The 72,089-nt window shown below is 43.0% G+C and overlaps 1 protein-coding gene across 1 annotated transcript; it reads right to left on the bottom strand.

Moving 5' to 3' along the window:
• Positions 1–15,286: 15,286 nt before the first annotated feature.
• On the bottom strand, positions 15,287–46,163 carry METRN (meteorin, glial cell differentiation regulator). Its single transcript, XM_070761783.1, has 4 exons — positions 45,543–46,163; positions 30,507–30,931; positions 24,640–24,705; positions 15,287–16,441 (listed from the first exon to the last, which is right to left on the bottom strand). Exons 1-4 carry the CDS (start codon positions 45,632–45,634, stop codon positions 16,125–16,127), a joined length of 900 nt encoding a protein of 299 aa, XP_070617884.1. The 5' UTR covers positions 45,635–46,163; the 3' UTR covers positions 15,287–16,124.
• Positions 46,164–72,089: the final 25,926 nt, after the last annotated feature.

Raw genomic sequence — 72,089 nt, 5'->3', positions numbered from 1 at the left:
TGTTTTTCTACACAATACATCCATAGATACACATGAACTCTTAACAAAATATACATGGTGATACATTTCTATTGGATAAAACATAAACCAATACCTTAATTTGCCCCCTTTATGCTTTAATTACCTGCCTGCTTTCCCCTTTATGTCATATCACTCCCCTCCCTCCATCCCAAACCCCAAAAACTTTATTTATCTTCCCCAAACCCCAAAAACTTTATTTATCTTCCCCAAACCCCAAAAACTTTATTTATCTTCCCCAAACCCCAAAAACTTTAACCGTAGACTGTCTACAGTCAACCTCTCCCCGTTTCTAAGAGACCTTGTAAGGGGTGTGCATAAGTGCACCACTGTGCCTACGGTCCCTGTCCTATAGTTCTCTTTTTTATTTATTTATTTATTAGAGTTAGAAGAGGCCTTGTAGGTCATCTAGTTCAACCCCCTGCTCGAGCAGGAACCCTACACCACCCCAGACAAATGATAGTCCAATCTCTTCTTGAAAGTCTCAAGTTTTGGAGCGCTCACAACCTCCTCCAGCAAGCCGTTCCATTGGTTGATTGCTCTCACCGTTAGAAAGTTCCTCCTTGTTTCCAGGTTAAATCTCTCTTTGGTCAGCTTCCATCCATTGTTCCTTGTCTGGCTTTCTGGTGCTTTGGTAAACAGCCTGACCCACTGCTCTCTGTGGCAGCCCCTCAAGTATTGGAAGATGCTATCCTGTCTCCCCTGGTCTTTCTCTTTGCTAGACTACCATGCCTGCTCTTGCAACGTCTCTTTGTATGTTTTAGTTTCCAATCAAGCTATTTGCTCTCTTTTCCTCCTTTTATCATTACTTTTTACTTATGTGATGTTTATACAAACTACTACCAGAATATCTCTGGGACCGCCTTCGATTCGCCGCACGAATCCCAGCGACCGGTTAGGTCCCACAGAGTTGGCCTTCTCCGGGTCCCGTTGACTAAGCAATTTCGTTTGGCGGGACCCAGGAGAAGAGCCTTCTCTGTGGCGGCCCCGACCCTCTGGAACCAGCTCCCCTCAGATATCAGAGTTGCCCCCACCCTCCTTGCCTTTCGCAAGCTCCTTAAAACCCACCTCTGTCATCAGGCATGGGGGAATTGAAATTTCCCTTCCCTCTAGGCTTATAGAATTTATACATGGTATGCTTGTATGTATGAGTGGTTCTTTAAATTGGGTTTTTTTAGATTGTTTTTTAATATTAGATTTGTTTACATTGTCTTTTTATATTGTTGTTAGCCGCCCCGAGTCTTCGGAGAGGGGCGGCATACAAATCTAATAAATACAAATACAAATACTATCCTATACATGTTTGACAAACAAACAAACAAGCAAGCAAATAAATAAATAGAATAAAATCTCCCTCTCTTGGTACATCCCTCCTCCACTCAAAACAGAATACCCTACGAAACTGGACTTATAATCCTGGGTCTTGAAAGCTTAGAACTACGATGCTTTAAACATGATCTAAATATTGCCCACAAGATCATATGTTGCAATGTCCTGTCTGTCAAAGACTACTTCAGCTTCAACCACAACAACACAAGAGCACACAACAGATTCAAGCTTAACATTAACCGCTCCAAACTTGACTGTAAAAAATATGATTTTAGTAATCGGGTTGTTGAAGCGTGGAACTCATTACCGGACTCCATAGTATCATCCCCTAACCCCCAACATTTTACCCTTAGACTATCCACGGTTGACCTCTCCAGATTCCTATGAGATCAGTAAGGGGCGTACATAAGCGCACTAGAGTGCCTTCCGTCCCCTGTCCTATAGTCTCTCCTATATCTCGTATTTCTTTTCTACTATATCCTCTATAACAGTGGTCCCCAACGTTTTTTCCACCAGGGACCAGTTTCAGCAAGACAATTTTTCTATGGCCCAGTGGGGGCGGAAAGGGGCGTGGTTGGGGGCGGGATTAAGCATGGGGGTGCTGGTCCTCCCCGCCCCTCTTTCCTGCCATCGTCCTGTGGCCGGCAGAACCTGCCTCCCAAGCCCTCTTGCCCAGTGGGAGCTAAGCGCTGGAGAGAGGGGGTCAGGCTGGCCCTCCTGCCTCCCCCCAGCCAAAAACACAAAAGCGCCCCGCGGCAGAAGCCAAAAGAGGCTTGAGCCTCTCGGTCCTTCCCGCCCCTCTGTCCCATCCATCGTCCTGTGGCCGGCAGAACCTGCCTCCCGAGGCTTCTTGCCCGGCGGGAGGCGAAGCGCTGGAGGGAGGGGGTGGCGGCATGAGGGCCGGCAGCTGCTGACTCCACGGACCGGTGCAACATGCCCCGCGGCCCGGTACTGGTCCGCGGCCCGGTGGTTGGGGACCCCTGCTCTATAACTTTCATTGTGTATTATTGTGTATTGGACAAAATAAATAAATAAAATTTCCAATGTGATGCTGGGAGTGGGGTCGAGGGAAGAATTTATTCAGGCACGGAAATACCCATCCATTTGGACAAATGGAGCCACCACAGTGCTGCAGCTAAACATAATAGTTTAGCTGCAGCATAACAGCGGATCTTAGAGGTCTTCTAGCCAACCCTCTGCCTTGGCAGGAAACCCTACACCACTTCAGACAAATGGCTATCCAACATCTTCGTAAAAACTTCCAGTGTTCGAGCATTCATAGCTTCTGGAGGCAAGTTGTTCCATGCATTAATTATTCTAACTGTCAGGAAATGTCTCCTTAGTTCTAAGTTGCTTCTCTCCTTCTTTAGTTTCCACCCATTGCTTCTTGTCCTGCCTTCAGGTGCTTTGGGGAATAGCTTGACTCCCTCTTCTTTGTGGAAGCCCCTGAGATATTGGAACACTGCTATCATGTCCTTCCTGTAAACTTTCTTCGTATGTTTTAGCCTCCAGTCCCCTAATCCTCTTTGTTGCTCTTCTCTGCACTCTTTCTAGAGTCTCCACATCCTTTTTACTTTGTGGCGACCAAAACTGAATGCAGTATTCCAAGTGTGGCCTTACCAAGGCCTTATAAAGTGGTATTAACACTTCACATGATCTTGATTCTATCCCTCTGTTAATGTAGCCTAGAACTGTGTTGGCTTTTTTGGCAGCTGCTGCACAAGGCTGGCTCCTATTTAAATGGTTGTCCACTAGGACTCCAAAACCCCTCTCACAGTGATCCCTCGATTATCGCGAGGGTTCCGTTCCAAGACCCCTCGCGATAATCGATTTTTCGCGATGTAGGGTTGCGGAAGTAAAAACACCATCTGCGCATGCGCGCCCCTTTTTTTCATGGCCGCGCATGCGCAGATGGTGGAGTTTGCGTGGGCGGCGGGGAAGACCCAGGGAAGGTTCCTTCGGCCGCCCAGCAGCTGATCTGCTCGGCAGCGCAGCGAGGAGCCGAATCGGGGTTTCCCCTTTGCATGGGCGGCGGGGAAACCCCGATCTTCATCTGCTCGCTGCTGCTGCGGCCGCCCAGCAGCTGATCTGCTCGGCAGCGCAGCAGCAGCGAGCAGACGAAGATCGGGGTTTCCCCGCCGCCCACGCAAAGGGGAAACCCCGATTCGGCTCCTCGCTGCGCTGCCGAGCAGATCAGCTGCTGGGCGGCCGAAGGAACCTTCCTTGGGTCTTCCTCGCTGATGCCCCCGCTCGCCCGCCCGCCCGCCGCCCGCCAGCAAGAGGGGGAGAGATAGAGAAAGAGAGAGAAGGAAAGAAAGAGATGAGAGAGGGAGGAAGAGAGTGTGAGAGAGGAAGAAGCAAGATAGAGAAAGAGAGAGAGAAAGAAAGATGAGAAAGGAAGGAAGAGAGTGACGTCATCAGGTGGGAAAAATCGCGATATAGCGTTTCGCGAAGAACGAGATCGCGAAAATCGAGGGATCACTTACGGTTGAGCAAGATACCACATACATTTCGTTTTTCTTGCCTTTTCATGCTGCCGCCAGTACCAGTACACCTGAACCATTAGCATTTCATTCCTGGTGTGAAGTAATAGTACTGTTTTATACTACACTAGTCAGACCACTTGGAATACTGCATCCAATTCTGGTCACCACCATATCAAAAAAGATGTTGAGGAAGAGAAGATGCTATTCTGTTTAAAAATAATAATAGATGGGTGAGGGCTGGAAAGCCAAAGTGGGGATGTTTCCCCTCCAGAGTCCAGGTTTTTCCTGACTCAGGAAACCTACTGGAATTGCTGACCCTTTGATAGAAGAGAGCAAATTAAGGGAGTACTGCATTTATATTCTTTGCAGGCATCTGGTGTTGGGTCTAATGACCGAATGACTACAAAGAATATAAATCCTTCCAGTAAGAACTGAAGAAACATCCTGGATGAGAAGTGAAACATTTTCAAAGAAAAAACCCAAGAAAGTCCAGTTGCCAGGACTTGTGGGACAATCATGATGTGGATGACTGAATATCTCCATATACTTCCTTCCTTCCTTCCTTCTTTCCTCCTCTCCTCTCCTCCCCTTCCCTCTTCTTTTTTCTTCCTTTCCTTTCTTTTCCTTCCCTTTCCTTCCTCCTCTCCTCCCTTGCCCTCTTCTTTTATCTTCCTTTCCTTTCCCTTTCCTTCCTCCTCTCCTCTCCTCCTCTTCCCTCTTATTTCTTTACTTTTCTTTCCTTCCTCCTCTCCTCCCCTCCCCTCTTCTTTTATCTTCCTTTCCCTGCCATCCATCCATCCATCCATCCATCCATCCATCTTACCCAGAGCTAAGGAGGCACATAACTGAGATGCTTTCTCAAGATACTTTACTGGCCCAGCCTCTGGTCTCTTTTATTGGACGATTGTCTTGGCTGCAGCTCTTAACAACCAGTGGTTCACTTATTGACTGCAGTAAAAATGGTCACAAAGACAGGTCCAGCAAGACAATGACTTGCTTAAATTTCGCATTGCTTAGCAACCAAAATCCCAATCCTAATTGTAGTTCTACCTGTAGAATCTCTATTACTCCAGCTTGACTGTCATGTTAACTTTTTCTTGATCAGGTCCTCTGTGGTTTTGTAGGAAGGATGTGCCCCCGTGATGGCAAACCTATGGCATGTGTGTCACAGGTGGCATGCAGAGCCATTTTGTAGGGCGCACGAGCAGGGGTGGGCAGCAGGCAGCATGGGGTGGAACACAGTTCCACTGGCAGAAATGAAGATGCGTGCGCAAGCTCCAGCTGATCGGCAGCTGTCACTTCCTGGATTACTGGTCTCAGCATGGCTCTCCTTTTTATCTCTGCTGCTGCTGCTGTGTCTGCGCTCCTTGCTTTTTTCCTCTTTCCTCCTTCCTGGCCTCGGACGAGCTTCCCTCTCTCCTGCCTGGCTCCCCTCCAGCCTCATGCGACCACCTCCCGCCGGAGGTGCAAGCAGAAGCCATGGTTGGAAGCAGTGCTGGCAGCATTTGTGCTTCTGGCAACACCCGTTCGCCCAGCTACCCAGTCTGAGACGGGGAGGGCGACCCAGGAAGGAGAGCAGGGAAACGCAAAGCAAATTGTCACCCCGGAGAGCAACACTAGTGAGGTTGTAAGTCGAGGACTTAACAGTTCACTTGAACGATGATGATTGTTCAAGCCACTCCCACCTGGTCACATGGCCGGCAAGCCACTCCTACCCAGGCACATGACCATTAAGCCACACCCACAAAAGAAGCCACGGCCACAGTGTGGCAATAAAAATTTTGGCTGCCCATTACTGCACACAAGGCGTTGCCCTCCGTAAGCTCCATCTGATTGTCAGCCTTTTTTTGGGCCATTTTTGCTGCCCCCAGGCTTCAGGGAAGCCTCCTGGTGGTTAAAAACAGCCCAATGGGCCAACCGGAAGCTGGTTTCTGAACATCTGTTTGGCCTTTCTTTTCACCATCGCACCGCTTCAGGAGTCTGTTATGAGGCCTGTTTGCATGTGCGGGGGAAGGGTGGCAGGGAGGAGGGTGCATGCACAGGGGGGCAGCATGGGGGTTGTGCGCAGGGGTGGGCAGCAGGCAGGACGGGGTAGAACGCAGTTCCACCGGCAGAAATGAAGCTGTGTGCCCAGCTCCAGCTGATTATCCCCCACCTCCCATCCTCCTCTACCTCCCCAGAAAGCGGCAGGGAGACCAGTACTGGCAGGAGTTGCAGGGGGGCCATTTCCTCCCCCCCTCTTTTCTCAACAGCTGATTGGCACCCGTTCGCCTAGCTACCCAGCCTGAGGCAGGGGGCGACCCAGGAAGGAGAGTGTGGGAAACGCAAAGCAAATTGTCACCGTGGAGAGCGACACTAGTGAGGTTGTAAGTCGAGGACTTAACAGTTCACTTCAACGATGATGATTGTCCAAGCCACTCCCACCTGGTCACATGGCTGGCAAGCCACTCCTACCCAGTCACATGACCATCAAGCCACACCCACAAAATAAGCCACACCCACAGTGTGGCAGTAAAATTTTTGGCTATTGCGCGCACACCCACCCTCTTGGCATCACCATTACTGATATCCCCCAATGGAAAATACACAACAAATCCCTAAGAAACCATCTCAGATTCAAAGTTGAAAACTCGGACAATTGTTTTAATTATACTCTTCAAAAGATCAGTACAGCTTTTTTAAAAAACAGGAAAAAAAACACATGAAAAGAAATTCATCTCTTGATCTCTTCTTAGACATTAACAATACGTATAAAAATGGTACTGAACATTTTACAAATCTTCTTCTCCATAGCAAAACTGGCATTTTTGTTTTACCTAAAATCCTCTACAACAGGCTAAAAAAAAAAAAGAGAGAGAGAGATTTATTTGGTACCTTTTCCTGCTACTGTTGGCAATTCTTCTTATATTAACATTTCACTCTCAAAAATAGAAAAAGACACCAGACATAAACATGGACAATTACAATACAATTTAGATTGGAAAACAAAGAAACAAAACTACACATTTGGTATCGTGATCACTTTAGTGCACATATGACACACTTCCTGTGTCGGAATAACTAAAAACAAATTGAAAGGGCCGGCCGGCATTTAGATCCTGGTCATCCAACCTTGGCAACTTGTGGATTCCAACTCCCAGAATTCCCTAAGCAGCATGAAAGTTTGGGGAATTCTGGGTGTTGATGTCCATAATTCTGAAAAGTTGCCAAGGTTGGATACCCTGTGAATTAGATGTTCAAGGATTCTCAATCAAGACTTACATCAATTTTTCATTTTAGTTTACAGCCAGGGTCCCCTCCGAAATTCGTCTTGTTCTTCCATTGAAAACCTTCAGACAAACTTTCTAAGGTTTTGCTAGAAGGCAAAATTTGGCCTTCCTTATTCTAGGAAAGGCCATTTGCCTTATCATGGAAGCGATATTCTTTTCCAAAACCCCTATCCATTGATAGACCCATTTGAGACAATGCCCTTTGCATCACATTCCTTATAGCCGTGCGCTTCCGAGCAATTTATAGCATCCGCCTATCCGCCAACTTTGGCTGACTTTCAAAAAGCTAAGCGGGGTTGGATCTAGCTTATTTTAGGATGGGAGACGCTCAGAATATTCCCAGGCAATTATTTATGGGAGTGGGGGTGTCAGCTTTCCACTCTAAAATTGCCAAAGAAAGAACTCAGTTGTGCCCTGTTAGTAACAAACCATTGGGCTCCATTCGAGAGAGACAAGGCAAGCGGCTGCTATATAAAACAGAGGGAAGCCCATTGTCCTCTAACACTGATGGCGTTATGTTGTTGGCTCTGCAGACATCTACAAGAAAACCTCCATAGTCATCCTCTCCCTCTCCGCTATCCCCACTCCCTTTTAATTTAATTTTAATTTAATTTATTAGATTTGTATGCCGCCCCTCTCTGCAGACTTGGCACGGCTCACAGCAACCATAATAACAATATAACAAATCTAATATATAAAAATGTCTAAAACCCATCATTAAAACCATACAACACAAGCGTACCATACATAAATTATATAAGACCGGAGGGGGGATATCTCAATTCCCCCATGCATGGTGACATAGGTGGGTCTTAAGCAATTTACAAAAGGCAAAGAGGGTGGGGGCAGTTCTAATCTCTCAGGGGAGTTAATTCCAGAGGTCCGGGGCCACCACAGAGAAGGCTCTTCCCCTGGGGCCCGCCAGACGGCATTGTTTAGTCGACAGGACACGGAGAAGGCCAACTCTGTGGGACATTATCGGTCGCTGGGATTCGTGCGGCAGAAGACGGTTCTGGAGGTATTCTGGTCCGATGCCATGTAGGGCTTTATAGGTCATTACCAACACTTTGAATTGTGACCAGAAACTAATCGGCAGCCAGTGCAGGCCGCGGAGTGTTGGAGAGACATGGGCGAATCTAGGTATCCCCATGATAGCTTTTGTGGCACTTTAGCACTGATGATGTTCCATAGTTGGGTCATGAGAGGTCAGTGAGAAACCCACCAAGCTCAGGGAGCCCCAAGGGTCCCACGGTTCAATCCCGAGCTACAAATGTTCCCTTCTACGAGAAAGACGCTGCTTACAGAATGTTTACACCCAACTGTTGTTGCAATGGAGCTACTCTTGCGCAATATCTGCATCCTGGATAGAGATTTCACAAGGCATCGTAAATTGCTGGGAAGAAATGGCTTGGTTGGGATCCCAATAATTCCAACTGAAATGTTTCTCAGCCTTGACAAAGGTTAAGCTTGGTGGATTTCTTGGGGATGCTGGGAATTGAGACCCACGTATCTTAAAAGCTGCTAAATTTAGGACATGCTGATCTAACTCATGGCTTCCCGGTGTAGTAATATGTTGGCTGCGTGTGGGATTTTGAGTATTTGGGACACACACTCATGCATGACCGCTCTTGGAGGACATCCAGCCACCGCATACTCTTATGTGGAAACAGATAAGCCACCCACAAAGGTTACCCCCACTTTCTTTTCACATTGTTCAAGCTGAGTGTGCACTTTTCCTCACAGAACATGAAATTTCCTTTTTTTGTGGTAGCTCCTTCCTAAGGGAGCATCCGTAGAGAGAAAAACAGGGACGAAGGTGTCCAGCATCTTAGTTTCCTAAGAGGTTTCATGTTCTACGTAGACAACAACAAAAAAATTACAAAAAATAAATTAAAGGAGTGATGAGATGCAGAAACTGAACATCTTCAACAGAGGGTGACGACAGCTTTGGATTTGCTAGCTGCCAAATCGAGTAAACTTGTGCATTATTTTTAAAGGTTTGAGGAAATCAAACTCTTCACCAGGGTGGGGAGAACACTAGTGCAAAGGGAAGGTTTTTTCTGAGTTTCCTTCCTTTTTTTCTTTCCTTCCTTCCTTATTTATTTATTATTTATTTATTTATTAGATTTGTATGCCACCCCTCTCCGTAGACTCGGGGCGGCTCCTTCCTTCCTTCCTTCCTTCCTTTTTTTTTTCCTTCCTGGCTTTTTTTCCTTCTTCTTTCCCCCTCCTCCTTTCTTTCTACCTTCTTTCTTCTTTCATTTTTCTTCTTTTCCCTTCCTTCCTTCTTTCGTTCTTTCCTCCTTTCTTCCTTCCTTCCTTCTCTTAAGACTTCCATTTTATCAAAATATTTATTCTACCAAGGAAGGAAGGAATGGAAAACAGAAGGCCAGGAATAAAATATAAAATATCAATCAGGAAGCGAGCGAGCGAGCAAGCAAGCAAGCAAGCAAGCAAGCAAGCAAGCAAGCAAGCAAGCAAGCAAGCAAGCAAGCAAGCAAGCAAGCAAGCAAGCAAGCAAGCAAGCAAGCAAGCAAGCAAATAAGTCTATCTATTCTAGAACACATCAGAATAAAACAAGATGATTTAGCACAGTGTTTCCCAACCTCGGCAATTTTAAGCCTGTCTGGGAAATTTTGAAGTCTTCATGTCCACAGATCTTAAACCTTGCCAAAGTTGGGAAACAGTGATGACTGCCCAACCATATCTATTTAGAATAGCAACCATGACAACAATCCCAGCAAGCTTTCATGGACAGACCAATTTCTCTTAGACACCACAGCTGAACACATGTCAAAAATACTTCACGCGGCACCTTAGCAACACCATTGCCAAGCTTTAGAAAAGAGAAGGGCCTGTTTAGAATGTCTCTAAAATATCTGTGAGGTTTAGCAGCGTTTACTACCCCCGGCCTTACTACGAGGTGAAACTGTGTCACAATGAAGGGTATTATGGCCTCTACAAGTTTAACCCAGTGACACCTCAGAGTGTGCTAATAGGGGTCAGTGAAAGCTGGAAAAAAGTGTTATGATTTAAATCTTAAGTCTTGCGTGAGGGGGTGTCGGTGGCCATGGTCCGTAGCCACAAAAGGTATTTAAAGAAGGTCCCTGATGAGCTACAGGATAAAGACAGCAGGGAATTCCACAGTACCTGGGACAGGTGGTGTTGTGGTTAGCTCTGGCCCAGCTCCTGCCCCAAGGACTGTGGATGTGGGGGAGACATCCACATGCTGCAGGCCTGTTTTGCCCCAGGTGGAATCTGATGATGAAGGCTCCTCTGACCAAGAAGACATGAGTGACAGGGAGGAAGAGAGTGGGGCAGACAGCTCAGAAGGAGATCAATTATCTAGCTCCTCCTTGGATTCAGAACAAGAGTTAATGATACAGCCACGCATACGGAGAGCGATGCATAGGCAACAACAACTGAGAGATTATTATCAAAGAAAATGAGACCACCTGTGGTTGGGTGGGGCTGTGGTAATTAGTCAGGCTGCTATAAATAGCAGCCTGTGGGTTTGGCCATTGAGGAGGATTATCTGATCATTGTGTTTCGTGCCTGCTTTGCTGCCTTTGACCTTTTGTGTGCTGATTTTTCCCCGCGTTGAAACTAAACCAGAGCAAAGTGTGTTTCACTTTGTGAAAGAAGAAGGACTGTGAATTGCCTCACAGCTGCAAGCTAAGTATCACAGAACTGATAAGGGACTTGTCCCAATTACCAGGTTGTTTGGAGACCAGTGCTCTTTGCTATACCAAAAGAGGGCTTAGGTTAAGTGAATTTTCATTATAAAGAACATTGTTTTGAATTTTCAAACGTGTGTGTGTCTGAAATTTGTACCTGTGAATTTTCGGGAGGAGTCTACCAGAGAGCCTGACAGAACAGGTGGTATGTCTGGATAAATAAAAAAAAATACTTAGGACTTTGACAAGTGTGTACGCATTCAAAAGAAAATGAGGAAAATGGAGAAATACGTACTCAAAAAATATGGGGAAATGGAGAAATAATGAAACTGTTATCAAATGTAACCACTGTCTTATAACGAACCGTTAATCCACAGAATAAATGTAACGGAAGGAAAAGAAGTATAGAAAGATAGAAATAAGACAATTCAAAAAAAACAAATGTACATTGAAGTTAGGAAGTGAAACGGGCATAAATGAATAAGCTGTAAACAAGGAGGCCCAGCTAAATAGCTGTCATTGATGTTAAGTTCCAATACCATTGTAAAATTATTGTATAAAGCATAATGCTTTATTATGTAATGCTGCTCTTTTCTTTGTTTTGTGTGTATGTTTGTCTATGTTTTTCTTTTTTGTTGTTTTGTTTTTAAATGTAAATAACTAATAAAGGTATTTTTTTAAAAAAGAGTGTCCCTGATGAAGAAAAAGTTGAGAACTACTGGGTTTAACTTATTTGTAACGGCAAAAGCCTGCACGGGTTGTAGTTACAAGAGTGTTATCCCAGGCATAAGAGTCGGTCTAGAAAAGGGGTCTTCAACCAGTATTGGGTTCCTACCGGTACGGGCCACGCTGTAGCTCCGGGAGGGAAAATGCGTGGAAAGCAAATTATTGCGAGGAAAAGTGCGCGGGTGAGAATTCAGTAATTTTTGCTTCTGCGCATGTGGATTTTGCTTCCTTGCACATGCGCAGAAGTAAAATCTTGCTTGGACATGCGTGGGGGGTCACAGAGCTCTGTGGGAAGCACAGCGGTAGTGGCCGTAAGTGGAATCTGCCCATCTTCAACCCTCAACCCATGAACCGGCATTGGCCGTGGCATGCCAGGCCACGCAAACAAGCGAAGCCCCATCCATGGGATCCACCCAGCGCATGAAACTACGTCTCCTCCAGTCCACCTTTCTCAACAGAACTAGTCCCCGCTGCCCATCAGGTTGTAGGTCCCTGATCTAGCAGATCCTTTTGTGCGTGTAGTTTTTCACTTCCAGTTTATACCTTGGGATAGTGTGTGAACCAGCCTACTCCTCTACGTTGAGAGGCTAAAACTGTTGCCAAAGAATTTTGGGTTGTGGGGTTTTTTTTTGGCACACTGAGATTTGCACTATCCAGTTTTAACGCCTTACAAACCGTTTGTCTAAAGCTTACAACAGTTTTTTTAGTGACGGTTCGAAGTTACAACGGCACTGGAAAAAGACCATTGCTCACACTTATGGCCGTTACAACATTCCCCATGGCCATGTGATCAAAGCTCAAGACGCTTGGCAACTGACCGACATTTATGACGGTTGCAACGTTCCGAGGTCCCTTTTGTGACTTTACGCCAAGCAAAGTCCACATGGAAGCCAGATCCACTTAACAACCAAGTTACTAACTCAAGAATGGCAACAATTCACAACCACCATGGCGAGAAAGGTCGTAAAACAGGAACAAAATTCCCTTAACAAACATATCGCTTAGTAACATAAATTCTGGGGCTCAACAGTGGTCGTAAGTTCAGGATGAGCTGTATTGGTTATTTCTTTGTGAATTAATTTATATGGCCGCCCAACTTATTCAACGTAACTCCGTCCGGCTTAAGAGAAACGCTATGAAGCCCCTGAGTTTCACATTCATGAAAATAGTCCAATTCTTCATTTCTGTGGTTTGTAGAAGAACAATTTCTAAAAATAAAATGAAATGCAAATGTTTCTCTTCCAAATCGGTGCGCTGGACCTGATAATTGTTTCTGTTCGTGGATGCGTATCAGCCTATTAATTTTACTTCTTGCTTATCCTTCGCTTTCAGACTGAGTGTGCACCCAATTCTATGATTTGGCCACCGAACACAGCGCAGGTAACTCAAGGTAACACGGTGAACCTTTGACAAAGTGAAACCCAGTCTATAAATGCTTTTATGCTGCCATAAATAGATTAGGCTGTAAAGCACCCTAAATACACAGCACTGTTTTGTTTGTTTGTTTTTTAAAAAATGGGGACAATTGACAGAAGTTGCCAGCCCTTTCTGCATAGGTGTTGAGCAATTAGCACCAAGGTGACGATGGAATTGTTATATGGAATTTGGCAGGAGGACAACTCCTCCGTTCCTTGGGTAGGTTCCAAAACTCCAGAAAACCACTAACAGTGCAATAAAAGAGATTTCAAGAAGTCTTAGCTGCCATGCAATTCAGTTTTCTGCCAGCCTGGATACAGGAGCTCTCGAAGAGAAGATGGTAATGCCATCCTACAAACCCAAAAGGTGTTTTTTTTTTTAAAGCAGCAACTGGACTTCCTTATTTATTCTTGGTGAGAAGTGAAGCATCTTCCCAGAACAGCAAGGAAGTCCAATTGCCTCTTGAAAAATCACCTTTGGGACAACCTGGATGACTGACAGTCCTACAAACCTATTAATTTGGTCCACCTCCCCAGCTACACCAAATAATGAGCATATAATTTTAAGCACAATTTTGAAATCACAGACTAGATTCCCGCCCCTCCCCAAAAAGTTTCAGTTAATGAAGGTTGATTTCTGCAGCCAACATTACATTCAGGAGTTTATCTAATATGAGATAAGGTCTAATTCTTTTTGATCTCTAATTCTTTTGATCTCTTTCTCAACTTTAAAGAATCTTGGAAACAGCAGTTCTGTGATGGTTAGCCGTGATTTCAAAATTATGGGCCAGAAAATGTAGTACCCTCTGAAAATGCTTTGGACTTTTAGCTTTATCAGCTCCCAAAACAGTAGCAAGTGTTGAGAGGAACCGTAGTCCAAAACATCTAGAGAACTTCACAATGCATTGGAATTTCCAACAAACTAGATCCACCAGAATTCTTTGAGTACTATGGATTAAACAGACATAAATTCAAAATAATCTAGGTGTACATTATGTTCAGAGGTTCTTTTCTTCCCAGATCAATCAACACAAGGAAATGCTCTTCTAGTAATGACACAAAGAAGGTATTTTCCTGACAATAGGGTTGACCAGCTTTTTCTGATAGGATTCCAGGGCTATCAATACCTCTATAATATTTCTCCAAATATCAGGAGCTGTACAATTATTATTTTTGGAAGAATAAGAGCTTAATCGAACACTTTAAAAGGTATCGTCCTGGAACATGGACTCTTTTGAGAATTTTCACAGTGCATTAAGCCATGGTTAGATTAACCCCAGCTTTCTAGAGAAACTACAAGTGGCTGGATTCACACACACTGTACCAAGTCATGGGTGTGGTTGTGCTTTTTTTTAAAGCCACAAGTGTGTATACATAGAATTAGTTACGATTGGCAGGGTTTGTGTGATAGATTGTGTCCATATCCAAGTTCAGTAGAATGTGTGAATCCAGTCTGGATTTTATTGAGAATTGGTGGCTAGGAAGACAGAATCAGGCGATTTTTATGAAGAAAAGCTGGTGGCTGGATCAGGGGTGAAATCCAGCAGGTTCTGGCGAACCGGTAGTGGAAACTTTGAGTAGTCAGAGAAGCAGCAAACACCACCTCTGGCAGGCAATGGATATTTGGCAATATCCTTCCCCTGGAGTGGGGAGGGAATGGGGATTTTGCAGTATCCTTCCCCTGGAGTGGGGAGGGAATGGGGATTTTGCAATATCCTTCCCCTGGAGTGGGGAGGGAATAGAGATTTTGCGATATCCTTCCCCTGGAGTGGGGAGGGAATGGGGATTTTCCAATATCCTTCCCCTGGAGTGGGGAGGGAATGGGGATTTTGCGATATCCTTCCCCTGGAGTGGGGAGGGAATGGAGATTTTGCAGTATCCTTCCCCTGGAGTGGGGAAGGAATGGGGATTTTGCAGTATCCTTCCCCTGGAGTGGGGAAGGAATGGGGATTTTGCAGTATCCTTCCCCTGGAGTGGGGAAGGAATGGAGATTTTGCAGTATCCTTCCCCTGGAGTGGGGAAGGAATGGGGATTTTGCAGTATCCTTCCCCTGGAGTGGGGAAGGAATGGAGATTTTGCAGTATCCTTCCCCTGGAGTGGGGAAGGAATGGGGATTTTGCAGTATCCTTCCCCTGGAGTGGGGAAGGAATGGAGATTTTGCAATATCCTTCCCCTGGAATGGGGAGGGAATGGGGATTTTTCAATATCCTTCCCCTGGAGTGGGGAAGGAATGGGGATTTTGCAGTATCCTTCCTCTGCCACAACCACCAAGCTACACCCACAGAACCGGTACTAAAAAAAATTAGATTTCACCATTGGGCTAAATCCAGATTATTTGAGCAAATCTTACAACAGAGAAGCAGATATGGAATTCAATCAACCCATTTTCACTTTCATGTTATTTTTTGGGGGGGAGGAAGGAAGTATTTCATTTGAAGTTGTCTAAAGCTTTGTCCTCCCAGCCCAAATTACCAAGAGATTGATTTTTTTAAAAAAATGAAAATGAATAGAACTGGACACGTGTCCTTTCCCGTCACATTGTTTTTGTCCAACTTTTCAGCACATTGGAAACATCGTACTTTATTTTTCCCTTGCCCTGAAAAATATCTGGCTCTTCCTTGAGTTTAGGATGGTCACCTTGGATGATCGACGCTAATACTGATCAGCCACACAACTCCCCCTCAAAGAGAAAACCAGGTCATCTCCTGGGCTTCCTTAACTGATTATGGAAGAACAATTGAATGCATCATCCTTTGAGATGATCTGAAATTTATGGTCCTTCCTGTTGACTTGGTGATGCATCTGCAGACATCCACAGTGAGGTGGAAGAGGGGTGGTTTGCTGCAAACTCAGGAATATTGGTTTTCACGGATGGTGGAAAACTGAAAAGACCAAAACCTCAAGTCTCACCTCATCCCCATGTTTGTAAAGTTCTGAAAGCTTCGTGATGTCCCCCAACTTCACTGGAGAACATCTGATGAGGTTCCTCTCAGACTTGCCCCAAGATGACTCATTCGCAGACAACCAGGAAAAAAGAGTTTATGGGTTGGTAGAACCATGGGGTCTCCCAGAGGAAAGAAAGGCCTTGTCCTGCTTGGGTCTAAGGACAAGGTTCTTCTCCCACATCCAAGACCAAGACAGCTGATTCTGGCTTGATCACAGCCCCAGAGGCTTCCTTTCTTCCTGATCTTTTCTCGTCTCAAGTCAATCCAACGAGACTTCGCAGGGGTTCTCGTGAGCCTGTCGCGCCTCCTCGTAGATGCGGATGAAGTCTTTGTACCGGGGAGCACAGGTGAGCCAAGCTTCTGCAAAGTGCATCCATCCGGTGAATAAAAAACTGCCCGGACCAGGTTTCACCCCACATCGTAGGAGGGTGTGGATGTTGCCTGTGGATTTACCAGATTTGCCGACTGGTTGAAAGAGAGCAAACTTCTGCCTGTGGATCCGTGTGGCACTCACACTAATGATGGATTCGTGGGCTTCCCTGTCGTTGGAAACAGACTTGAGGTTGCCACGGATAACTGCAAGGAAAATTGAGGTGGGGGGAGAGAACAGGTCAAAGAAACGATACGATGATGTAGATCAGTGGTTTTCAACTATGGGTCGGGACCCCTTTGGGGGCTGAACGACCATTTCACAGCAGTCACCTAAGACCCTGGGGAAAGACAAATTTTCCATGGCATTAGCAACTAAAGCTTCTATTCTGGTGCCTTGGAACATGTTTTTACAATCCGACCAATCAGGCGTTTACAGTGGGGTCGTCCCTCTGACCTTCCTGCCAATCAGCTTAAAGCTCTGTTGGGAGAATTGGCGCTAGACTTATGGCTGGGGGTCACCACAACATGAGAAATTGTATAAAGGGGTCGCGGCATTAGAAAGGTTGAGAACCACTGGTATAGAGACTTTGGACTCAATATTGACCCCTAGCAAGACCTATGGAATAGGAACCGGAAACTTACTCTAGCCATTTCCTATAAAGAGACCTTTTATAAGATATTTAGTCTACGAGTGTATGGAGAGGGGCGGCACACAAATCTAATAAATAATAATAATAATAATAATAATAATAATAATTATTATTATTATTATTATTATTATTATTATCATTATCATTTTACAGGTGGCACTTCTCACCAACAAGGTTAGCCAAAATGGGTAAAAATCTTTCATCCTTATTCTGGAAATGCAAAAGGATACCTGGAATATATTATCAGCCGCTCCGAGTCTCCGGAGAGGGGCGGCATACAAATTTAATAAATAATAATAATAATAATAATAATAATAATAATAATAATAATAACAACAACAACAACAACAACATGCGGTGGGAATGCCACAAGACATGAGAATAGTGGAGTACAATAAGGCAATGGATGGAAGAAACACTGAATCTGAAACCGTTTTGGTGAAATCACATTCACCATCATCAGGCTGAAGTTTCAAGCTTCGTGCTGTTGTAAAATGTAAATGTAAAATGTAAAATCCATTTTACAACAGCACGAAGCTTGAAACTTCAGCCTGATGATGGTGAATGTGATTTCACCGAAACGTCGCATAGACATGCAAAACATTACACAGGGCAAAACCCGAACTCAGAACAATCTACATATATATATTCCCTGGTACAGAGCTGAAGGGATTGGATACTGTAGCCTAGAGGATAATTCTCTGCCTTACAAGGCAAAGGTTGCAGGTTCAAGTCCCAGTGGGTATGGCTAGCTGATGAGGCCAAAATAAGGCCGAAATAGATCTATCCTAGTCTCCCTTAATTTATATATAATTGCAAGTGTGTGTGTATGTATATATATATATATATATATACATACATATATATATATATACATACATATATATATACATACATATATACATATATATATATGTAGATTGTTCTGAGTTCGGGTTTTGCCCTGTGTAATATTTTGCATGTCTATGCGACGTTTCGGTGAAATCACATTCACCATCATCAGGCTGAAGTTCCAAGCTTCGTGCTGTTGTAAAATGGAATATATATATACACACTTAGTGTTACATATCATGACCATTCTTTGCCCCAAAATGGAGAAATAAAGATGAAGAAATCCTATATAAAATACTATCACGTGCTGTAATGGAGAGACTAACATTAGAGTTGAAGGACAAAACTGAAACAGACTATTTCAAAACCTGGGACAAACTAAACCATTGGAGGGGAAAAAAAGGAAAGCCAAGATTAGGAAATCAGTGGAAATGTTGGAGAAGGTTAGAAATTTAAATTAAATTTAGTTCTATATTCTTAGGCTAATGGGAAGAGAAGCAATCAAATGTCAAAAGGGAGTACATAAATGCACTGGTGTGCCTTACGTCCCCTGTCCAATTGTCTTTCCTTATCCCATATATCATATATATTCTCTCCCTCTCATATACTTCTCTTCTTTTTACTTACTATCTTTATATATATTACTTAATGTCTATTCTCTTCCATATGTATTGTATAGTGGACAAAGAATAAATAAAATAAATAAAATAAAATGAACCGGATAATTCACCATGTACTCGTTTTTTATGTTTTATGGCCTTAGCTTTGTGTTTGTATATGTTGTTATTTTAATTGTATTATAAATTTAAAAACTTTTTAATAAAAGAAAGGAAAATTGAATGGGTGGAAGGGAAAGTGTTCATAAAGAAGATTAGCAATTACTGTATTCAATTCCTTCCTTCCTTCCTTCCTTCCTTATTTATTTATTCATTCATTCATTTATTCATTTATTAGATTTGTATGCCGCCCCTCTGCGTAGACCCTTCCCTCTCTTTTATAAGATCATTTCATGCAGCAGCCCAGAAAGCAGAATAGAATATCAGGGCCAAGTGATTCCAGGCTTAAAGGCTAAGCTATGGTGAGCTTGATCAGAGTTTATTGAACATGTTTATTGAAGTTAGTTGGGGGAAAGATCAAAAGCAACATGAGAAAATATTATTTGACTGAAAGAGTAGTAGATCCTTGTAACAAACTTCCAGCAGACGTGGTTGGTAAATCCACAGTAACTGAATTTAAACATGCCTGAGATAAACATATATCCATCCTAAGATGAAATACAAAAAATAGTTTAAGGGCAGACTAGATGGATCATGAGGTCTTTTTCTGCCGTCAGTCTTCTATGTTTCTGTGTTTCTAACATATAGCTGCCAAGTTTGAAAATCACTGCCCTAAACCCTAAATCGTGTTTTCCAAGTCACAAGGGCTAAGTTCACAAGAATGGCTGAATGTGAGTTCAAGAGCTAAAACTTAGTGTAATGTTTGAATCCATTCTAAAAGTATCAGAGTTCAAATGAGCTCTGCATTTTTATTTTTTTTAGGTAAGAGATAAATTAGATAGTTTTCATAACACCACCTGGAAACTGGGTGAGTTACAATCCAACTTTAGTGAAGAACCCTGATTTGGAAAACCTAGGGAACCTAAAGCATTTTGGGGTGCAAACATTGGCATTGTTTAGAAGCTAGACCCCAAACCCATACATGGTCCTTGGTGCTCTCTTAGAGCTGGGATGGCTCAGTGGTTAGAGTGCAGCACTGCAGGCTACTTCAGCTAACTGCTAGCTGTAGTTCAGCAGTTCAAATCTCATCACCTGCTCAAGGTTGACTCAGCCTTCCATCCTTCCAAGGTGGGTGAAATGAGGACCCAGATTGTTGGGGGCAAGAGGCTGATTCTGTAAACCGCTTAGAGAGGGCTGTAAAAGCCCTATGAAGCGGTATGTAAGTCTAAATGCTAAATGCTAAGCTTGCATATTTTCTCGTAGATGTTTCATGACCCAAACTAGTCTGAGCAACACTGATGATATTATCTAGTTTGGGTCATGAAATGTCTGCAAGGACTCCACAGCCATGCTCCTCTTCCTCTTCCTCCTCCCCCCTTCCCTTCCATTCCACAAACCCACTCCCTTCTAGCACTGCTGATGTTACCTACTTTGGCAATGAAACAGCTGCAAGGAAAACCACTAAACTCAGAGACCACCAAGGAGCTTTCATTTCAACCCTGAGCTGCAAATATTTTTATTGACCCATGAATCACGACAGCAACACATTACATATGTCTAAGGACATCCCGACTCTATGTATTGTAATCTCTCTCCAAATTCTCTCCCAACGACATTTATGGATTAGGGGTTAATCCACCACATATTTCTTGCAAACTAAGTGATTTTCCAAGAAGAACTCTTGGTGGTTTATTGAAGACAGCCAGAGAAGGAGCTAGGCGGATTTTCAATTTTGTAAATAAATCATATTTTTTTTAGATTAGAAGTGGGAATTGCTGGCTCTCCAAGAGGCTGCTAAACTACAAGTCCCGACAACTTTTCCTATTAGAGGGACTAACCCATTTTGTTCATGATTCTTGACAAATGTATATTTTCTTTTATGTACACTGAGAGCATCTGCACCAAAGACAAATTCCTTATGTGTCCAATCACACTTGGCCAATAAAGTACAGTGATACCTCGTCTTACAAACGCATCATCATACAAACTTTTTGAGATACAAACCCGGGGTTTAAGATTTTTTTGCCTCTTCTTACAAACTATTTTCACCTTACAAACCCACCGCCGCTGCTGGGATGCCCCACCTCCAGACTTCCGTTGCCAGTGAAGCACCCGTTTTTGCGCTGCTGGGATTCCCCTGAGGCTCCCCTCCATGGGAAGCCCCACCTCCGGACTTCCATGTTTTTGTGATGCTGCAGGGGAATCCCAGCAGTGCAAAAATGGGTGCTTCGCTGGCAACGGAATTCTGGAGGTGGGGTTTCCCAGCGAGGGGAGCCTCAGTGAAATCACAGCATTGCAAAAACACAGAGGTCCAGAGGTGGGGTTTCCCATGGAGGGGAGCCTCAGGGGAATCCCAGCAACACAAAAATGGGCACTTTGGCTGGCAAAAGGGGTGAATTTTGGGCTTGCACGCATTAAACACTTTTCCATTGATTCCTATGGGAAACATTGTTTCGTCTTATAAACTTTTCACCTTAAGAACCTCATCCCGGAACCAATTAAGTTTGTAAGACAAGGTATCACTGTATTCTATTCTATTCTATTCCATTCCATTCCAGTTGAAGCACATCAGCTGTCCAATTAAATTCCTCCTGTAGTTTTGACCCTTTCTACAGCCACAGAGAAAGTCCAAACTAAATCCAGATCTGAAGTTTCCATGACGGATAAAAGAATCTCTTTGCCAGGGACTCTCTACAACACATTTGACCCTAACCCTGAATTAGGATCAAAAGGAAGGAGGAATCCAGCGCAGGTGTGCTACTGCATCTGCGTGTCCATGCGCGAATTCACTACCTGCCCAGGTGCAGTGGCACAATTGCGCTGGACTCCGCTAGCACTCAGAGCCATGGGGGGCGAGCACACATCACCGTTCCACCTTAGCTGCCCACCTCTGGTTCTTTATTAAAAATTTCCATGGACTCTAGAAATTTTGGATTAAAAAAATAACGGCTCTGATTTCAGGGTGGCCAAAGGGCCCCTCTCTCAGAGAAGCATCTGGTGGGCATTGCTTCGCTGACCTCTGCCTTAATCGGTTGCAAGGGCTTTCGAGGAGCTGTGGAATTGTGAGGGCTCCACCAATCGCCTGCACCGGGCCTCCCTCGCTTGAAAAATGCGCTGGCCTCCCTTCGCACCAGCAGAAAGGAGTCTCTCGGAGGTCTCCCGATAGGCCCCTGATCTGATCTGGCGTGACAAATCCGCCTGTTCTCTTGTCTGACTCGCCAGTTGCTGTAGCAACCCCCAGAGCTGGGGCCTTGCAGACACCGTGACCTCTTTCTTCCTCCACTGCTGAAGATTGCAAATGGGGGTGGGGGTGTTAACCTTTGCAAGGCTGCAAGAAGCAACACGCAGTGGGGGGAGGTTGGGGGGGAATGACCACAAGCATTGCAAAGCGGGAATGAAAGCACTGGACACCTCCAACGATTCATTTTCTTTCCTTCCTTCTATCATGTCAAGACTAGGCTTCACTTGACCTAATATTCCAAATTGCAGAGAGAATAATTGTAATCAGTGTATTGACTTTAACAATGTAAAACTGCTTTTCTTTTTTTTTCATTTTCATGTCTTGTTAATTTTTTAATTTTCATTTATTCTTATTTTATATTTTTTATCTTTATCTATTAAGTCTTTATCTATTATGTCTGTGGAGAGGGGTGGCATAAAAATCTAATAAATTATTATTATTATTATTATTATTATTATTATTTATTAATTTGGTTTACTATTTTGGCAATATCTGGGATATACTATTTGGCGAGCTTTTCTTTTTGCCCCCCACAATATATCTTTTAGCAAGGGTTGGATCTAATTTAAATATTGTTGGAGATAATTAGAAATTTTTGATCCCTTTTTTAAAATGTTTTTTCCTTTTACTTTAAAGGGCATTTATTATGGAAGAGGGTTTTAAAAATACGTGAAAATTGACATGGAGGATATTTTGAGAAAACTGAAGTATTATGATCAAATTAATTAGTTGTGATTAAGAGTAGGAACAGCCTAAAATGTATATTGGCTAACAGGTTTTTTTGTTGTTGTTATCATATAAGAAATTGGAGTAATTATTTTTGTTCAGATATCAAATGTTAAGGAGGTAGCATTGGTTAAACTATGTATACCAAAATTATAAAATTGTAATATAATTTAAGATTAATGGTATTTTCTTTTTCTGTACACGTGATTGGAGAGAAAAATTTTAAAAAGTTTTTAACCAATGCAAAACTGCTTAGTCTCAGCGAATCTACAGGTTGTAATGGAATCTGATTGGTTGACAAAGTTATTTACCATCATGTACCTTTGCATAGGTGTGGCTTAGGATGGTTTAGTGTGGCTAGAAGATATGATGGTTTAGAGTGGCTTGTGAATTATTGGGGCTTGTGGTTGCTGAAGAATGTCGTAGCTAAAGTCTTGTAGCTGAGAATAGTAGATAGAGAAGTGTGAGTATTTTGTATAGTAACTTCTAGAGAGATACAGTGTTCCCTTGATTTTCGCGGGGGATGAGTTCCGAGACCGCCCGCGAAAGTCGAATTTCCGCGAAGTAGAGATGCGGAAGTAAATACAATATTTTTGGCTATGAACAGTATCACAAGCCTTCCCTTAACACTTTAAGTCCCTAAATTGCAATTTCCCATTCCCTTAGCAACCATTTAGATTATTACTCACCATGTTTATTTATTAAAGTTTATTTTAAAAAAAATTTATTAAAGGCAGACGAAAGTTGGACGATGACATATGATGTCATCGGGCGGGAAAAACCGTGGCATAGGGAAAAAACCCGCGAAGTATTTTTTAATTAATATATTTGAAAAACAGTGGTATAGACTTCGCGAAGTTCGAACCCGCGGAAATCGAGAGAACACTGTAGCTACAATGTAAATAGCTAGTGTAGTTTTGCTGCCAAAGAAGTAAATATTTTCTTAAGAAACTTGGCAGTACTTGTCTTCAATTATTTTCAAGACTACAGTTCCTGATATCCTGGTCTGAGGCAACTGGCTAGCTGCTTTGGCTATCTGGGTGGGCTAGCTTCTGCAAAACGTTACTCCAACATATCATCTATCTGTATTTATCTCTATCATTATCTCTATCTGTCTCTCTGTCTAGCTATCCCCCATCCTGTTTCACTGTCTCTTACTTTCCAGATAACCCTTCTATCTATCTATCTATCTATCTATCTATCTATCTATCTATCTATCTATCTATCTATCTATCTATCTACCTACCTACCTACCTATCTCTATCTCTCTCTATCTATCCCATCTATCCATCCATCCATCCATCCATCTATCATCTAATCTATCCATCCATCCATCCATCCATCTCTCTCTCTCTCTGTCTCTCTATTCCATCCATCCATCCATCCATCCATCCAAGACTGAGTGGTAGGTTGCTTTAAAGAAAATACAATAAGTAAGAAAATTCTTGGCTGTGCTGAATTAGACAAAATGACGGTGGAAATTAAAGAAAATACAATAATTAAGAAAATTCTTGGCTGTGCTGAATTAGATAAAATGACGGTGGAAATTAAATGAAAAGGAGGACTCCGAATATTATTAAATTTGGAACAAATTATATGATTGGCTTGAAAAGAGAAAGTTGCTATGTTATAACCCCAGAGGTGATGTAGTGTAAGTTGTATGGTGTGGTATTGTATTATTTTGTTCATTTTTTGTATATGTGACTTATTTTGTTGTTTTTAAATGTGAATAATTTAATAAAAACTATTTTTCTGTACACGTGATTTTAAAAAAGTTTGCTTTAAAGAAAGCTACTCTTTTCTCATGTCATTTTCCTTGGTTTATGATAGTGAGGAGACCCCAAAGATGATTTTTTAAAGAGGCAACTGGGCTTTGTTTTTCCTTGAAGATGTTTCCCTTGTCATCCAAGAAGCTTCTTTGGTTCTGACTGAATGGAGGAGGGTGGAAGGATTTATGTTTTTTGCAGTCATCTGGTTGTCAGTACTCTTTTAGCACTCTGACAGAGAGTACTAATGACCAATTGACTGCAAGGATACAATCCTTCCATCCTCCACCATTCAGTCAGAACTGAAGAAGCTTCTTGGATGACAAGGGAAACATCTTCAAAGAAAAACAAAGAAAGTCCAGTTGCCTCTTGAAAAATGCACCTTTGGGAAAACCATGACCTTGGATGACTGAGAATCTCCATAGATGGGTGAAGAGAGCAGTAAAATTAACACTGGGGAAAATCTACTCACCAAAATCACTTGTGCAAACGGCCATCAGGATTTCGGTGTTGTTACACGGACGGCAAGTCCCTGCATCTTTGAAAGTGGGGGAAAATGAACAGTCACTAAACAGCACTGGTGTCCATAACCAACATACATATGGTCCTTGAGTTAAAACCTTTCTTTTTTTAAAAAATATATTTTTATGGATGCATTTTCCTGTAACATACCGTATTTTTCAATGTATAAGACGCAGATTTAACTGCAAAAAAGTGCTTTAAAAATTGGGTGTGTCTTACATATCGAATGTTGCCAAGGCCACCCAGCAGCCCTCGGTGGGAAGTTGGCACCTTGGCCCCAGGAATGGTCAAGGTGCCGTGCCTAGCACCAGCAGCAAAGCCTCTCTTTCCAGGCGGCTGCCCGGGGCCTCCAGCTGGCAGGGACAAAGTGGGCACGCCGCCCAAGTTAGCCAGTCCTGGTGGAGGCAGTAGCAGCAGCGGCAGCAACTGCTGAGGTGGCTTTGGCAAGAGCTGGGCAAGGACCAGTTCTCCCTGGCCGAGTGTGAAAAAATGGACCTAAGTCATCTTTTCCAGTGCCGTTGTTCCTTCAAACAGTCACTAAACGAACTATTGTAAATGGAAGATGTTCTGTCTGGGTCACTCCAGAAGCCAATACCAACCCAAAAAGAGAATCCAGACACACTGGTAAAAAACAAAGGCAGTTTTATAAAATTCAAGAAAAACACAGGTAACAGAAAATGTCCTTGCAAACAGGAAAATGCTGTATCTTCAGATATATCCACGAAGGCAAAAGTCCATGCAGCAATACAGAATTCTTGCTGCCAAGCCGAGGCTGTAAATAGCAGACCTACACCTCCCACGGGTCTTCCAAAGCTGCTGGGCCACAAGCCAGGAACAGAGACGCCGAGAAACAAGACAGGATAACGCAACTCCAAACTGATAACACTCCACATGGCTTCAAGGGCTTGCCTGCCTCTTAAACCCTGCTAAGGAGGACCACACCCAAACCCAGCTGTTCCTAATTCAGTGCTGATAATACTTCTTTAATTGCTCCTTTCTTTGATCTGACCGTCTCTGTCGCATGTCAATGACGGCTTGTGCGTCATCACCTAATGACTCCAAGCTACTGGCTGGGGAGAGCCCCCCCCGGGCTCTCATGCTGTTCTCCTTCATCCCATTCCTGATTTTCCTCTCCCCCGTCCGACTGTTCAGCCCCCTCCTCTTCGCTGTCCTCCTCCTCCGGGCATGGAGCCAGCAGAGACACAGCCGGTCCCTGAGCAGCCTCAGGCTGAATCACAACAGAAGACTACCTACACTTCAAGGATAATCTTTCACAATGTTCACCCACGGACAAGGCACATTAAAAAGGAAGCTTGACCACTCTGGATTTACCCAATCTCCAGGACTCAAATTCCCAGCGTGATTTGTGGAAAAGAGGATTTTCCCCGTCCGATATTTTCTACCCAGCTACCGCAATCAAATACTGTCTGACCGCATTTATACATCCCACCATATCAAAGTATTTAAATAGTAGGAAACTGACTGATTGCTTCCAGGCTCTTTGTGCCAAGAAGATGGTAAACCATGAATTTCCTCTATTAGAAGTTTGCTGATAAGTTGTTTGATGAGTGCCAGAGAGATTTTTTTTTCCCAATGGCAAGAGGAAAACAAGAGTTTCGCAGGTTCATTACACCTGCTCCTCCTTCACGAAGCTTTCTGCCCTCTCACTCTTCCTGAAATGCATCCCTGATTCCTGCACTAAGTGACATGGGAGGAAGCGAACCGGCATTGGATACAACCAGTGCTTATACTTACAGCCATTGCAGGATGCTCGTGGTCAAATTTAAAGTATAGTAAAACCTCGTCTTACGAACCTAATTGGTTCCCGGAGGAGGTTCGTAAGGTGAAAGGTTCGTAAGATGAAACATTGTTTCCCATAGGAAACAATGTAAAATGAATTAATGTGTGCAAGAAAAAAACCCACAAAAAACCTTTTGAAACAGCCGGGTGCTTCTCAGCGTTCTCCCAATACCGAACCAAGAAGTTCGGCAAAAGTTCGGGTTCGGGTGGCCGCCGAGAAGCCCCGCCGCCTGGCTGTCACCTTTTGAAACAGCCAGGGGGCTTCTTGGCGTCCTCCCGAACCCGAACGCCAAACCCGAACTTTTGCCGAACTTCCGGGTTCGATGTTTGGGAGGCCGCCGAGAAGCCCCGCCGCCCGGCTGTCGCCTTTTGAAACAGCCGGGGGGCTTCTTGGCATCCTCCCAAATGTCGAACCCGGAAGTTCGGCAAAAGTTCGGGGTCGGCGTTCGGGTTCAGGAGGACGCTGAGAAGCCCTGTTGCCCGGCTGTTAGCTTTTCAAAAGAGCCGCGGAGCTGTCGGGCCGGTCGGGAGGCTGGAAAGGAGGTGGGGAATCCCAATAGGGAATTCCATGGGCGGAGCTTTGACGTCACAAAGACGTCCTTCCTGGCTGGCCACGTTTCGTATCTCGGATTGTTCGTATGGCGAGGGGTTCGCATCATGAGGTACCACTGTACTGTGATCCCTCGTTTTTCACAGGGATACGTTCCAAGACCACCAGTAAAAAATGAATTTTCGTGAAGTAGAGGAAAGATAGTTTTTTATGTATTTACTGACTTTTAAAACCCACCTTTTGCATTAAACAGTCATTCCATAATGTTTATCAGCTGGAACTACATGTGAGATCCTACCAGTTTCTTTAATAAGAGTACAGTAGTACTGTAGAAGAATTTTATAATGGATTTAAAATTTTCAATGGATTTAAGCGCCCTTTAAAAACCTGTGAAGTAGTGAATCCGCGAAAGATGAACCGTAAAGTAGCGAGGGATTACTGTAGTTTAAAATTCATGTTATTTTAAATATAAAATCTTTATTATTATTCTTTTTAGCTTAATTGTTGAAGTGATGGAGTTATGATTGATGAAATGAAAATAGAATTTTAGGATGTTTTGTTAAGTTTTTTAAGATAAGAAAATTTTATATCTACAGTGTTCCCTCGCTTTTCGCAGGGGATGCGTTCCGAGACCGCCCGCGAAAGTTGAATTTCCGCGAAGTAGATATGCGGAAGTAAATACACTATTTTTGGCTATGAACAGTATCACAAGCCTTCCCTTAACACTTTAAACCCCTAAATTACAATTTCACATTCCCTTAGCAACCATTTAGATTATTACTCACCATGTTTATTTATTAAAGTTTATTTAAAAATATATATTAAAAGCAGACGAAAGTTTGGCGATGACATATGACATCATCGGATGGGAAAAACCGTAGTATAGACTAATATTTTTGAAAAACCATGGTATAGACTTTTCGCGAAGTTCAAACCCACGAAAATCGAGGGGACACTTGTATACTATTAGGCACTGATGTTGTGTTTCCATTTATGTGTGGGTTTTTTAAGATGGAGAATTTTTTTTAAAAAAAAATTATGCCCCCCCCCCCCAAAAGAAAGGTTGGTAGTTCAACTTCTTCAAATCCCTAGTATAGGTTTCCTGTGTGAGCAGGGGGTTTGACTAGATGACCTCCAAGATCCCTTCCAATATATGCTGACTCTGTAAAGCGCTTAGAGTGAGCTGTAATGGGGTATATAAAGTCAGAAATAAATATATTTCTGGAGGTAATATTACAATGCAAGTAAATGGTTTGTAACCATGGGGAAGGTTGATGTAAGCCATAATCAGCATGCAATCATGGGTTTGCTAATTGTGCTGCAACCTGATTGGCTGTAACCTATATAAGGAGTAACACCCTCGCATGGGTGTGTTTGTTACAGAATAGTTTGTTATAGTGTCGTCTGTTATAGAGTGTTTTGTGCTGGGTGGTTTGTAGTTAGTGGTTAGTGGTTAGTGGTTGCAGTGGTGGATGTAATAAGAGTTATATGATAGTATTGTGGACAGTTTGCTATAGTAGTTAAATGTAGAAGTTTATTTATTGCATTTTGATAAGAGAAAAGTAAAATATACTTTTACAAGAAAGCCTGCTTCAGTGTTATTCATTGAAGACTTCAATTTCTTTCTTTATTTAATTGGATTTGTATGTCGCCCCTCTCCGAGGACTTGGGGCGGCTCACAGCATATACAAGAAACAATAATAAACAATCCAATTAATAATACATTAAAAAACAATCCTAAAAATTCTACTTGAAAAAACTTCCATTAACCATTCATTTGACAGTCTTACTAAAAAACATTCATTGGTCAGGGGGAAGATCTGGTGGTAAATATGAGTTTTTAGGGTCTTTCAGAAAGCGAGGAGGGTGGGGGCAGTACGAATCTCCAGGGGGGAGCTGATTCCAGAGGGCTGGGGCCTCCACAGAGAAGGCTCTTCCCCTAGGTCCCGCCAGCCGACATTGTTTGGTCGATGGGACCCTAAGGAGACCAACTCTGTATGACCTCATAAGTTGCTGGGATTCGTGCAGCAGAAGGCGGTCTTGGAGATAGTCTGGTCCTATGCCATGCAGAGCTTCATAGGTTGAATTGTGTCCGGAAACAGATCGGCAGCCAATACAGATATGGGCATGTCTTGGAAGGCCCAAAACCGCTCGCGTTGCTGCATTTTGGACGATGTGAAGTTTCCAAACACTCCTCAAAGGTAGCCCCATGTAGTAGTCAAACCTCGAGGCTTGCATTGGCTGCCGATCAGTTTCCGGTCACAATTCAAAGTGTTGGTCATGACCTTTAAAGCCCTACATGGCATTGGACCAGATTACCTCTGGAACCGCCTGCTACCGCACGAATCCCAGCGACCGATAAGGTCCCACAGAGTTGGCCTTCTCCGGGTCCCGTCGACTAAATAATGTCGTTCGGCGGGCCCCAGGGGAAGAGCCTTCTCTGTGGCGGCCCTGGCCCTCTGGAACCAACTCCCCCCAGAGCTCAGAATTGCCCCCTCCCTCCTCGCCTTTCGTAAGCTCCTTAAAACCCACCTCTGTCGTCAGGCATGGGGGAATTGAGATATACCTTCCCCCCAAGGCCTATACAATTTATGCATGGTATGTTTGTGTGTATGTTTGGTTTTTAATAAGGGTTTTTAGTAATTTAAATATTAGATTTGTTATATGCTGTTTTTATTATTGTTGTTAGCTGCCCTGAGTCTATGGAGAGGGGCGGCATACAAACAAACAAACAAACAAACAAACAAATAAAGTCATTTGGCGGGCCCCAGGGGAAGAGCCTTCTCTGTGGCGGCCCCGGCCCTCTGGAACCAACTCCCCCCGGAGATTAGAACTGCCCCCACCCTCCCTATCTTTCGTAAACTACTCAAGACTCACTTATACCGCCAGGCACGGGGAAGTTGAGATATTCCTTCCCCCTAGGCCATTACAATTTATGCATGGTATGTTTGTGTGTATGTTTGGTTTTATAATAAGGGTTTTTAGTTGTTTTAGTATTGGATTGTTACATGCTGTTTTTATCATTGTTGTTAGCCGCCCCGAGTCTACGGAGAGGGGCGGCATACAAATCCAATCAATCAATCAATCAATCAATAAAATAAATAAAATAAATAAAATAAATAAAATAAATAAAATAAATAAAATAAATAAAATAAATAAAATAAATAAAATAAATAAAATAAATAAAATAAATAAAATAAATAAAATAAATAAAATAAATAAAATAAATAAAATAAATAAAATAAATAAAATAAATAAAATAAATTAAATAAATAAATAAAATAAATAAAATAAATAAAAAAATAAAATAAAATAAAATAAACAAACAAACAAACAAACAAATAAAGGTATGAGTGACCAATTAGGTATAGTTGTGGACTGTGACTAGTGGGTGGGTTACCTTCCACATGTGTAAAACTCTCCCCCAGTCTAAATGCTAAATGCTATTCCAACTGTGTTATTGTTACCTTCCACACTGAGGTTCCTCCAAGGCCAGAAGAAGTGGGCATTCCATTCGCCCCGCAACTCGTAACGGAAAGCTGCGATTCGCCGGCTGATGTCTTGGTGCAGAGTAGACTGGAGGAAGAGGGCCACTTTCTCTCCGGACAGCCACCGGAAACAGCGTACCGTGGGCTGCAAGGCCGCTTCCGTCTCGGAGAGGAGCAGTTCCAAGACCCCATCGCGTTCCAAGTAGATCTGTGCTCCGCGGAAGCTGCTGGAGGACTTGATGCAAGCGGTGACGTGCCGCGGTTTCTCTTTGCCGGCGGGGCCCGTGGGCAGGCGGGGGGATAGGCTCAGGCGCAAAGCTCCGGCTGGGTACAGCCATTCCAAGGACCCTTCGGCACAGTGCAAGGAGATTTGTTCCACACTGCCAGCTTCTTGCGAGAGGCCACTGCAAGGGAGAGCGAACAGGGTTAGCCGAAGAAAAGGGATCGGCCTTGCTGGCGCAATTCCTCAATCTGGCATTCCTGGGCACTGAGGGCGCGACTCCCAAATGTAGAAACATAGACGATCGACGGCAGAAAAAGACCTCATGGTCCATCTAGTCTGCCCTTATACTATTGCCTGTATTTTATCTTAGGAGGTGTTGTGGTTAGCTCTGGCCCAGCTCCTGCCCCAAGGAATGTGCAGGTGGATGTGGGGGAAACATCCACATGCCGCAGGCCTGTTTTGCTCCCGATGGGATCTGCCGATGAAGCCTCCTCTGACCAAGGAAGCTTGAGTGACAGGGAAGAGGGGAGTTTGGCAGACAGCCCAGGAGGAGATCAATCATCTGTATCATCCCCGGATTCTGAACAAGAATTAATGACACATCCATGCATGCATAGAGTGATGCATAGGAGACAACAACTGAAGGATTATTACAAGAGAAAATGAGGCCACCTGTGGTTGGGTGGGGCTGCTGTAATTAGTGCTACAGATAAAAGTGCAGCCTGCTGTGTTAGCCTCATGGCAGTTTATCTGATTCATTGTTTCGTCAAGATCGTGGTTTTTGTACTGTTCAAGATTGTGTGTGGACTCTCTGGACTTTAGAATTGGACTCAATTTCCCAGTTATTGGGTGAGCAATTGGATTGCATTTAACCTGTACCTTGTGTACCAGAAAATCCCTTTGACATTTAAAAAGGGAGCTGCTTCTGTTTTTCTGTTTATAAAAACTTTTGGGTTTTCCTTTTATCGTGTGGTGTGTGTCTTCCTGGACTCATTACCCTGTAATTACGGGCTGTTGAAACATGCCAACAGAACAGGAGGGAGATATGTTTATCCCAGGCATGTTTAAATTCAGTTCCTGTGGATTTACCAACCACGTCTGCTGGAAGTTTGTTCCAAGCATCTACTCCTCTTTCAGTCAAATAATATTTTCTCACGTTGCTTCTGATCTTTCCCCCAACTTACCTCAGATTGTGCCCCCTTGTTCTTGTGTTCACTTTCCCATTAAAAACATTTCCCTTCTGAACTATATACAAGAACAGTTTTTTTCTCAAACGCCATCACTCTGCTAAACAAATAAGTCCCCAGTTCTCAAAGCAAACTTTGGGGGTCTACCTTTTCCCACTATATAATCTCAACATTTCTTAGTGGATCCCTGTCTTCCAACCTCTGGGCTTTGTGGCTGCCCTGAGGTTATCCATATGCTTCCCTTTAGATACTCCTGGGAATGTTGCGGTCGGCTAAACCAATCAGTCCCACACCTCTGCCTTTTGTCATCCGCGCCGATGTGTGGGTGATGACCATGACTCAGCCACCTCAAGGACCCATCTGCTCAGAGGCTGCATCCTTAAATCCTGACCACTGCCTTCCTCCCCCTTGTCCTCCTCCATCCCATCTCGACCTGGTCAATGCCCATCAGAGAGGGTGGGAAAGCTTTTGACGGACGTGCCTGACATTTTTCACAAGCACCGTGACTCATCCCGGCTCCGTCTTCTGGAAAGGATCAAGCCTGCCGAGAACCAGATGTGGCAGCTGTGTCCCACTCCCCCCCCGCCCTATTTCATCACACATACAAAAAAGAAGCTCTATTGAAGCCCCACTTCAGAAGCTCCATAGATAATGAGGATGGAGGACCATTCTTTAGGGATGAAAAACTGCCTGATTCCCAGGGAAAAGGGGATGTGTCCACTCTGGTACTCAAGTGTTGTAAACAGGATTCCCAAACTCCTTAAATTTCCCTTCTTTCTTCCCCCCTCCCTCTCTTGGTTCTGTCTTTGTTTGTCTGTCTCTGTCTCTCTCTCTTTCTGTCTCTGTCTGGCTATCTCTCTCTCTCTCTCTGTGTCTCACTGTCTCTATTTCTTTCTCTCTCTGTCTGTCTCCATCTTTCTCTCTCTCTCTGTCTCTCTCCATTTCTTTCTCTCTCTGTGTCTCTGTCTCTCACTGTCTCTATTTCTTTCTGTCTCTGTCTCTTTCTCTCTCCATCTCTCTCTCTCTTTCTCTCTATTCCTTTCTCTCTGTCTCTGTCTCTCACTGTCTCTTTATTTATTTCTCTCTGTGTGTGTGATTGTGTGTGTGTGTGTCTGTCTCTCCCTTGCCCCCCTCTCTCTGTGTATGTCCCTCTCTTTTTCTCCGTCTCTGTCTCTCTCTCCATCTCTCTCTCTCTGTCTCTCCCTCGGCCTCTCTGACTCTGTCTCTTTGTCTCTCTCTCTCTCCATCTCTGTGTCTCTCTCTCCATCTCTCTCTTTCTTTCTCTCTCTCTGTCTCTTTCTTTCTCTCTCTGTCTCTCCCTCAGCCTCTCTCTCTCTCTCTCTCTGTTTGTCTCTATCTCTCCCTCTCTGACTGTCTCTTTGTCTCTTTCTCTCTCTCTCTCTCTCTCTGTCTCTCTCTCCATCTCTCTCTCTTTCTCTCTCTCTCTGTCTCTCCCTCGGACTCTCTCTCTCTCTCTCTCTGTCTTTGTCTCTGTTTCTCCCTCTCCCATAAACAGTCTCCCATTTTCCACCAGCTGCTTGGCTCACAGACACGATTTTTCCTGTTCTCTTTTTAAACCGTTTACAAAAGGGGAACAGGAGGAACACAAAAGAGCAAGTTGCTAATGGTATTAGCTTAATTTCCCGCATGTGGGAGATCAAACGATTAACACATTTGCCCCAATCTCACTGCCAAACCAAAAAGTATTATCCTTCGTTGACCAGGAAATATGGGTGTGCGTGCGTCTCTCTCTCTCTCTCTCTCTCTCTCTTTCTCTCACTCTCTCTTTCTTTCTCTCTCTCTCTCTCTGTGTATAAGGGAGGCAGAGAGGACTAGAAGCAGCCAGATTAGAGAGAAATGGCTCGCAATTATGAGATCGGTTTGTGGGTGGGTGGGAGCTTCTCACCCCAGCCTCCCAAATTTCTCCTTTCTCCTTTCTCTTTTCAACTTTCAAACTTAAGACATTCCCAAAGCCGGGAGTGCAGGATGACTGAGAGTCAGGGGTGGAGATGTAATTTAGTTCTGACACCCATCTGGGGAAAATCAACCTTTTTTCAGTCCCAAAAACTTCCAGCTCCTTGGCGTCCACTGAGGTGGGTGGTTTTCTCTCCAGACGTTTCATTACCAAACTAAGCAACATCATCAGGCTGCAAGAAAACCACCAAGTTCAGAAAGCACCAAGGAACTATGAAGATTCCCTTCTATGGCTCAGTGTTGAGATTCTGGGAAGAGTGAAGAGACCACAAAGATGATTAGGAGTCCGGTGGCTAAAACATTTGACAAATTATATTGCAGGAACTGGGGATGGCATGGGTGACATGATAGCAGCGTTCCAATACCTGAGGGGCTGCCGCTGGGTCTAAATCCAGTAGGTTCTGAAGAACCGGTAGTAGAAATTCCGAATAGTTCGGAGAACCAGCAAATACCAAATCTGGCTGGCTCCAGAGTGGGGTGGGAAGAGAGATTTTGCAGTATCCTTCCCCTGCAGCGGGGATCAAATGGGGATTTTGTAGTATCCTTCCCCCTAGAGTGGGGAGGGAATGGGGATTTTGCAGCTTGTTGACTTGCTCCATAATTGTCAACCCATCCAATGTGATGGATCGATCCACCATTATTTGGATAGGCTCTCCTCACAGTCGTCCATGCCCTCATCATCTCAAGGCTCAATTACTGCAATGAACTCTACTTGGGGCTACCCTTGAAGAACGTTCGGAGACTGCAATTTTTCCAGCATATCACTCCAACACTCCATGAGCTGCACTGGCTCCCGATTGGTCTCTGAATAATAATAATAATAATAATAATAATAATAATAATAATAATAATAATTTAATAATAATAATTTATTAAATTTGTATGCCGCCCCTCTCCGAAGACTCGGGGCGGCTCACAACAATAATCCAAAACAATATAACGTTGCAACAAATCTAATATCAATATCCGCCCCGAGTCTACGGAGAGGGGCGGCATACAAATCAAATCAAATCAAATCAAATCAAATCAAATCAAATCAAATCAAATCATAAAATTAAAAGAGAACAATATATAAAACCTCGACAATTTAAAACCCATGCAACACATACACACCAAAACATAAAATATAAAAGCCTAGGGGAGATGTCTCAGTTCCCCCATGCCTGGCCATATAGGTGGGTCTTGAGTAATTTGTGAAAGACAAGGAGGGTGGGGGCCGTTCTAATCTCCGGGGGGAGTTGATTCCAGAGGGCGGGGGCTGCCACAGAGAAGGCTCTTCCCCTGGGCCCCGCCAAACGACACTGTTTGGTCGACAGGACCCGGAGAAGGCCAACTCTGTGGGACCTTATCAGCCGCTGGGATTCGTGCGGTAGAAGGCGGTTCCCGAGGTATTCTGGTCCAATGCCATGTAGGGCTTTGAAGGTCATGACCAACACTTTGAATTGTGACCGGAAACTGATCGGCAGCCAATGCTATTCAAGATGTTGGTTATTACCTATTAAGCCCTACATGTCTTAAGACCAGATTATTTACAGGACCATCTTCTACTGACCCAGAGCCCAGAAGGGAAAAAAAGAAAAAGAAAATCAAAATTTTTCTACTGGTTCTGTGTGCCGTACTGTACCTATAGGAGCCCATCACTGTTATCAACCCAAAAAGATTCCTTGATTGGGTCTGGGGACTGAACTGAACTTCCTTTAATGATAGTCACCTCGAGGTTCGATTACTGCAACGGTCTCTACATGGGGCTACCTCGGAAACTTCAGATCGTGCAGAACGCAGCCGCAAGAACCATTGTGGGGCTTCCTAGATTCGCCCACGTCTCTACAACACTCCGTGGCCTGCATTGGCTGCCGATCAGTTTCCGGTCACAATTCAAAGTGTTGGTTATGACCTTTAAAGCCCTACATGGCATTGGACCAGAGTACCCCCGGAACTGCCTGCTACCGCACGAATCCCAGCGACCGATAAGGTCCCACAGAGTTGGCCTTCTCCGGGTCCTGTCGACTAAACAATGTCATTTGGCGGGCCCCAGGGGAAGAGCCTTCTCTGTGGCGGCCCCAGCCCTCTGGAATCAACTCCCCCCAGAGATTAGAACTGCCCCCACCCTCCTTGTCTTTCGCAAATTACTCAAGATCCATCTATACCGCCAGGCATGGGGGAGTTGAGACACCTTTCCCCCAGGCTTTTTTATATTTATGTTTGGGTATGTATGTGTTGTTTGCTTTTTAAATATGATAGGGTTTTTATGTGCTTTTTTAATATTAGATTTGTTTTCGCTGGAATATTGTTTTTATTGTTGTTGTGAGCCGCCCCGAGTCTTCAGAGAGGGGCGGCATACAAATCTAATACTGTAAATCTAATATATATAATAATATATAATGAGGACAGGATTATCTTTGAGATCCCCAAATTGAATTTTTTCACACTGATCTAGGACAAACCATCTCCATCACCCAACCTATCCTTTAGGAAGATAAGCAAGATAATACCCCAAAAGATAAGCCATGAGAAATAACCAATTCGGTTCTTCCGAGATCTCCCTGAAATAAATGGGGCTTTCTTCAGCCACCTTCTTCAGTTAAAAGGACCCCCAATAAATTCATCTTAAGTTTTCCCTCTAAAAAAAACAGATGAATGAACTCCAAGGGGGGTGGAGAGATTGGCATTCCTTCCTTTTTGAGCTCCTTTTTTTCCCCAAAAGAAAGGGTTATCTCGCCCAGCTGCTCCAAGATTTACATAAAATAGCTGGACAAGTTTATCTCCTGTTTTGTACGAGTCACACTGGCTCCTGATGGCAAATCCCCCAAACACTCAATTGGAGATTTGTTTCCTCCCTCCTCACATCTTTAAAGCCTCAATTCCATGGGTTTTATTTATTTATTTTGTGTGTGTGCCTGCCCTTTTGAGTCAGGCTTGGCTCCTGGCAAGCACACGGACAAAACCATGCAAATTTCTTCTGCAAGATTTTTCAAAACTGATTGGTCTTTAGCTTCTTCACTGCGGAGGGAAGAACTTTACCCAGCTTTAGGTTTTGAACTGAAAGCAAAACTGGAATTTGGGATCTCCCAGCATCTAGCTTGATGCCCTTAACCCCTACTTTCACTGCTGTTCTGTCGGGCTCTCTGGTACACTCCTCCCCAAAATTCACAGGTACAAATTTCACACACACACACGTTTGAAAATTCAAAACAATGTTCTTTATAATGAAAATTCACTTAAACTAAGCCCTCTTTTGGTATAGCAAAGAGCACTTGTCTCCAAACAAACTGGTAATTTGTACAAGTCCCTTATCAGTTCTGAGATACTTAGCTTGCAGCTGTGAGGCAATTTCCAGTCCTTCTTTCACAAAGTGAAACACACTTTGCTGTGGTTTAGTTTCAAAGCAGGGAAAAATCAGCACACAAAAGGTCAAGGTCAGTAAAGCAGTCATGAAACGATTAGATAATCCTCCACAATGGCCAAACCCACAGGCTGCTATTTATAGCAGCCTCACTAATTACCACAGCCCCACCCAACCACAGGTGGCCTCATTTTCTTTGATAATAATCTCTCAGTTGTTGTTGCCTATGCATCGCTCTCCGCATGCGTGGCTGTATCATTAACTCTTGTTCTGAATCCATGGAGGAGCTAGATAATTGATCTCCTTCTGAGCTGTCTGCCACACTCTCCTCCTCTCTGTCACTCATGTCTTCTTGGTCAGAGGAGCCTTCATCAGCAGATTACACCGGGGGCAAAACAGGCCTGCAGCATGTGGATGTCTCCCCCACATCCACAGTCCTTGGGGCAGGAGCTGGGCCAGAGCTAACCACAACAACTGCCAACCTGCCTTCCATTCAGGACCTGAATACTGCACGAGTCAAAAAGAGGGCTGTGAAAATATTTACTGACCCCTCGCATCCTGGACATAAACTGTTTCAGCTCCCACCCTCAAAATGTCGCTACAAAGCACTGCACACCAAGACAACTAGACACAAGAACAGTTTTTCCTCCAACGCCATCACTCTTGTAAAGAAATAATTCTCTCACTACTGTCAAACTATTTACTAAGTCTACACTACTATTAATCTTCTCATTGTTCCTATTACCCATCTCTTCCCACTTATGATTGTCAGATTTTAACTCGTTGCTTGCATCCTTACAATTCATATTAAAATTGTTTGCTTCCTGATTGTTTATTTGTACCCTATGACAAACATTAAGTGTCATGATTTTTGGCAAATATATATTTTCTTTTATGTACACTAACAGCCTATGCACCAAGATAAATTCCTTGTGTGTCCAATCACACTTTGCCAATAAAGAATTCTATTCTTTAGTTCTATTAAACTGCAGTTCTATTAAATGTAAAATAATGCACTTGGGGAAAAGGTATCCTCAATCTGAGTATTGCATTGGCAGTTCTGTGTTAGCAAAAACTTCAGAAGAGAAGGATTTAGGGGTAGTGATTTCTGACAGTCTCAAAATGGGTGAGCAGTGTGGTTGGGTGGTAGGAAAAGCAAGTAGGATGTTTGGCTGCATAGCTAGAGGTATAACAAGCAAGAAGAGGGAGATTGTGATCCCTCTATATAGAGCACTGGTGAGACCACATTTGGAATACTGTGTTCAGTTCTGGAGACCTCACCTACACAAAGATACTGACAAAACTGAATGAGTCCAAAGACGGGTTACAAGAATGGTGGAAGGTCTTAAGCATAAAACGTATCAGGAAAGAATTAATGAACTCAATCTGTCTAGTCTGGAGGACAGAAGGAAAAGGGGGGACATGATTGAAACATTTAAATATGTCAAAGGGTTAAATAAGGTTCAGGAGGGAAGTGTTTTTAATAGGAAAGTGAACACAAGAACAAGGGGACACAATCTGAAGTTAGTTGGGGGAAAGATGAAAAGCAACATGAGAAAATATTATTTTACTGAAAGAGTAGTAGATCCTTGGAACAAACTTCCAGCAGATGTGGTTGGTAAATCCACAGTAACTGAATTTAAACATGCCTGGGATAAACATATATCCATCCTAAGATAAAATACAAAAAATAGTATAAGGGCAGACACTAGATGGATCATGATGTCTTTTTCTGCCGTCAGTCTTCTATGTTTCTATATTTCTATTCTATTCTATTCTCTATTCTACTTTTGAGGACAATTGGATGTTTGTTAAGTCCTTGGAGAGGGGCGGCATACAAATCTAATAAATTATTATTATTATTATTATTATTATTATTATTATTATTATTTATTGGGTTTCTCTCTTCACTGTGAATTGTATTGTATTGGGGATGGGTGCACTGAGGGATCTCACAACTAATCTCATTGTACATATGTTCTGCAGTGACAATAAAGGTTTGCAATTACTTTGAAATCACCTAAGACAGAGGTCTTCAAACGTAAAAACTTTGAGGCTTGTGGGCTTCAACTCCCAGAGTTGAAGTCCACAAGTATTAAAGTTGCCAAGTTTGGGGACCCCCTGACCTAAGAGAAGGATTTAGGAGAAATGGCACTCTACCTACTGAACTAAGGAGCCCCCTCCCCATTCAGATTACCATATTTTTCAGAGAATAAGATGCACCAGAGCATAAGACACACCTTAGTTTTGGGGAAGGAAAATAGGGAGGCAAATCTATCTACCAGGTATTCATCTGGCTAGCATCCTTAGTCTGGTCAGCTTCATCACATCATTTTATCCCCTGGTTGTTGTGGTTATCTCTGGCCCAGCTCCTGCCCCAAGGACTGTGGATGTGGGGGAGACATCCACATGCTGCAGGCCTGTTTTGCCCCCGGTGGAATCTGCTGATGAAGGCTCCTCTGACCAAGAAGACATGAGTGACAGGGAGGAGGAGAGTGGGGCAGACAGCTCAGAAGGAGATCAATTCTCTAGCTCCTCCTTGGATTCAGAACAAGAGTTAATAATACAGCCACTGCATTGCGGAGAGCGATGCATAGGCAACAACAACTGAGAGATTATTATCAAAGAAAATGAGGCCACCTGTGGTTGGGTGGGGCTGTGGTAATTAGTGAGGCTGCTATAAATAGTAGCCTGTGGGTTTGGCCATTGTGGAGGATTATCTGATCCTTGTGTTTCGTGACTGCTTTACTGACTTTGACCTTTTGTGTGCTGATTTTTCCCCGCTTTGAAACTAAACCAGGGCAAAGTGTGTTCCACTTTGTGAAAGAAGAAGGACTGTGAATTGCCTCACAGCTGCAAGCTAAGTATCACAGAACTGATAAGGGGCTTATACAAATTACCAGTTTGTTTGGAGACAAGTGCTCTTTGCTATACCAAAAGAGGGCTTGGTTTAAGTGAATTTTCATTATAAAGAACATTGTTTTGAATTTTCAAACGTGTGTGTGTCTGAAATTTGTACCTGTGAATTTTTGGGAGGAGTCTACCAGAGAGCCCGACAGAACACTGGTTAGGGTTTAAAAACTTTTTCAGAAGGAGTAGCAATGAAAACAAGCCTGCAAAGACTTAGAGCTGGGGAAAAACTTCGGAGTAGCGATGAAAACAAGCCCGCAAGCAGGGAAGATAATTAGCATCTTATTAGGGATGAAAAAAAGGCTACATTTGGAGTGCGAGGCGCAGCCTCTTTCAGCCTCTTTTAGAGAGGGAAAGGTGCAGCTTATACAATATGTGAGAAATGAAACCCCACCTCGAGAAAAGATACTCCCGCCAACCAACTTGCTCTACTAAAGAAGACAAGTGGCTTGGTACTCATCATTAACTCATTTCAGGAGGCACCGTGAGTACCAAAAACCCATCAGCACCAAACACATTTTCCCCCATAAGGAATAATGTAGCGAGTCACAAGGCAGCCAACATTGACAAGTTCTAGGTTGCGCATTGAGTATAAACAAACAATAAGTACCAGGGACAACATATCCATATGAACAGGTGCGGAGGACCAAATTAGATGCGTTTCAAAGCAGTTGAGTACCAAGGTACCACTGTACCATTGCGGTAAATTATGTTTCATGGCGATAAGCTATGTTTCATGCCAACAAGACAGGAAGCCCAGTTGTCTTGCCTCAACTTCCAAACAGTTCTACCTGAATGGGCTGAGGATCTTCACTGGCACTTTAACCACTGTCATCCAAGATGGATTGACATCTCAAATTGTGCGGAGAGCACTGGCTAGCCTAAAGATACACCACAAGCATTAAGCCCCTTTACTTTAATTTTTCTCCAAACCAACTCATTTTATCTAGAATAGAGGCCTTCAAACTTGGCAACTTTTAAGACTTGTGGACTTCAACTCCCAGAATTCTCCAGCGAGCATAGCTGATAGGAGAATTCTGAGAGTTGCAGTCCAAAAGTCTTAAAGTTGCCAAGTTTGGGGATCCCTTTTCAAGTTTGGGTCACCAAGTTTGGGACACCCTTTTCCAACACACAACCCTTGGAGAAGGTGGCAACAAACATCGCTATAGAGGACTACACACCAAGACAACTAGAAACATAGAAGATTGATGGCAGAAAAAGACCTTATGGTCCATCTAGTCTGCCCTTATACTATTTCCTGTATTTTATCTTAGGATGGATATGTTTATCCCAGGCATGTTTAAGTTCAGTTACTGTGGATTTACCAACCACGTCTGCTGGAAGTTTGTTCCATCTACTACTCTTTCAGTAAAATAATATTTTCTCACGTTGCTACTGATCTTTCCCCCAACTAATCTCAGATTGTGCCTCCTTGTTCTTGTCTTCACTTTCCTATTAAAAACACTTCCCTTCTGAACTACATACAAGAACAGTTTTTTCCTGAACGCCATCACTCTGCTAAACAAACAAGTCCCTCACCACTGTCAAACTATTCACTAAGGCTGCTTTACTATTATTATTAGTCTTCTAATCATTCCTATCATCCATCTCCTCTCACTTATGACTGTATGACTGTAACTTTATTGCTTGTATCCTTATGATTTATATTGACTGGTTTCAAATATGATTTGATTGCTTATTTGTACCTTATGACCATCATTGTGTTGTACCTTATAATTTTGATGAATTTTAATTTTAATGCACTCTGTACATTAAACAGAATACATTAAATGTACTCTGAGAGCAAATGCATTGAAGAAAAATTCCTTGTATGGCCAATCACACTTGGCCAATAAAGAATTCTATTCTATTCTATTCTATTCTATTCTATTCCATTCCCTTCCGTTCCCTTCCCTTCTGTTCTGTTCTGTTCTGTTCTGTTCTGTTCTATTCTCTTCTATTCCATTCCCTTCTGTTCTGTTCTCTTCTATTCTATTCCATTCCCTTCTGTTCTGTTGTCTTCTGTTCTGTTCTGTTGTCTTCTGTTCTGTTCTGTTCTGTTCTATTCTATTCTATTCTATTCTATTCTATCCAGAACGCCCTACCTTCACTTTAAAAGATTCTTGCATTCAAATTTTTACATTCCAGCCTAGTGATGCTGTGGAACAGAACTAGCTGGCATGGCTATAGTATCAGAATAACAGAATAAGAGAGTTGCAAAGGACCCTGGAGGTCCAACCCCTTGCTCAAGCAGGAAATTCCAGACAAATGGCTATCCAGTCTCTTCTTAAAACATCCAGCGATGGAGCACCTGCAACTTAGAATTAGAATTATCTTTTATTGGCCAAGTGTGATTGGACACACAAGGTGCAGATGCTCTCAGCGTACATAAAAGAAAAAGAGACATTTGTCAAGAATCACGTGGTACAACACTTAATGATTGTCATAGGGGTCAAATAAACAATGAGGAAACAATATTAACAAAAATCTTAAGGATACAAGCAACAAGTTACAGTCATTCAGCCATAAGTGAGAGGAGATAAGTGATAGGAATGATGAGAAAAAAAACTAGTAGCAATAGTAGTGCAGACTTACTAAATAGTTTGACAGTGTTGAGGGAATTATTTGTTTAGCAGAGTGATGGCGTTTGGGGAAAAACTGTTCTTGTGTCTAGTTGTCTTGGTATGCAGTGCTCTGTAGTAACATTTTGAGGGTAGGTGTTGAAACAGTTTGTGTCCAGGATGCGAGGGGTCAGTAAATATTTTCACAGCCCTCTTTTTGACTCCTCAATGGAAGGCAGGTTGGCAGCAATGGTTTTTTCTGCAGTTTTTCTGGAAGCAAGCTGTTCTACTAGTTAGTTGTCCTCACTGTTAGGAAGATTTCTCCTCAATTCCAGGTTGCTTCTATTCTTGATTAGTTTCCATCCTTTGTTTCTTTTTCTGCCCTTTTGGGACTTTGGAGAATAAGTTGAACCCCCTTCTCCTCTTTGGGGCAGCCCCCATTAGTATCCGAGTCTCTTAATATCTCTTAATCTTGTCAACTGCAGTATTCAACTCCCAGAATTCCTCAGCCAGCCTTTGAGTTTAGAACAGGGGGGTCTTAATCTTGGCAAACTTTCTGACCTGTGGATTTCTAGAAACATAGAAGACTGATGGCAGAAAAAGACCTCATGGTCCATCTAGTCTGCCCTTATACTATTTCCTGTATTTTATCTTACAATGGATATATGTTTATCCCAGGCATGTTTAAATTCAGTTACTGTGGATTTACCAAGCACGTCTGCTGGAAGTTTGTTCCAAGGATTCAGTAAAATAATATTTTCTCATGTTGCCTTTGATCTTTCCCCCAACTATCTTCAGATTGTGTCCCCTTGTTCTTGTGTTCACTTTCCTATTAAAAACACTTCCCTCCTGAACCTTATTTAACCCTTTAACATATTTAAATGTTTCGATCATGTCCCCCCTTTTCCTTCTGTCCTCCAGACTATACAGATTGAGTTCATGAAGTCTTTCCTGATACGTTTTATGCTTAAGACCTTCCACCATTTTTGTAGCCCCTCTTTGGACCCGTTCAATTTTGTCAATATCTTTTTGTAGGTGAGGTCTCCAGAACTGAACACAGCATTCCAAATGTGGTCTAACCAACGCTCTATATAAGGGGATCACAATCTCCCTCTTCCTGCTTGTTATACCTCCTAGCATCCTTCAGCCAACCAACGGGGAATTCTGGGAGCTGAAGTCCCCAAGTCTTAACGTGGCCAAGATTGGATCCCCCTGGACAAGAATTCAAAAACTTCGGTTTTAGGAGACAGGAGTGGTAATGGGAGAGGAGGCGGTGCCGAAAGCAGATTTGGAGGCAACTCTCCAGAAGACCCCTGGAGGGCATCTAAGGACCCCATTCCCAAACACCCAGCCTTTTCTCCCACCCTCTGGCGCATGGGAGTTTTGCAACCTGCCATGCAACTTGCGTTGCAACTACCAGACTCTGGTTTCTTCCCCAAACCCCAAAAACGTTAACCTTAGACTGTCTACAGTCAACTTCAGCCCATTCCTATGAGGTCTGTAAGGAGCGTGCATAAGCGCACCATTGTGCCTACCCTCCCTGTCTTACTGTCCTATTGTCCAAATTTACCTGTACCTACTTTGCTTATGCTTATGTCCATACCTTCACTCCTCCTCTTGCAACAAAATACCTTATTCCACCAGTCTTGAAATACTGGGATTAGACAATTTACAACTATGTCACCTCTGATCTGATCTAAATGTAGTTCATATAACACAATCATATACCAAAATGGCCTTCCTTCAATGGCAGCAATCAATGAGCATGTAATAGATTCAAACTAAAGGTAAACCGCTCCAAACTTGACTGCAGAAAATACGACTTCAGCAACAGAATGGACAATGCCCGGAACACACTACCTGACTCTGTGGTTTCTTCCCCAAACCCCAAAAACTTTAACCTTTGACCAGTGAAGGGCTATCAATTTTTTTACTACCACACTGTGGGTGTGGCTTATGCATGATGCCCTACATTTTCTTCCAACATCTTTCAATGCAAATTGGGTTGTCTACAGTCAACCTCTCCCCGTTTATAAGAGGTCTGTAAGGGGGGTGCATAAGCATACCATTGTACCTACCATCCCTGTTCTACTGTCCTCTTTTATTGTTACGTTTTACTTATGCTATGTTTTTACAAACTACTACTATCCTATAAATGTTTGACAAAACAAACAAACAAATACCAATACTGCTATCTTGTACATGTTTAGATAGATAGATAGATAGATAGATAGATAGATAGATAGATAGATAGATAGATAGATAGATAGATAAAATAAACAAAAAAATACCTGCTATCTTGTACATGTTTAGATAGATAGATAGATAGATAGATAGATAGATAGATAGATAGATAGATAAAATAAACAAAAAAATACCTGCTATCTTGGTACATGTTTAGATAGATAGATAGATAGATAGATAGATAGATAGATAGATAGATAGATAGATAAGATAGATCAGAGATAGATAGAGATAGATAGATAGATAGATAGATAGATAGATAGATAGATAGATAGATAGACAGACAGACAGACAGATAGACAGACAGATAGATAGCCAACTAAGTAAGTAAGTAAGTAAGTAAGTAAGTAAGTAAGTAAGTAAGTAAGTAAGTAAGTAGCTAGCTAGCTAGCTAACTAACTAACTAACTAAACTAACTAACTAACTAACTAACTAACCAACCAACCTGCCCTAGCTGAAAACCCAAACGCAGCCCCAAAGCCATCGGAAAGGTGCAACGGGCTTCCTCCGGAGTTGCAAAAACAAAAACAAAAAAAACCCCTCCGTAGTTCCCCAGCCGTCCTTACTCCTTACCTTCCCCTCCAACTGCACTCATCTTCGGAGTAGTTACAAAAAGCCGGGTCCAAGAGAAGGAGGAGGGCGAGCAAGCGCCGGGTCCAAGGCATGCTTCAACGCACTTCCCTGGCGGGGGGGGGGGGGGGATAAGAAAAGAAGAGAGGAAAGGAAAGGAAGAAAGAAGGAATGAGGAAAAGAAGGAAGGGAAGGAATGGAAAAGAAAGGAAAGGAGGGGAAAGGAAGGAAGAAAGAAGGAATAAGGAAAAGAAGGAAGGAAAGGAAAGGAAAGGAAAGGAGAGGAAAGGAAGAAATAAGGAATAAGGAAAAGAAGAAAGGGAAGGGAAAAAGAAAGGAAAGGAAGGGAAAGGAAAGGAAAGGAGAGGAAAGGATCCACGGACGGTGCGAGCGCGGGGTTCAAATACAAAGCAAGCGAGGCAGCCGCCTTTCCGAGCGCGTGGGAAGCCTCAGCCGCCCCGCCGGCTCTCCATCGCCCATCGCCGCCTCTTCCCGGCCTTTCCGCCCTCCTTTTTCTCGGGGAGGAGCGCGCGTACAGATTCGGTTCCTCTCCCCTGATGAAAACGGCGCTCCGGGCGTGGAGATGCGCCCCAAGGAGCGCTCGCTCAACTTCCAGCCGAGCTCAGGGATCAGCCGGGGAGGGGCCGGAGGAGGGGGGAGGAGGAGGAGGAAGAAGAGATGGCCCAATCAGAGCCCGGCTGGGGGGAACTTTGAGCCAACCGGGGGGGGGTGAGGGTTGGGGGAGGCGAAAAGAAGAGGAGTGGGGCTAGGATGCGTCGCAGCCATTCGGGACAACAATGCGATTCAGGCGCTCGGAGTGGGGAAAAAAAAGGGGTCCTTGGCGGTCTCTGAGCTTGGTTAGTCCCTGGCAGACGTTTCGTTGCCTGACTAGGGAACAGCATCAGTGCTAGAAGGGAGTAGGGTTTGTGTAGTAAGGTTCAGTATGATAACACATTAGGCAAGTAGCTCAATTTTCTCAAATTGCTACAAAAGTTCAGTTCTACATAATGATTAAAATGTCCAAAGAATTTATGGGTAAAAACATACTATTTCATTATTTCCTGTTTTAAAAGTAATTAAGGATCATACTAAGGTACTAGAAGAAGAAGGACAATAAAAAAAAACTATTAAGTAGTGCATAAACTTACTATCCTCACTGTGTTCTCCCCATCCCCTGTGAAGGCAGCAGTCAATTACTGCTTCAATTACTAAACAGATAATTGTAAGCCAAGGACTACCTGTCTTTAGCTACTGTGGCAATTCTCCCTTTCTGTTAGATATCTCCTAAAAGTTTGGTAAGCAAGTTTGACACTTTTGTATATGTCTAAATCCTGCATTCCCTTTTCCAGTGGGCACAACATCACCCTCATCGGCAAAAAAATAAAATAAAAATAAAAATTGAATTCCCCAAATGGATGGGGGGGAAATACATTTTTTAAAAAATTTAATATTTCATCTTCTTGAAAGATGCTTGTTTTTCCTCCCAGGGACAAGGAAGGAACCGAAGCCAGCAATCTGACTTAATCACATTTTTTTTTTTGCAGATAATTTTTTTATTTTTTATTCTCTCCAATCACAGTACAATAAAAATTATAACAACACCACCAAATTGTTTTACAATAAATCAATTTCAGGAAGTTATAGAATACAATGCCACCACCTTCATTTTTGACATCTGAATAAAAATAGCTGCCCAATTTTTTAATGCTATAGAAATATACTATTAGCTAAAACCCCATTTTAGCTTAAAAATTGTGTATTTACTTCCGCATCTCTACTTCGCCGAAATTCGACTTTCATGGACGGTCTCGGAACGCATCCCCCGCAGAAATCAAGGGAATACTGTCTCTCACATTGAATAGGCTGAAATGTTTCAAATCTCTCCTGATCGCTCCCATATCAATTTTCATATATAATCAATACCCTTTAGTTAACGCCTATTAACAAAATACCCTTAAAAAAACAGCACCATAGTCAAAGGGGAAAAAATAAACCCAATAATGTCACCTAATTTTTTATTTTTAAAAAGGGAGAATTGGGAGAAAGAACCTGGAGGCAATTAAGCCAGGCCAACGGAAGGTTAGCTGTCCACAAACCCAATCGTGGTTAACTTTTAGGTTTTGTTTTTAAAAAGAGAATTTTCCCACTGCTCACTTTAGATTGTGCTAAGAGCCAGTGGGGATTTATGTGAATGGATCAGGCTGCCAGCCTCTTCTGGTTTCCTGTACTTCCAATTTTTTTTATATAAATTAGATCTTAGCTGTTCCTTTGCACTGAGCAATCCATTAAAGTCAGCAGCTGTTTGTTTAAAACAGGCTGTTTTCTTTTCGGGAGAGAAGCCCGGTCAGGAGGAAAGGGGAGTAATCCATCCAATCTCGATTTAAGAACCACCACGATGTGACTCACATTTTTTGGTCACTGGAGATCGGACTGGATTAAACCCAAAGGAATTTTTATCCAAGCGCTCTAAAAGGATTGAAGCGATACAGTCTAATCCCAGTGTGATTGACTAATAATACAAATTTTTAAAACTCAGCAAAACTGCTCTTAGGCTTCTGATGCTTGTTCTGGTGTTTATTTATTTATTTATTTTGTCCAATACACAATTAGAGTTTTAGTGGGTATATATATATATATATATACTGTGTGTGTGTATATATATATATATACAGTATATGTATATATATGACATATATATATATATATGTCACATGTTGTTTTTTTTGCTGAATTTGAAAATTAAGGGAGATTAGGCCAGTGTTTCCCAACCTTTTTTGAGCCACGGCACATTATTCATATTTTCAAAATTCTGGGGAACACTGAACGGGGGGGGCGGGGGGGCGGGGGAGCTAAAGAAAAGTTTGGACAAAAAAAATATCTCTTCCTCCATTTCACTCTATTTCTCCCTCCCTCTTTCTCTCTCTTCCTTCCTTCCCTTCTTTCTCTCTCTCCATCCCTCTTTCTTTCTTTCTTCCTCTCTTTTTTGCTCTCTTTCTCTCTCCCTCCTTGCCTCCCTCTATGTCTTTCCCTCTCCCTCCTTCCCCCCTCTCTTTCTCTCTCTCTCTTGCTTTCTTTCCCTCTCTTTCTCTTGCTTTCTTTCTCTCTCATTCTCTCTCCCCTCTTTTTTCTCTCTCTCTCTTTCACCACGCCGGCAACTGAGAGAAAAAGAAAGAGAGAGAGAGAGAGAGAGACGGAGAGAGAGTGGAGGGCGCCGTTTTCTTCGCCTCTGCCCGCCGGCTCTGCAGCTAAGAGGCAGCAGCCATCAGCCCCCTCGCCCTCCCAGACGTCCCCAGCGCCCGGCCACGCGCCGCCTCCCGTTAGCCTGGCCGACTTTTCCCTGCTGCCGTTTTCTCTTCATGGCACAAGGCCACACAGTCCCGGACTCCCGGATCGCTCGCTTCTCCGGCCAGCAAGCCGGCTGCCCGGAAAAGCATCATGCTTTTTCAATGCGCGGCGCTTTCCTGGGCAGATGGCTTTGCTGACCGGAGAAGCGAGCGATCCGGGAGTTCGGGACTGTGTGGCTTTGCGCCATGAAGAGAAAACGGCTCCGGCCCGGACTCCCGGATTGCTCGCCCCAAGGCAGGAGGAGGCGGCGGAGGAGAGGGGGCGGATCGCGCCCCCAGGCAGAAGGCGGCGACGGAGGAGAGGGGGCAGATCGCGCCCCAAGACAGGAGGCGGCAGTGGCGGAGGAGAGTGGGCAGATCAGGCGGGCAATGGGGCAGGGCGGAGAAGCCAGGGGTGCATTTGGCCGGAGGCACCGTGGGGAGGCAGGGGCAGCCGCGGCTCCCTTTACTCCTACTGCCGCACCTCCCCGCACCTGCCTCCTTTTTCCCGCCTTCTTTCTTTGGGGCCCAGCAGGAGAGCGCCGGAAACAGCTAGATAGATAGATAGAAAGATAGATAAATAGAAAGATAGATGGATAGATAGATAGATAGATAGATAGATAGATAGATAGATAGATAGATAGAAAGATAGATGGATAGATAGATAGAAAGGTAGATAGATAGAGTTAGATAGAGATAGATGATAGATAGATAGATAGATAGATAGATAGATAGATAGATAGATAGATAGAGTTAGATAGAGTTAGATAGAGATAGATAGATAGATAGATAGAAAGATAGATGGATAGATAGAAAGATAGATAGATCGATCGATCGATAGATAGATAGATAGATAGGATAGATAGATAGATAGATAGATAGATAGATAGATAGATAGATAGATAGATAGATAGATAGGATAGATAGATAGATAGATAGATAGATAGATAGATAGATAGAAGGATGGATGGATGGATAGATAGAAAGATAGATAGATAGATAGATGATAGATAGATAGATAGATAGATAGATAGATAGATAGATAGATGGATAGATATTAATTAAAATCTTAAGAATATAAGCAAAAAGTTACAGTCAAACAGTCATAAGTGGGAGGAAATGGGTGATAGGAATACTGAGAAAAAACTAGTAGTAATCGTAGTGCAGACTTAGTAAAGTCCTTCGGGATTGGGCAGCATAGAAGTCGAATACAGATATATAGATAGATAGATAGATAGATAGATAGATAGATAGATAGATAGATAGATAGATAGATAGATAGATAGATAATATTGAGGGAATTAATTTTTAGCGGAGTGACGGCATTCAGGGAAAAACTATTCTTGTGTCTAGTTGTCTTGGTATGGAGTGCTCTGTAGCGATGTTTTGAGGGTAGGAGTTGAAACCGTTTAGGATTCGAATTAATTTAGAATTAGTCAGAAATAACAGATTTGGAAGGGACCTTCGAGGTCTTCTAGTCCAACCCCCTGCTTAGGCAGGAAACCATTTCAGCAATTCAGACAAATGCTTATCCAATCTCTCTTTTACAACTTCCAGTGTTGGAGCCTTTGTTTGAGTTTGGATGCTTTTGGAGGGCAAAGGTCCAACATGGTTTGTGAACGGGAACGCAAATCCTGGAAAACTGAGGAGAAAGAGGAGGGGGGGAAGGCGGGGGGTGGGAAGACAGAATGGAGAAATCTGGAGGGCTGACAATGCTTCCCCCATCAATCAGGGCTCCAGAATTGGGAGAAAGAAACAGGGTTTCTGCAGGACGCTCAGGGGGTTGAGACAGGATGCTGGAAATGAAAGGCCATCCAGACCTTCATTGTTGCTCTTTCCACGCTTGTAAATCTGGCGGGGCCACAATGAGGGAGGGTGGCTTGGTTGGGCTGCCTGCCCTTTTCACCGACATTGCAAATCTTCCATGACGCAGACTTGAAGCATATCTGGGACAGCTGGAGTTGAAGATCAGCTTTACCTTGGTCCAAGGTAAACAGTCTCCTTTGTAGAACATCTAAGATGTGACAGAGCTAATGAAGAATTGTCCACTGAGAACCGACAGGTATACTCCACGGCCTGCACTGGTTGCCGATCAGTTTCCGGTCACAATTCAAAGTGTTATTAATGACCTATAAAGCCCTACATGGCATCGGACCAGAATATTCCGGGACCGCCTTCTGCTGCACAAATCTCAGCGACCGGTTAGGTCCCACAGAGTTGGCCTTCTCCGGGTCCTGTCGACAAAACAATGTCGTCTGGCGGAGCCCAGGGGAAGAGCCTTCTCTGTGGCGGCCCCAACCCTCTGGAACCAACTCCCCCTGGAGATTAGGATTGCCCCCACCCTCCTCGCCTTTCGCAAACTCCTTAAAACCCGCCTCTATCGCCAGGCATGGGGAAATTGATTCCCCTGGGCCGTTTCCGCTTTACGTATGGTTTGTATGAGATGTATGATTGTTTTTTTATATTAAGGGTTTTAAATTGTTTTAACCATTGGATTTGTACTGTTTTGTTGTTGTGAGCCGCTCCGAGTCTCCAGAGAGGGGCGGCATACAAATCTAATAAATAGATAGATAGATAGATAGATAGATAGATAGATAGATAGATAGATAGATAGATAGATAAGATAAGATAAGATAAGATAAGATAAGATAAAAAAATAAAATTAAATAAAATTAAAAATTAAAAATTAAAAATTAAAAATTAAAAATTAAAAATTAAAAATTAAAAATTAAAAATTAAAAATTAAAAATTAAAAATTAAAAATTAAAAATTAAAAATTAAAAATTAAAAATTAAAAATTAAAAATTAAAAATTAAAAATTAAAAATTAAAAATTAAAAATTAAAAATTAAAAATTAAAAATTAAAAATTAAAAATTAAAAATTAAAAATTAAAAATTAAAAATTAAAAATTAAAAATTAAAAATTAAAAATTAAAAATTAAAAATTAAATTAAATTAAATTAAATTAAATTAAATTAAATTAAATTAAATTAAATTAAATTAAATTAAATTAAATTAAATTAAATTAAATTAAATTAAATTAAATTAAATTAAATTAAATTAAATTAAATTAAATTAAATTAAATTAAATTAAATTAAATTAAATTAAATTAAATTAAATTAAATTAAATTAAATTAAATTAAATTAAATTAAATTAAATTAAATTAAATTAAATTAAATTAAATTAAATTAAATTAAATTAAATTAAATTAAATTAAATTAAATTAAATTAAATTAAATTAAATTAAATTAAATTAAATTAAATTAAATTAAATTAAATTAAATTAAATTAAATTAAATTAAATTAAATTAAATTAAATTAAATTAAATTAAATTAAATTAAATTAAATTAAATTAAATTAAATTAAATTAAATTAAATTAAAACAAACCTCATCGGTCACTGGGATTCGTGCGGCAGAAGGCTGTCCCAGAGGTATTCTGGTCTGATGCCATGTAGGGCTTTATAGGTCATAACCAACACTTTGAATTGAGACTAGAAACTGATCGTCAGCCAGTGCAAGCCGCGGAGTGTTGACGAGACATGGGCATATCTGGGAAAGCCCATGATTGCTCTCGTAGTCCCATTCTGCACGATCTCAAGTTTTAGCCTCCAGGCCCCCAATCCTCTTCATTGCTCTTCTTCCTGAAGTCTCAGCATCTTTTTCATAACGGGGTGACCAAAAGAGGATGCAGTATTCCAGGTGTGTTTTTGACTGCATGCTGTCTGCAAAGCCTGGACTCCATCATCTCCACTGAGACATCATGCCAGCAACAACATTCAGCTCCAGGACGGAAGGACCAAAGAAGGCCCCTGGGCCTCTTCTTCTGTGGTTTCCTTCACTTCTCTTTCATGATCCATTCAAAGCACCGGCGGTCACAGTGCAAAAGTCACAGGGGTCACGGGGTTGAGGGGCACAAGCTAAAAAAGGATCCCCCTGCCCATTGGCTGTTTTTTATCCTGTCTAACATCAAAGCCCATCTTCATACGGGGCTGGAAATATCAGTGGGACCCCCTTTGGCTCTTGCTCCTCCATTGCCCCTCCGGGTTGGTCTGCCAAATTTTCACAGTGGTGCGTTTCGCTTGTTAGTTGCAAGAAGAATGAAGAAGACAGGATCATTATGCATTAAAAAAAGTATTTGCAGATGTTCGCCTTTCCAGGGTTTTTGAGTCCTATGGAAAGAAGGCAGATGGGGAGAGAGGTTGATGGACAAGGAAGGAAGGGGGGGGGATGCCACAAAAAATGAGAAAAGTTTATATTCTACAACACGAAGTCCAATCTTTTATTTATTTTATTTATTTATTAATAGAGTTGAAAGGGACCGTTAGGTCATCGAGTCCAACCCCCTGCCTGAGCAGGAAACCCTACAGCACCCCAGCCAAATGGAAGTCCAGTCTCCTCTTGAAGGTGTCCAGAGTTGGGGAGTTCACCACCTCCCCTGGCAGGCAGTTCCATTGGTTGATCGCTCTGACTGTCATTTTACATTTCATGCAATAGCATCCACGGAGCAGAATGATAATGATAATGATGATGATGACGATGATGATGATTATTATTATTATTATTATTATTTATTAGATTTGTATTCACCAATTTGAAATTGGTGATGGTGTTGTTATCCATTGTGTCCGAGTCTTGATTCTATGGACCAGGTCTCTCTCCACATCTTTCGATCGTGCCCTACTCGTTTGAGTTGTTCGGTGCTCTGTCTGGTGATAACTTTCATGATGTCCAGCCACCGTGTTCTTTAGTGGTCTGGTTTCCTTTTATAATAATAGTAATAGTAATAGTATTAGCAGCAGCAGTAGTAGTAGTAATAATAATAACAACAACAATACCAATAACAATAACAACAACAACAGTAATAGTAGTAGTATTTATTTATTTATTTATTTATTATTTAGATTTGTATGCCGCCCCTCTCCACAGACAGTAGTAGTAGTAGTAGTAGTAGTAGTAGTAGTAGTAGTAGTATAGTAATAGTAATGGACCTTGGAGGTCTTCTACTACTAACCCCTGCTTAGGCAGGAAACCCTACACTACATCAGGCAAATAGTTATCTAACATCTTCTTAAAAATTTCCAGTGTTGGAGCATTCACAACTCCTGGAGGCCAGCTGTTCCATTGTATTCTAACTATCAGGAAATTTCTCCTTAGTTCTAAGTTGCTTCTCTCTTGGATTAGTTTCCACCTATTGCTTCTTGCCCTGCCCTCAGGTGCTTTGGAGAATAGCTTGACTCCCTCTTCTTTGTGGCAACCCTTGAGAGATTGGAAGACTGCTATCATGTCTCCCCTGGTCCTTCTTTTCATTAAACTAGACCAACCTACCCAGTTCCTGCAACTGTTCTTCATATGTTTTATGTTTAATCCTCTTTGTTGCTCTTCTCTGCACTCTTTCTAGAGTCTCCACATCCTTTTTTACCGCTAACTCTTCCCAACTGTGATCTGGTGGACTGACAATCTCTATAGACAACTTCCCAACATAATTGCTTTCTCCAAATTCTACAAAAAAGAAAAAGTTGGCAGCCTGAATCACGTGAGCAGGTCCTGAGATGGGGAGAAGTGTCTATAATTCATAGAGCCACCTCCCCTTTCACCAATTCAGCAGTGGTAGTAGAAAGAATTCCTAAAAGGTTACACAGGTCATCCTCGATTGACAACCACGTTTGAGAGCAGGATTTCTGTTGATAAGCAAGGAGGTTATTAAGTGAGTCAACCCAAACATATGGCCTTTTAAAAACCAGAACAAAGGCTGATGTAAATCAGACCTGCAGAATGCTAAATGACCATCAGAGGGCAGCAAAGGGTTCTAATGTCTCTTTGCTGCCCTCCGGTGGTCAGCAAGGGTAGGGGTTTTTTTGCAGCACAGAGCTGTTCGCCCTCCCTAACTCTGAGAGCTGGCTCATGAACTGGGGTTAGCTGTGCCATGCGGTCCTCTGAAGAGCTGTGTGGCCGAGAAACCGAATCTTTCACCGCCTACTCCTTCTCCTTTTGTCCGTCTGGAAACCTGGAAGCAGGCCAGCCTCTTTCCTTCCGTGAAAAGCTTCCGAAACATGGATTTCTTTGCACCTCAAGCACTGGCTTAATCACTTTGAAGCTTTCACGTCCTCCTTTCTTACAGTAAGCCAGTTTCTCGGGCTTTGCTTGCCAGCTTTCTTTCTTTTGTATGCTGACTTCCACCCAGCTCCCCGCGTTAAATTTATGAATTCCAATGAGCCTGGGAAAAACAGGCTCCCCCCCAGCTCCTACCCTCCCGGTCTCTCTCCCTCTCTCTCTCTCTTTCTTGCAGCCAACACATCTTTTTCATTGTGGCAAGGCATTGCTGAGAGATGAAGTAAGGGATGGAGCCGAATGACGGTTTTGCATTCAGCCAGGAATTGGGAAAGTAAGTTGGTTGGTTGCACAGCCAGCTCAAGCGGCTTTCTCTGCGCTGGTGGAATTTTAATTCAACGTCCAACGTGGTTCTGCCTTTTTTTTCTGGGCAGAGAAAGGCATTCCTAAGACTTTTGAAGGGTCTCCTTAATCTGTCCCCCCTTTGAAGAAAGGTGAAAAAGGAGTACAGCTTTTTTATTCCTGATCTGTGTGCTTTTCAATGGTTTTGCCTCTTTCTTGTTGTGAAGAGAACATCTCCATCATTCTGGAAGATTTTCTTCATAAAATACAGGACACAGATAAATAAGAAGTTATAGTAAAAATTTGCCCTCTGGAGCGGATCGTTTGGTATATCAACCAGGCTGCCTGTTTCTGTGACTTTCATACCCTACAGACTTTCCTCATTCCTTGCAACCTCCAAATTGCCCTGCTAAAGTGATATTTCTCAATCTTGGCCATTTTAAAGTATGTGGACTTCAACTGCCAGAATTCCCCAGCCAGAATAATAATAATAATAATAATAATAATAATAATAATAATAATAATAATAATAATTTATTAGACTTGTATGCCGCCCCTCTCCGGAGACTCGGAGTGGCTCACAACAAAATACAAAGTACAAATCTAATATTAAAAACAATTATAAAAACCCATTATAAAAAACACACTCATACAATCCAAACAAACCATGCACAAAATGAAACAGCAAGGGTCATTGGGTCCCCCAAGCCTGGCGACATAGGTGGGTTTTCAGTAGTTTGCGAAAGGCAAGGAGGGTAGGGACAGTCCTGATCTCCGGGGGGGGGAGTTGATTCCAGAGGGCTGGGGCCACCACAGAGAAGGCTCTCCCCCTGGGGCCCGCCAAACAACATTGTTTTGTCGACGGGACCCGGAGAAGGCCAACTCTGTGGGACCTAATCGGTTGCTGGGATTAGTGCGGCAGAAGGCGGTCCTGTAGGTATTCTGGTCCGATGCCATGTAGGGTTTTATAGGTCATAACCAACACTTTGAATTGTGACCGGAAACTGATCGGAAGCCAGTGCGGGCCGCGTAGTGTTGATGTGACATGGGCATATTTAGGGAAGCCCATGATAGCTCTTGTGGCTGCATTCTGCACGATCTGAAGTTTCCGAAAACTTTTCAAAGGTAGCCCCATGTAGAGAGCGTTACAGTAGAATCCCTTTAAGATATGTGGACTTCAACTCCTACAATTCCCCAGCTCATGTACTTTAAAATGTGTGGACTTCAACTCCCAGAATTCCCTAGCCAACATCCCTTTAAGATGTGTGGATTCCAAGTCCCAGAATTCCCCAGCTATGTGCTTTAAAATGTGTGGACTTCAACTCCCAGAATTCACCAGCTGGAATCCCTTTAAGATGTGTGGATTCCAACTCCCAGAATTCCCTAGCCAACATCCCTTTAAGATGTGTGGACTTCAACTCCCACAATCCTCCAGCCAGCATGAAAACGCACCAACCTCGACCAGAAGCTTCCTTTCTCCTTCCATCCGTTCGATTATTAGAGCAACCCGTCATTTCACCTCTGTTCGGCACAACCTCTTTGTGCCCTCGAAGGAATTTGCCAAAGTGTCAGTGGCTCAGGGTTGGGTTTAAATAAATATTTCTCTCGGGAAAGTTTGCAAGCCCCGAGTTCTACCCCTTCCCATTCTGCGCTCGGTTGGGTTGGGTGGGTGGGATGGTTCCATAGCTCTATTTTGGCAAGATCCTTGTCAGTTAATGAGCTTATTTGGCTCAGATTTCTTCTTCTTTTTAAAATTGCCTTGTTTCTTTTTCCTATTGCTAAATTGGCTGGGGGAGTTGGCAGTTGAACTTTTGACTTGTTGTCTTGGCTGGTTCTTATTTGAATTAATATTTCGCTCTGACTGGCCCAAACAATGCGAGAGAGAGAGAAAAAAGGTGGTTTTTGAAGGACAGGACCTGAAGTAGGTGGGTCAGGCTTGCCATGTTTAGAAGAGAGAATGTTGAATAATAGAGTGGGAAGGGATCTTGGAGGTCATCTAGTCCAACTCCTTGCTCCAGCAGAAGACCTTATACTCTTTCAGTTAAATGATTGTGTGACTTCTGAAGTCAAGTTGTCCCATTGGTTGATTCCTCTCACCATTAGGAAATTTCTCTTTAATTCTAGGTTGTTGTTATTATTATTATTATTATTATTATTATTATTATTATTATTATATTAGATTTGTATGCCGCCCCTCTCCGTAGAAACGGGGCGGCTCACAACACAATAAAACAGTTCATGACAAATCTAATAATTGCAATTTAAAATATTTTAAAAAAACCCATTATTAAGCAAACATACATACAAACATATCATGCATAAATTGTATATGCCCGGGGGAGATATCTCAATTCTCCCATGCCTGACGACAAAGGTGGGTTTTAAGGAGCTTACGAAAGGCAAGGAGGGTAGGGGCAGTTCTAATCTCTGGGGGGAGCTGGTTCCAGAGAGTCGGGGCCGCCACAAAGAAGGCTCTTCCCCTGGGGCCTGCCAACCGACATTGTTTAGTTGATGGGACCCGGAGAAGGCCCACTCTGTTACTTCACTCCTTGGTTAATTTCTATCCATTGCTTTTCTTCTTAAAAAATAATTTTAATTAAGTATAAACATTAAATAACCATTGAAATATGAACAGACACATAGACAAGACAAAACAATACAATACATTTGCAAAAATACATACCAACTATAACCTTTCTGTGGTAAATTGTTCTAATGTTAAATTTTCATTTATACAGTGATCCCCCGAGTTTCGCGATCCCGATCATTGCGAAACGCTATATCGCGATTTTTCCACCCGATGACGTCACTCCCTTCCTTTCTCATCTTTCTTTCTCTCTCTCTTTCTCTATCTTGCTTCTTCCTCTCTCACACTCTCTTCCTCCCTCTCTCATCTCTTTCTTTCCTTCTCTCTCTTTCTCTATCTCTCCCCCTCTTGCTCTTGAGCGGTGGGCGGCACCCAGGGAAGGTTCCTTCGGCCGCCCACCAGCTGATCTGTGCGGCAGCGCGGCAGCAGCGAGGAGCCGAAGATGGGGTTTCCCCGTTGCCTGGGCAACGGGGAAACCCCATCTTCGGCTCCTCGCTGCTGCCGCGCTGCAAGCGAGCGGCAAGCGAGCGGCAAGCGAGCAGCCGGGCGGGCGGGCGAACGGGCAAGCGGCAAGCGATCTTGGGGTTTCCCCTTTGCCTGGGCGGCGGGAAGACCCAGGGAAGGTTCCTTCGGCCGCCCACCAGCTGATCTGCTCTGCAGCGCGGCAGCAGCGAGGAGCCGAAGATGGGGTTTCCCCGTTGCCTGGGCAACGGGGAAACCCCATCTTCGGCTCCTCGCTGCTGCCGCGCTGCGGAGCAGATCAGCTGTTGGGCGGCCGAAGGAACCTTCCCTGGGTCTTCCCCGCCGCCCACACGCAAACTCCACCATCTGCGCATGTGCGGCCATGGAAAAAGGGGCGCACATGCGCAGATGGTGTTTTTACTTCCGCACCACTACATCCCGAAATATCGATTATCGCGAGGGGTCTTGGAACAGAACCCTTGCGATAATCGGGGGATCACTGTATATCATTCATATTGTATATCTTGGAGTCCTAGTGGACAATCATCTTGGGGTCCTAGTGGACAACTTTAAATATGAGCCAGCCGTGTGCAGCAGCTGCCAAAAAAGCTAACACAGTTCTAGGCTGCATTAACAGAGGGATAGAATCAAGATCAAATTTGTATCCTTGAATTTTTGGGAGGCTTCTATCAGAGAGCCCGGCAGAACAGGATTGTATACTCTGTGAACAAGACTTGGATTCTTTTGTCATAATAATTATCTGATAATTAATCAATCAAGTTCAAAAATTACGGTCTTTGGGAAATGATATGGTGTTCTGTTGGGCTCTCTGGTAGACTCCTCCCAAAAATTCACAGGTACAAATTTCAGACACACACACGTTTGAAAATTCAAAACAATGTTCTTTATAATGAAAATTCACTTAACCTAAGCCCTCTTTTGGTATAGCAAAGAGCACTTGTCTCCAAACAAACTGGTAATTTGTACAAGTCCCTTATCAGTTCTGTGATACTTAGCTTGCAGCTGTGCGGCAATTCACAGTCCTTCTTTCACAAAGTGAAATACACTTTGCTCTGGTTTAGTTTCAAAGCAGGGGGAAACATCAGCACACAAAAGGTCAAAGTCAGCAAAGCAGGCACGAAACACAACCATCAGATAATCCTCCACAATGGCCAAACCCACAGGCTGCTATTTATAGCAGCCTCACTAATTACCACAGCCCCACCCAACCACAGGTGGCCTCATTTTCTTTAATAATAATCTCTCAGTTGTTGTTGCCTATGCATCACTCTCCGCATGCGTGGCTGTATCATTAACTCTTGTTCTGAATCCAAGGAGGAGCTAGATAATTGATCTCCTTCTGAGCTGTCTGCCACACTCTCCTCCTCCCTGTCACTCATGTCTTCTTGGTCAGAGGAGCCTTCATCAGCAGATTCCACCGGGGGCAAAACAGGCCTGCAGCATGTAGATGTCTCCCCCACATCCAAAGTCCTTGGGGCAGGAGCTGGGCCAGAGCTAACCACAACACATGGTAGTCACAGTTGGTCAGCCAATGGAGCGTGTAACACCTTTCCTTACCTGGGGTTGTTTTCTCTGAGACTGAATCTGGGACCCTCATCATCAAAGGAGCTCAGTCAGAGAAAGGGCCTGAGTGAGAGTGGACCTTAAATGAAAACCTCATAGCTCTCCAGCTTCCTCAGCCCCAACTCTCAAAGCATAAGAGACAAAGATTTCCCCCATGTTCTTATATCCATCTGATGTTTGGGGCTTCAGAGAGAAATCTCTAGCAGAACCAACCCAATCACGGCCTCTGAGGAGTATCTTGGGGTGAGTAAAAGGACTCCAGCTGCTGCCCTCAAAATTGTATTGGGAACTCCGCAGACTGTGGAGTGTTGGTGTAACATGGGCATATCTGGGAAAGCCCATGATTGCTCTCGCAGCTGCATTCTGCACGATCTGAAGTTTCCGAACACTTTTCAAAGGTAGCCCCATGTAGAGAGCACTACAGTAGTTGAATCTCGAGGTGATGAGGGCATGAGTGACTGTGAGCAGTGACTCCCAGTCCAGATAGGGCCGCAACTGGTGCACCAGGCGAACCTGGGCGAATGCCCCCCTTGCCACAGTTGATTTTTCGGAGTATAAGATGCACTCTCCCCCACACGGGATGGATTCCCATTCTGCACACACACAAGCAAAATCTCGCTGGGACTCACACGCGCAGCTCAACTTATGCTACCAATGCGCCATCCTTTTCCATACTGGTAGCAACCCAATATTGCTCCACCCCAAAAAGAGGGTGAAAATTTGGGTCCATCTTACACACCAAATATAGACCCACCGACCCACCGGCCCCCAACCTTTGGCCTCTGCCTCCCAGCAATTTGCCTCCTTGCAGCAAAGGGTAAGCAGCCTGTTTCAGTTTCAGCACAGCCTGATGAACACAAGCATCCACACGACCCTCAGCTGTTTCAGGCTTAGAGATTCACATTGCTGCCTCCGTGTGCCCCATTTTCCACCCCTTCTGATCCCCACCACCCAGAAAATGGAGCGTGCAGAGGCGGCAATAGCCTATGGCACTCCTTACATCCTGAAACAGCTGATGAGGCCGATCCAAGCAACAACTTCTGCTTGTGCTAATCAGGCTGTGCTGAAGCTGAAACGGGCAGATTGCTGCAAGGAGGCAAATTTCTGGGAGGCAGATTTTTTCCCTTTGTTTTCCTCCCCCCAAAATTGTAGGTGCATCTGATAAACTGGAGCGTTTTATACTGTGAATGATGATGATGATGATGATGATGATGATAATAATAATAATAATATTAATAATAATTTATTAGATTTGTATGCCGCCCCTCTCCGCAGGCTCGGAAATACTGTATTTGTTCTTCCCTGAACTTGATGTAGGTTTTTTGCAAATTCTCCCCAAACTTGGTGCCTGCAAGCGGACTTGGTCCTTGAGCTGATGTCTCCCCAAGCCAGAACATCCACTTCCTGAGAATCTTATAGCTGCCTTTGCCTCCTTTCCAAGAACATCTCCCTGCTGACTCATATTCTGTTTCCAGTTAACTACGATTTTGAGGTCATTTTCACAAACATGGATATCAAGTTTGGTGTCCCTCATCTTTCTTCCAGTCCACCATTAATGTTCTTATATGAGACTCTATTGTTAGTCAAGTCCTATGTGCTAAAAAAAATGCTAGATGATTTTTCTACTGCTTTTTACTCCTCCACCCTAACATCAAAAACATCATCAAAAAAGCACAACAAAGAATGTTCTTTCTGCGCCAACTCAGGAAACTCAAACTGCCCAAGGAGCTGCTGATCCAGTTCTACAGAGGAATCATTGAGTCTGTCATCTGCACCTCTATAACTGTCTGGTTTGATGCTGCAACCCAACAGGACCGACACAGACTTCAGAGGAGAATCAGAACTGCAAAACAAAACAATGGCTGCCAACCTGCCTTCCATTGAGGACCTGTATACTGCACGAGTCAAAAAGAGGGTGGGGAAAATATTTACTGCCGCCTCGCATCCTGGACATAAACTGTTTCAACTCCTACCCTCAAAATGTCGCTACAGAGCACTGCACACCAAGACAACTAGACACAAGAATAGTTTATTTATTTATTTATTTTATTTTATTTATTGGATTTGTATGCCGCCCCTCTCCGCAGACTCGAATGCCATTACTCTATTAAACAAATAATTCCCTCAACACTGTCAGACGTTTTACTAAATCTGCACTTCTATTCTACTAGTTTTTCTCATCATTCCTATCATCCTTTTCCTCCCACTTAGGACTGTATGACTGTAACTTGTTGCTTGTATCCTAAGATCTTTATTAATATTGTTTCTTCATTGCTTATTTGACCCCTATGACAATCATTTAGTGTTGTACCACATGATTATTGACAAATGTATCTTTTTCTTTTATGTACGTTGAGAGCATCTGCACCAAGACAAATTCCTTGTGTGTCCAATCACACTTGGCCAATAAAATTCTCTTCTCTTCTCTTCTCTTCTATACTATTCTATTCTATTCTATTCTATTCTATTCTATTGTGGGTACTCTGGCGTCCAGGCTGAAAGGAGACAAACAAGCATTTTATTTTCTGGTTATCCGCAGCTTCAAGGGTCCGACGGGTTGGTTTATCCACGTATTGGGAGCGTAGTTTCTCTTCACATGGGTGTTATGGGTCCAGCCCATAGTTCCCTCTAAGCTGAGCAGTGAGCAATCACTCAATTAAAAATCATAATCAACTCAGAGTTTTCCAAACCTGCCCAGAAGCCGAGAGGGAAAGAGTGAGAGGGAAGGAGAGAGAGAGGAAGAGAGGAAGAGAGAGAAATGGATAGAAAAAAGAGAGGAAGGAAAAGAGAAAGAAAAAGAATGGGAGTAAGGAAGAGAGAAAGAAAATCAAAATCTAGTTTGAAACTAGCTCAACTATTTAAGTGGCATTTTGATATTGATAGAGTTGACCTATTATGAGCTCACTGTTATAGACACACAGTACAGTATTTTATTTTGAAATTCTCTGAGGCAAAACAGGGTGGGTTTTTTATTTGTTTGTTTGTTTGTTTGTTTATTCATTTATTTATCTATTTATCTATCTATTTATTTATTTATTTATTTGTTTGTTTGTTTGTTTGTTTGTTTGTTTGTTTATTTATTTATTTATTTATTTATTTATTTATTTATTTATTTATTTATTTATTTATTTATTTATTTATTTATTTATTTATTTATTATTTCTGTGCCGCCCAGTCCCAAAGGGACTGCCGCTCAGGCACTATACTTTTCCGCCCACCCCCCCAAAAAAAATTAGAGGGAACACTGGTCCAGCCTCACTCTGCAATGGTATGAGTAGTGAAACGAGCTTTCACAAACAGGTTTCAGCTTCTCAATTTCCCACCTCTTTATCAGGATCCAACCTCCAACTTCAATATGATGTACCTTAAAAACTCAATAAAGGTATTCGCAATGACGAGCTACTGGATCTGTAAAACTCAAAAGATTTAGACATTAACTGCAAATACTTAATCAATTCCTTGCCTTTGGTAGGCAAAGTACCGGTACCTTCTTCAATTTCCTCCCCCTTAAACAGGCATACCAACCATCCATTCATAATGATAATGATTCAACCCTGTGTCCCTTGGGCTAAGTTCTAATTCCCAACAAAGCTATAGGTTATTTTTTTTATCCATTTTATTCCCATCTCCATGTATATCTTCGTTAATCAATGTTTTATTTTGTTGTCCATCGTTTCAATTTTTCCCAGAACTGGTAGGATATCAAGGGCTGTGAAAGTCCCAATAAATTCCCAAATGTCCTCCTAATTCCTTGTTTCAATTTAAATTATTTTCCCCATCTGAATCAATTCTATGCACCAATCCATATCTGAGAATGACCTGTTTTAACAAAAACATAAGTACAGTTCTTAACAAATCTCTGAGCCTCCCCACCTGGGTATTTCTGTGAAATCAATTTTGCACGTTTTCAAACATTTATACATTTTTGATCCTTGCAAAAATTCTCAACACAGCGTCAATCAGGCCCTGAATTCCCTAATGAATTCCCTCATGCAATCTTTCCATTATTATGGTTGATTCAATATCTGGCAAATACATAGAAACATAGAAACATAGAAGACTGACAGCAGAAAAAGACCTCATGATCCATCTAGTCTGCCCCTATACTATTTTTTGTATTTTATCTTAGGATGGATCTATGTTTATCCCAGGCATGTTTACATTCAGTTACTGTGGATTTACCAACCACGTCTGCTGGAAGTTTGTTCCAAGGATCTACTACTCTTTCAGTCAAATAATATTTTCTCATGTTGCTTTTGATCTTTCCCCCAATAAACTTCAGATTGTGTCCCCTTGTTCTTGTGTTCACTTTCCTATTAAAAACACTTCCCTCCTAAAGAAATTTATTATTTAATAATACATATATTGGTTGCGGCAAGAATAGTATTTGCACAGAAATGGAAAGAAAAGACAATACCAAAAGACACTGAAGTATTTAAAAAAATTATAGAATGTGCAGAACTAGATATGATGACTAAAAGTTTAAATAATCAAACTGAAACAGAATTTTATAAAATATGGTATTGATAGTTAACTATAAGATAGAATGAATTAATATATAGTATAACTAATTTAGAAGTGTATTTTCCCCCCTCTTTTTTCTCTGTACTACTAATAACTTCCTTTTTTCTGTTTAAGTATATAATATTTTAAAATATAAAGAAATTTGAATAATAAGTTCAATATTATAAAAATAGAGTTGAAATTCAATAAGAATGTAACTCACATATGTGGTATTTCTGCTTTGATCGGACTACAGTTAGGTTTTTTATATTTCTGTAATAGTTAGATTTCTACGATGAGCGGAGCAATAGTAGCTCCTTAAATGTTTAATGTTGTATGTTTTTGTCTGTCTTTTTTGAAAATCAATAAAAATATTTTTTTAAAAAAAACACTTCCCTCCTGAACTTTATTTAACCTTTTGACATATTTAAATGTTTTGATCATGTCCCCCCTTTTCCTTCTGTCCTCCAGACCAGTGGTCCCCAACGTTTTTTCCACCAGGGACCAGTTTCAGCAAGACAATTTTTCTATGGCCCGGTGGGAGCGGAAAGGGGTGTGGTTGGGGGCGGGATTAAGCATGGGGGTGCTGGTCCTCCCCACCCCTCTTTACCGCCATCGCTCTATGGCTGGCAGAACCTGCCTCCCAAGCCCTCTTGCCCAGCGGGAGCTAAGCGCTGGAGAGAGGGGGTCAGGCTGGCCCTCCTGCCTCTCCCCAGCCAAAAACGCAAAAGCGCCCCGCAGCAGAAGCCAAAAGAGGCTTGAGCCTCTCGGTCCTTCCCGCCCCTCTGTCCCGTCCATCGTCCTGTGGCCGGCAGAACCTGCCTCCTGAGGCCTCTTGCCCAGCGGGAGGCAAAGCGCTGGAGGGAGGGGGTGGCGGCATGAGGGCCGGCAGCTGCTGACTCCACGGACCGGTGCAACATGCCCCGCGGCCCGGTACTGGTCCGCGGCCCGGTGGTTGGGGACCCCTGCTCCAGACTATACAGATTGAGTTCATGAAGTCTTTCCTGATACATTTGATGCTTAAGACCTTCCACCATTCTTGTAGCCCGTCTTTCGACCCGTTCAATTTTGTCAATATCCTTTTGAAGGCGAGGTCTCCAGAACTGAACACAGTATTCCAAATGTGGTCTCACCAGCACTCTATATAGCGGGATCACAATCTCCCTCTTCCTGCTTGTTATACCTCTAGCTATGCAGCGAAGCATCCTACTTGCTTTTCCTACCGCCCGACCACACTGCTCACCCATTTTGAGACTGTCAGAAATACCACTTCCCATTTCCCCCTTCTTGACCCCCTAACTGTGTAAGTTTCTCCTTTTCTTTTTCAGTGACAATTGGTCAGGCTCTTCAGGTTCTTCCACTTCCGGTACCAAAATTAAAAGTACTTCTTCTGGTTCCTCTAATCTTATTAAATGGGCCTCTGCATTAGCTAACACCTTCTTTGTGTCCTCATTGGTGAACTCTGATGTGTATTACTGCGATCCCTAAGGGCCTGTGCAAAGCATTTAACACTTGAATAATTTTAATTTTAATTAATTTAATTTAATTTATTACATTTGTATGCCCCCCACTCTCCAGAGACTTGGAGCGACTCACAACAACAACAACAATGTTAACAAATCAAATACATTTAAAAAACATCTAAAAACCCATTATTAAAACCATACAACACATAACATACATAAATAATATAAACCCAGGGGCTCAATTTCCCCATGCCTGTCCACATAGATGGGTCTTCAGTAACTTACGAAAGACAAGGAGGGTGGGGGCGGTTCTGATCTCCATGGGAAGTTGATTCCAGAGGGCCAGGGCCACCACAGAGAAGACTCTTCCCCTGGGGCCTGCCAGATGGCATTGTTTATTATTATTATTTATTAGATTTGTATGCCGCCCCTCTCCGCAGACTCGGGGCAGCTAACAACAATGATAAAAACAGCATGTAACAAATCCAATACTAAAATAGCTTAAAAAAACCCCAACCATTATTAAAAACCAAACATACACACAAACATACCATGTATAGGCCTAGGGGGAAGGAATATCTCAGTTTCCCCTTGCCTGATGGCAGAAATGGGTTTTAAGGAGCTTACGAAAGGCGAGGAGGGTTTAGTCGACCTAATCGGGATTCGTACGTCAGAAGACGGTTCAGAAATTTTTTTTTGTCTGATGCCATGTAGGGCTCTATAGGTCATTATCAACACTTTAAATTTTGATCGTAAACTAATCAGCAACCAATGCAGGCCGCGGAGTGTTGACGAGATGTGGGTGAAACTAGCAAGCCCCACAATAGCTCTCGCAGTCGTATTCTGCATGATCTGGAGTTTCGGAACACTCTTTAAAGATAGCCCCATGTAGAAAGCATTGCAGTAATTGAACCTCGATGTGATGAGGGCATGAGCGACTGTGAGCAATGTCTCCCTGTCCAAATAGGGATGCAACTGGTGCACCAGGCAAACCTGTGCAAACATCTGCCCTCCTTGCCACAGCCGAAAGATGGTGTTCTAATGTTAGCTGTGGATCGAGGAAGATGCCCAAATTGCGAACCCTCTCTGAGGAGGTAAAAGATTCCCCCCCATGGTAATGGACGGACAAATGGGATTGTCCTTGGGAGGCAAAACCCACAGCCACTCCGTCTTGTCAGGGTTCAGTTTGAGCCTGTTGACACCCATCCAGACACCAACAGCCTCCAGGCACTGGCACATCACTTCCACTGCTTCGCTGACTGGACATGGGGTGGAGATGTACAACTGGGTATCATCAGTGTACTGATGATACTTTATTTATTATTTATTATTTGGATTTGTATGCCGCCCCTCTCCGAAGACTCGGGGCGGCTCACAACAAGTGAAAAACAATCCAATACAATTCAATTAATTAAAATATTATAAATTTAAGAAAATCCCCTATACTAACATACACACATACAAGCATACCATATATAACTTCAACGTGCCCAGGGGGAGATGTTTAGTTTCCCCATGCCTGACGGCAAAGGTGGGTTTTGAGGAGTTTACGGAAGGCAGGAAGAGTAGGGGCAGTTCTGATCTCCGGGGGGGAGTTGGTTCCAGAGGGCCGGTGCTGCCACAGAGAAGGCTCTCCCCCTGGGGCCCGCCAACTGGCATTGTTTAGTTGACGGGACCCGGAGGAGGCCCACTCTGTGGGCCTCCATCCCATGATCCTGGATGATCTCACCCAGTGGTTTCATGTAGATATTAAATAGCAGGGGGGAGAGGACCGACCCATGAGGTACCCCACAAGGGAGAGACCTAGAGGTCGACCTCTGACCCCCCACTAACATCGACTGCGACCAACCAGAGAAGTAGGAAGAGAACCACTGAAGAACAGTGCCTCCCACTCCCAACCCCTCCAGCCGGCGCAGAAGGATACCATGGCCGATGGTATTGAAAGCCACTGAGAAGTCAAGAAGCACCAGGACAGAGGACAAGGCCCTGTCCCGGGCCCGCCAGAGATCATCCATCAGCGTGACCAAAGCAGTTTTCATGCTGTAGCGGGGCCTGAATCCTGACTGTTGAGGGCCTAGATAATCGACTTCTTCCAAGGACCGATGGAGATGAAACGCTACCACCTTCTTGACAACATTCCACATAAAGGGAAGGTTGGAGACTGGACGATAGTTATTAAGTACGGCTTGGTCCAGGGAACGCTTCTTGAGGAGGGGGTGCACAAGTGCCTCCTTATAAGGAGCCGGAAAGGATCCCCCCTCAGAGAAACGTTGACAATCTCCTGGAACAAAGGGATAATGAGAATAGAACAGTTATATGAGAAGGACAGAAGAGTCAATAGAATTCAATTAGAAAGGTGGTTCGGCCAACAGAAATGGCTACAGATAAATGCAATATGTAAATATTTAAATAAAAGTGAGAATAAGGAAGCATTTTTGAGAGAAGAAAATGGTTTAGAGAAAATATTAAAATAAAAGAGTAATGATGTACAAGCACAGGCAAGTAATATATACAGAATGTTATTGCAAGCGGAAGAGGGAGTGATAAAAGGCCTGACAAGATGTTGGCAAAATGAATTACAAATTGATGAAAGAGAGATGAAAGATATAGTAGAAAACATACAAAAAATAAAGAATACAAGAGTTAGAGAGATGAGAGGAAAAATCTTACATAAATGGTATTATACACCATCACAACTTGCACACTTCCAGAGGAAAGGGTCTGCGGAGAGGGGCGGCATACAAATCTAAATAATAAATAAATAATAAATAAATAAAAGGGAAAGGTAATTGTTGGCACGGATGTCAAAAGAAAGGAGTTTTCATGCATATGTTCTGAGTATGCTGAAGTTCAGAAATTCTGGAAGGAAGTGCAGAATGAGATAAATAAGATATTAAATATTAAGTGGATAATTACAAAAGAAATAGTGATATTAGTTAAACAAAGAGAACTGAGAGATTTTAAAGAAATAAAAACTGCAGCATTGGAAAGCGCTCAAGCAGTAGTGGTATTGGGTTGGAAAGAGGCTAAAAAATTGGCATTACAGAATTGGTACTGGTACATGGTGGATCACATTCACTTTGAAATTATGGAAATAAGATTAAACAACTTTAATGAAAACAAATTGGAGAAACTGATGGAACGATGGGACAAGGTGAAAGATTATCTGTTAAGTAAAATTTGCGACGAAAAGGTGAAAAATAAACTCCAATCACTCTTTGAATTGTAAATAAATGCAAATCAGAGCTGAGGAAATAACAGAATATATACTTGTAAATATTTGAAAACACCCCCCCCCAATTGGTGGTGGGGAATGTATGTTTAGTCGGGTGATGGGAACACATGCACAGAGCACTGTTGTACATTGTTTGTATTGTGTTATGTATGTGCAAAAACCAATAAAATACAGTGATACCTCGTCTTATGAACCCCTCTTCATATGAACTTTTCATGATACAAACCCAGTGTTTAAGATTTTTTTGCCTCTTATACTGAAGTATTTTCACCTTACGAACCCGAGCAGCCGATTTCCCTGAGGCTCTTCAATTCTCTTCATTTTTGCCAGCACTGCTTTGAATCCCAGAAACAAACTCCCCCCTTCCAAACTGCATGGGGAAAAGACTCATGGAGCTCAAGAGAGGAGAAAGGTGTGGGGAAAATGAGAAAAACAGGGTGGGCAAAAACGGGAGGGACTCATGGAGCTCAAGAGAGAAGAAAGGTGTGGGGAAAATGAGCAGAATGGGGTGGGCAAAACCGGGAGGGACCCATGGAGCTCAAGAGGAGAAAGGTGTGGGTAAAATGAGCAGGACAGGGTGGGCAAAAACGGGAGGGACTCATGGAGCTCAAGAGGAGAAGGGTGTGGGGAAAATGAGCAGAAAGGGGTGGGCAAAAACGGGAGGGACCCATGGAGCTCAAGAGGAGAAGGGTGCGGGGAAAATGAGCAGGACAGGGTGGGCAAAAACGGGAGGGAAAGACCCGTGGAGCTCAAGAGGGGCTCTTATCGCCTTGCTTCATTGGGACTGCCACCTCTTGCCACCTCTCGCTGTCCCTCCGCCCACTCCGTTCGCCTCAGCTTAGTCTGCCCCCCCAGCCCCGCTTTTTTTTTAAAGCCTTAATGTTTCAGATTTTCTTAATGGGCTTGCATGCATTATTGACTTTTCCATTGATTCCTATGGGAAACATTGTTTCATCTTACGAACTTTTCACCTTACGAACCTCCTCCCAGAACCAATTAAGTTCGTAAGACGAGGTATTACTGTATATTTTAAAAAAAAACAATTCCCATTTTGAAACATATAGACATGGTTTTATTTGACTCCTGCATACTAACTAAATGGAAATAAAATAAAAGTCACAGTAACATTTTTTCCAGTATCACAATGGTGTAATATATCATGTTTTTACATTTGTTCTGGCTGTGAGATGCTCCTTTGTGTTCAGGTCTGGCCTCAGAAGGATAATGTAACACTTGGGGATGAAGATGAAACCTAGCAGACCAGCACTGGAGGCCAGGATGGAAAAGACCTGCACAGCCACCATGTATTTCCCTTTGGTGCTCAGGTAGGTGGGCACAAAAGTCACCCAGACACTGCAGAAGACCAGCATGCTGAAGGTGATCAGCTTGGCTTCGTTGAAGGCCCCAGGAAGATTCCTGGCCAGGAAAGCCACCGTGAAGCAAACGGCAGCCAGGAAGCCCATGTAGCTGAGGGTGACGTAGAACATGACAACAGCCCCTTCGTTGCATTGCAGGATGATCTCTCCATGCTGGGAGTGGAGGTCAGATTCAGGGAAGGGGTGAGAAACTGCCAACCAGATAGAGCAGATGACAATTTGGACAGCAGCAGAAGAAAGGATGATGGAGTTGGCCAAACTCTTCCCCAACCATCTCTTCATTTGGTTTCCTGGCTTTGTGGCCAGAAAAGCCAGCACCACTGTGATGGTTTTGGCCAAGAGAGAAGAAACAGCAACTGAGAAGATGATGCTGAAAACTGTCTGTCGGAGAAGGCAGGTGGCTATTTTTGGTTGACCAATGAAGAGAGAAGAAGACAAGAAGCAAAGCAGGAGGGAGACCAGGAGGATATAGGAGAGGTCCCGGTTGTTGGCTTTGACAATGGGGGTTTCTCGATATTTAATGAAGATTATTAAAACAAGGTCTGTGATTAAGAACAACAGTAGGGCAAAAGAGACCAGAATGATGCCCAGATCTTCTTCATAAGACAGGAAGGTTATAACTTTGGGGATACATTGGACTCTGCGCTCATTAGGATATTTATCATCTGGACACTTGATGCATTTTTCCGTATCTAAAAAATAAAAAGCAATGTTTCTCTTATATATTTTTTACATTACAAGAAATATCTTTTTTGGACAACACCTAATTCCAGGAACATTTTCCAAGACATATTTTTAAACAACTTCTTTCGAAAGAGCTTAGAAGGATATTTTTAAAAATGTAGCTGGGTATATGAATTTGAGGGGACTCATGCGATGTTAATTATTTTCTGTGTAGTGTGTAGAATCTTCATAGGAACCTACATTATTAGAGGTTAATAATGAATCATATAATCTTCCAGCCCCATGGAAGTTAAAGGGACTTGGAGAATGCCTAGAGTATCCTATAACATCTGGAAACAATATGCAATTAAGGAAAAACTTCCTAACAGTGAGAACAATTAACCAGTGGAACAGCTGGCCTCCTTTTTGTGTTCTTCAATATTGGAGGTTTTAAAGAAGATATTTGAAAAGTCAGTACTCCGGTAGCTTAATCAGAACAGGTTTATTCATAACGAGGCAAAATACAAGCACGGGAACAGCAGGTTTTCGAATGAGGGCAACGGCTAATCCGTTGCCCTATTTATACTCTCTTAAAACGGTGGGTTTTCTTTAACTGACAACGATTTAACCTTCGCGGCTATTTTCTAAATAGCCGCATCTTAACCAATCACAGAATTTCTGTGAATATTTTTAAACGAACACAACACCCCTCCCTCTTTAGACGAGACCATGATTACGTGTTAATCCACGTCACATAGTCCTGTAAGCGGATTGGCGGCTTTACAGATCTCTGGGACCTGCGCAGTTCATTTTGCTGGGAGCTGCTTGCCTGGACGGCCGGCTCTGTTGCTCCGCTAAGGCTAGTTTCTGACAGGCCTGGTTGCGACGATGCATTTTGATCTCCGCCGGCCGCCAGGGGCAACAGGCAGCCATCGCTGGAGTCTCGAAGTGGTTCTG

Source organism: Erythrolamprus reginae, chromosome 9 (assembly GCF_031021105.1).
Source record: "Erythrolamprus reginae isolate rEryReg1 chromosome 9, rEryReg1.hap1, whole genome shotgun sequence".
NCBI lineage: Eukaryota > Metazoa > Chordata > Lepidosauria > Squamata > Dipsadidae > Erythrolamprus > Erythrolamprus reginae.
This window is presented reverse-complemented; position numbering and strand designations above follow the sequence as displayed.

Excerpts from the sequence above, each read along its gene's own strand:
- METRN (XM_070761783.1), bottom strand. The coding sequence starts at position 45,634 with ATGCCTTGGACCCGGCGCTTGCTCGCCCTCCTCCTTCTCTTGGACCCG. Across the intron at positions 24,706-30,506 it reads GAGGAACCTCAGTGTGGAAG|ATGCAGGGACTTGCCGTCCG; the intron begins GTAACAATAACA and ends CCACTTTCAAAG. Across the intron at positions 16,442-24,639 it reads CGTTTGCACAAGTGATTTTG|TTATCCGTGGCAACCTCAAG; the intron begins GTGAGTAGATTT and ends TTTTCCTTGCAG.